This window comes from Astatotilapia calliptera, chromosome 19 (assembly GCF_964374335.1).
Source record: "Astatotilapia calliptera chromosome 19, fAstCal68.1, whole genome shotgun sequence".
In the NCBI taxonomy this organism is placed as follows: domain Eukaryota; kingdom Metazoa; phylum Chordata; class Actinopteri; order Cichliformes; family Cichlidae; genus Astatotilapia; species Astatotilapia calliptera.
Genome location: NC_137440.1, coordinates 21,642,637 through 21,714,725, shown reverse-complemented (window position 1 = coordinate 21,714,725; position 72,089 = coordinate 21,642,637). Strand labels below are relative to the sequence as shown.

Here is a 72,089-nt window from a genome sequence, read left to right as displayed (position 1 = left end):
ATGAAATTATGTTAGGTCATGGCATGCTGCTAATTGAAGTGCAAGATGCTGGAAAGATGAAAGCCATGATATATACACACATAACCATTTTTCACTGTCATCTTTCAAAGATGATTGCTACAGGTGCACAGTGACGCCAGGAAAGACACACAGCGTCAATTCCTACCTTAGTCACAAGGGGTTCTGTGTCCTCCAGGATAGATACGAAGGGGATCTCCAGGAAAGAGGAGAGAAACTCCACCTGGATCAGCTCCTCCCTGGAGCGGGGAAAGGCGAGCACGGCTGACACACCCCTGACCACCAGGTCCTGGCAGGCACTACGGGACAATGACTCAGGGTCCCCTCCCGCGGGCGATCGAGCCACCATTTCCAAGCTCAGGTTGTAGGGCAGCAGAGGAGGTGGCTGAGAGGTTGTTGTGGAGGAGTCTGCCCCTCCGCCTTGATGCCGGAGGCTGGCCAGGGCGCGGTTGAGCGCGTTTTGTATCCGTGCCGGCTGTCGGGTAGGCAAGAGCGCACCGAGACGCACGGTGTGTCCTATCCGGGCGAGAATGTGGCAAGGTTGTGGGTGAGGGAAGCAGGCGTCCGGGGAGGAAGAGACGGTTAATAAGAGAAGCAGCAGGAGCGTTCTGGCAGAGAAGGAAAGGAGATGAGTTCTCCCCGGGGCGAGGCAGTAGGTCCAGAGTCCAGAAAGAGACACCATGCTGCAGCTCCGACACACAACACTGGAGGACTGGGCTCTGCTCGGCGGGAGATGGCATAGCTCCCTCTTTCTCCCGGCTCCACCGCTTTTCTCAGACTTGATGGTTCTTTTCTTTCCCCCTTTCTTCTTTGTTGATGCGCGCTGTCGACGGTGATTTGTCGGCGTTTTGACGTTTCGACTCTCACCTCTTCAAAGTTTTTATGTCAACAGTAAAAGACGCGCTTGGTGGAGGAGAGGAGAAAAGAGCGCTCACAGCTTAGTGCGGTCGCCCCGCTTCTGTCAGTCTCTGCTGGAGGAAGGCACACCAGCTGTGAAGTGTGTGTGTGAGCGTCAATCCAAGTGTGTGTGTGTGTGTGTGTGTGTGTGTGCGCGCGAGCGCGCAGAGAGCCTGCCCGCCAATAATCTAACCTCTCACGGAGCTTGCCTCTTGTTGAATTTTAATGAAAATTCGTCGGGTAACATTTTCTTCCGCTTCTTCGGGTCCCGGGGAAAATTTGCCGTTAATGTTTTCATTCAGTTTTGAAAAAACATCGGATTTGTCTTATCTGATATATATATATATATATATATATATATATATATATATATATATATATATATATATATATATATATATATATATATATTTAAATAGAGAGAGAGAGAGAGAGAGAGAGAGAGAGAGAGAGAGAGAGAGAGAGTATTACAATAGTATTAAGCCAGCCAGACAATCAAATACAGAAATAAGTTTGCTGCTTCTAGATGACTTAGATTTGTACAGAGAGCTATTGATGGCAAAGATCTTTCGGAAATGCACAAATTCCGAGCACAAAAAGTATTAGACTGCTGTGAGTGTCATAAAGATTGATTCGAAGCAAAAAGAGGACTGAAAGTTGTTGTTTTTTTTTTCAAATTGAATCCTTTTTGAAAAGGTGGCCATTCATTTTCTGATGTAATATGCCACTTTTAAGCACCTCTGCAGGCCGGATCGCGATGTTCCTGCCAGGTTGGGCAACACAAAGCTAATAGCTCGCTGAAATCTCAATTTTCCTCCGGGATTTATACCCACTTCTTTCCTACCGTCCAAGTAGAACATTACCCGTTGTGTAACCACGTCTTTTCAGCACCACGGACAGCGCCAATGCCATAAAAGAGATCTACTGTGCATGCTAATATGGCTTCATGCAAGGGACAGTGCTCAGTACTCCTTTCATTCATTCTGCACTCACTTCTCTGTCCCCCGGATCTAATTTGCCATCGTTAGAGCGGAACATTCAGCAAATCTTTGTGTCCACCGGGTGAAATCTGGGCTGGTGGTGCTGTGGTTCTCATAGTCCCCGCACACCCTTTTTCTGATAATTCCCTGTTTGTCAAACACCAGTGATGCCTTTAATGTCCCGTCTCTGCTTTTCTTTCTTTCTCACTCTCTGTGGCTTTGGCATGGGGTGAAGTTGCAGGGCCGTTTCACTGTGAGGTCTGGCTTGAAAAGGTTTCCTTGGCGAACCTGCAGATAAAAGTATCACTGCCTCTCGCTGACTGTCTATCACTAACGCACACACACATATTCCCGGGATCAACAAGTCATTTCACAGCCTACTGGGTGACCTGATGTGATACCAGTGCGATTTACTGACAAATATGAGACAGTTGAGGAAAAGAGTGTTTCCTTACCTTTCCTCCTTCGCCTCATGCTCCACTTGCTCCAAATAGAGGAAAGATGAAAACCAACACTGTGGGCTTTGTTGTACGGCAGAAACCGGCAGCATTAAACTTGCATGACTCTTCACACACTCTCCCTCTGGTACCTGTTGAAGCTGGGCAGAGGAGAGGGAAAAACGCGTTTTTCCAAATATATTTCTGTTTGTTTACGTAGTGAAATGTGATAATGTTTGTCTGGAAACCGAGTTCATTATAATGTGGAAATCTGAGCGGACCAGGGTGTTGAAGCTGTTATGTAACCAAATGATATATTATCAATTTGAGCAAACATTTTTCTCTTTTCTTTGGTTTCATTTTACATTGTTACTTAGGGCTATTTGTAGTTATGTGCATTAGATAAAAAGAGAAAAAGAAATGTTAAAAATTATTTTATATTTTGATTATGTATGGCTTCTTGGCACTTATGAGACATATAACTGATGACATAAAACATGCACAGTAAATAATTTGGATAATTTAAAAAAAATCTTACAATCTTCTTGTTAGGCGTCACCAATCACAGTGGCTCATCATCCTTCATCGCACCCTATTGTTAGCACCCTAACCTCCACTGTCCTCTTATGTGGTCATTCTCTTTTCCTTCTGCCTGACAGCTCCATATTCAACATCCTTTGTCCATTAGATCCACTATCCCTCCCCTGCACATGTCCAAAACATCTCAGCCTTGCTTCTCTAACTTTGTGTCTTAATTGTTCAACCTGATCTGTCCTTCTAATTTTGCTCATTCTGGTCACTCCCAACAAAACAACTTAACACTTTCAACCCTGCCAGCTCTGCTTCCTGTCTTTTTATTAGAGCCACCATCTCCAAACTGTACATCACAGCAGGTCTCATCACCATCTTGTAAACCTTCCCTTTCACTCTTGCTGCTGTCCTTCCGTAACAAATCACCCCTGACACTCGTCTCCACCCACTCCTCTCTGCCTGGACTGCCTGTTGCTTTGACCCCAGGTGTGTAAATTCATCTTCCTTCACTCACACTTGATCTACTCCTTGCAACCTTACAGTTACACCTGTCTCCCTCTCATTCACTCATGTATTCTGTCTTGCTTCTACTGACATTCCTCTTGTCTTCAGTGCATACCTCCATCTCTTAAGGCTCACTGCCACCTGCTCTTTAATCTCACTATAGATCACAGTGTAGTCTGCAAACATCACAGTCTCCTCACTTACCTCATCTGTCAACCTGTCCATCACTCTTATAAGCAAGAAGGGGCTCAGAGCCGAACCCCACCTTGAACTTGTTCTGTCACTCTTACTGCACACCTCACTGCTGCCTCATGTATGTCCTGCGCTATCCTCACATACTTCTCTGCCACTCCTGACTTCCTCATGCAGTACCACAGTTCCTCTCTTGGCATCCTATCAAATGCTTTCTTCAGCTCTACAAAGACACAGTGCAACTTCTTCTGACTTTCTCAATACTTCTTCATTAACACTTTCAAAGGAAACATTGCATCTGTAGTGTTCTTTCTTGGCATGAAGCCACACTGCTGCTTGCTGAGCATCACCACTCTTTGTAACGTAGCTTCAACAACTCTTTCCCATAGATTCATGGGATGGCTCATTAACTTTATCCCTCTATAACTTTATCCCTTCATCTACTTTTTGCAATGTATTGAGTACTATGATGGCATTACAACATTATAGACAATTTAAAAGTAAGAGGGAAACATAATATGCTGGGAGAAGATTTTGCCATACCATATGTAAACGAGACCAGGGATGTTCCTAGGGTTGTTTCTCACTTTGGCTGAAACACAAAAATCATAAAATGGGTCAAAATTCAGTAAGTGCAGTTGTATACAAGTACTATGCGCCTACTACCTTGTAAACATGCACTGGGAGACATGGCTGCCTGGTAACAATAAGAAAAACTCGATTCAACTGGGAGGTAATGAAGCTAACAAAATGCAGGCTGGCTACAAGCATAAATATGTTTTATTCTCATGAGAGTTAGTAGCAAACAACAATGTCGCACACATCCTGAATTTTAAGCTCATCTTTGCAACTGGACCAAACCACAATAAGTCATATGAGGAGGATTCCCTTTTTCAAAGCTTAAAATGTATTGTTTTGCATGTATAGTTATAAAAAAAAGTTCCAGGACAGAATTTTATATTATTATCATATAGTCTTATTAATGATGCATTGAGGAGGGTTAAATTGTTATTTACCTGGAAAAAGAGGAACTGGAGTCTCTCAACTTTAAGGGAGGGGTGGTACAAATAAATGCCCTTCCTAGTTAGGCCCATCCCATAAGTGTGGTCCTCCAGTCCTCTCCTCTGCCCTGTCAGTGTTTGTTGTTGTGCTTCTGTTTCTCTCTCTCCTCCTCACTCCTCCCCCACCTGGGGGGGGTACTCTTTTTTGCAGTTTCCCACCTTTGGCAAACACACCTGGCTGCAATTTATTCACCTGCTGCTCATCATCTTCATTTGGGCTTACTGGGTGATGTTCTTCACTGGATCGTTGTACTTATCACAGTTAGTGTAGCCTCAGCTCTCTTTGTAATTCCTGAATCCCTCATCGTGCTATGCTGATTCTCTAATGTGTGTTTCCTCTCCTATGCAGACCCTCCTGGAACCCCTCCTGTTTCCTCTCAAACCCTGTCGAGCGAGCATGAGTGTGAGTGGACATCTGTGTAGAGTGAGTTTGGATGTGTGTTCCCTTCCCTGGATTCCCTGGAGCTCTCTTTCTTCCCACCCCCACCATATTTGCTGTCTACCTGTAAATAAACTCACTTAATTGCATTATTCAGAGTCCTGTGTTTGAATCCTCCCTGTTCGATCGTGACATGATGTGTCAATCAAACACCAATAAAGCTGATGTGTATTCGTTATAGTTGTTTAAAAGTAGTTTAATCTTGGATTTGTGCCAATACTGGGATGATTTGTACATGGTCATATTGTATATGTACAACATTTTTACAGCAAGACCTTAGAATTTACTTCCTTAAACAAGCTGGGCAAAATAAATTAAATACAATACACAAACCACTCTAAAAATTTATTGAAAGACTTGCTTGATCATTCAAAAAAAGACACGAGCACAAATCCGAAACATGAATAAAAATAATTAACTGTGAAATATGTTACATGAATTCTAGGTATAGAACACTCTAGAGGCTAGTAAGTGGCAACATGACAAACTAAAACACTGGGAACATGAGTGAGAAAGAGTATTTTTTCAAAATTGGCACAAGCAGAGCTGATAAACAAGGTCCCCAAAATGGATTTTTGTTTTGGGGCAAGTTGACTTATTTCCACTTGTTGCTGCCTTGCATGGATATAAACCATTGTTAAAGAATACAACAGTGATACAGTTATATTTCATCAGCACGATATGTTCCTGGGGCAAGATGTTATTTAGAGTCTCAAGTGTGATTTCAAACTCTATTTGGTGCTCAAAACACTGCACGGGGGAAAGATGAATGAGACACGTCCTCAGTGTGTCCCCAAAGGTTGTATACAGGTGTCCCACATGCACTCTTTATCTGCATTACGGTTTCCTATTAACAGTTTCTCCCTGTGGATGTATTTATTATGATTATGTACATTGTAAGGGATTAATATTGAGGATAGGATTAAGCAGGAATCAGAAACCCAATTAAGCACCCCTTCATCTTTGCTAGCGGAGCTGTGTCTCTGTTTCACAGTGTGAGATCGCTTCTCCTGTTCGCTCAACACCTACTGCCCTCTATTTGTTCTGGCCCTCCTTCTACCAAACCCTCTGTCTCTGCATTTTAAATGTGCACACATCCGCTCTTGATCCGTTTCCTTTTCGTTTATCTATCCAGCTCCACCCATTTCCTCCTGCCTTCACCTTCATCCTGGTTTTCCTCTGATCTTTTCCTCCCACTGCCTTACTCTTCCTTTCAAATTTCATGTCTCTTTGAGGTAGACAGCAAATTTGCCATTTTGCCCCCAAACATACAACCCACACTATTAAACCACATCAATGATTCATTCCCGAACCGAAACTTCAATTACACTAGTAAAAGACTGCGGGAGAACATAGTGGTTCAACTGAGGGGTGAGCCAACAACGACTGCCAATTTGAGTAAGGGTGAGTGCTCTTCTGTGAGGAGAAATGGTTTATGTCTATGCATGTGTGTGTGTCAGTGTGTCATTGTGTGGCTGTGTGCAAATGTAATCCTAAGTAATCTGGCAGTACAAACCCAGGTAGCACAGAGGGTGCTGAAATGCTAGGAAGCTGTGTGTTAGTATTCCTGGCACAGCTCTAAAGGCATTAATATCACCTTTTAGCACAATATTCACAAACAAGTAGCAAGACAGTGACACGAGAGGAGAAGAACGGTGGAGAAGAAAGAAAAGAAGAAAGAATACAACAGAAAAAATAAAGACAATCGATTGTAGCAAAGCTGGAAAGGCTGTAGGGAGTACACAAGTGTGGAGAAGTGCGAATGTTTACGTGAGATTTGGGCTTGGCATGCTTTGTGTCTTTGGAGTTGAAACAAATTAATGACATGAGTTCATTTCTCTGACTTCCTCTCACCCTCTGCTCTCTCCACTGTACAAAGACAGTGGTCTATGGAGAGAGACTTATCTAGAAGCAACAGAAGCACTCTGCATGTGTATGTACGCCCAGTGTGTGTGTCTGTGTGTGTGTGCCTCTATTTAAAAAGTGAGTGTGTCTGCGTTTGTAATCGTATATGTGTACAGTCTGGCAACATTCTGCACATGTCTGGCAAATCCACATAGTGTGTGTGTGTGGGTGTGTGCTTGCGTGTTTCGTTCTGTGAATGCGTTTTCTTGGTTTATTTTAAGTCATGAATATATATTCTGATACATTTATATGTAAACTCATTGGACACTTTATTAGGTACACCTTGCAAATGTTAGGTTGCACCACCTTTTGTTTTCAGAACTGGCTTAACTCTTTGCGGCACAGGTTCAACAGGTTGCTGGAAACATTCCTCAGAGATTTTAGTCCATATTGACATGATAGCCTCACACACAGTTGCTGCAAATTTGTCAGAGGCACATCCATGATGAGAAGCTCCCATTTCACCACATCCTAAAGGTTCTCTATTGGATTGAGATGTGCTGATTGTGGAGGGAACTCATTGTCATGTTCAAGATACCAGAGATGATCTGAACTTTGTGAGTTTTATTCTACTGGAAGCAGCCGTCAGAGGATGGAGTTTAAATGAAAATAAACTAGTACTAAGGTACCAAAAGTGTGCCATGGTAATATACCCACATCATTACACCACCACTCTGGACCATTGATACAAATCAGAATGGAGCTGTGCTTTCTTGTTATTTACACCAAATTCTGGCCTTCCTACAGTAAATGGACTGGTTTTTATATTGTGCTTTACTACTCAGCTTAAGCACTCAAATCGCTTTATAGTACAAGTCTCATTCACGAATTCACACACACGTTCAGGAATGTACTTTTTTTCTATGCCTAAGTGCTTTCTATCTAACATTGATATATTCATCAGATTCAGACTCTGATGAATGGACAGAGAAACTAGGATTCATCTTCTTCAAGGTTCGACGTGCTGGGCATTCAGAGAGGTTGTTCTGCATACCTTGGTTGTAACAAAAGGCTATTTGAGTAACTGTTGCCTCCCTATCAACTTGAAGCAGTCTGGCCATTTTTCTATGCCCTCTGGCATCAACAAGGCATTTTCACCCAGAAAACTGCCACTCACTGGATATTTTCTATCCAAATAAACACCAACAACTATAGCACATACAAAGTCACAGAAACAAAGTTTCTTCCCCATTCTGAGGAATGGTTTGAACTTCAGCAGGTTTTCTTGAGCGTGCCTGTCTGCCAAAGTGACTTGAGTTGCTCCCATGTGATTGACCGATTAGTTATTTATGTAAACAAGCAGTTGAACAGGTGTACTTAACAAAGTAGTGAGTGAATATATATGGAAAACACTAGATCTTTAAAAAGTCTAAATCTTTATCTTTAAAGCAGCTGAGATTTGCTGGTTGTTTTTTTTTTTTTTTTTCAAACATCTGGGTATTTCTGTATTGGTATGTCAGTGCTTTTGTTCACTCAGTCCACAGCTATGATTCATAATTAAACATTTCAGTATTTGTACCTAAGACCTATTTTCATTTAGCGTACATGATTTAAAATGAATTTTTATAATGCCAAATGTTTCTGATAACCTCTAGATTATAATTACTTCAGTGGGCTTTTTTAGACAAAAATGTAGAAACGGTAATGTTATGAAATACACTTACATGGAGTGTTCGCACTGCATTTGGGGCAAACAAATATTGCTTCCCTCAGGCTGAATTGTGAAAACGTTCCATGGAGATGCCTTAATTTTTTATCTAGTAACATCACTGAGACAAGACTTTATTTGTGCAACAATGTGGTTTCTGTCTAAATACCTGCAAAAACAGTGGCATTCACATCAGTGTTAACAAGGCTTTGTGATTATTGTTAATTAGCCAATACTAGCTAAAGTAAACAATGAACAAGACAATATTAGAGATCAGCATGATCAACTTTCTGTCCTTACCCAAGTCAGGATGAAGATTTCTGTTGTTGTTTCATAAGAAATCCAAACAAGGAAATGCTCTTAAGTAGTAAATTATTTCACACTAAAAAGATTTTAATGATTAAATGTGAGATTGAAGTATGCAGAAGCAGAGTTTGAAAATACTTCAATTCATGCATATTTTACAAAAGGTGTACATTTTTTATACATATGAGCTGAGAACTGAATTACACTTGTTTTTGCATCACACTAAGTTTGCATTTCCCATTGTGCCTTCTGGTCTGCTATCCCTCTGTTCTTTTCCAAAGAGAATTTTGGCTGATCAGCAAATCAGAATACATTTGTGTCCTCTAAAAGACCTTGCACCCTCAGAAACAGAACAAAAGAAAAAGAAAAGAAAACACTCACTGTAGCCTTAGCTCTGCACAGAAATTGAATTCCAAAAATAATCACTTACTCCTGCAAATATAATCTAGAATCACAGTAAAGTGATATTCCGCCACACAAATATCAATCTTATCTTAAGCCAGCCTAATAAACTGTCATCTACGCTGCCACCAGTTTTTCATAACAAATCCCTCACCAACACCACAACTCATTAGCATCTTGCCTGAGGTTTTAAAAAAAAAGGAGGAAAAAAAGGACATCTTCAGCCCTCCTGTGACAACAAATGTGGCTCAGTTTTCATGATCGAACTCACAAACACATTAAAACCCAGATCTTCAAGGTAAGAAGAATATTTATTTATTGTTGTTCATGAATTCTGAGTTTCCTCAGGATGACTAATGGCAGGATAGTAGTAGATTCAGTCAAGGACCATCTGTGGTGGAGAGCTGCACTGATTAGCCCAAATAGTCTCCCAACCTGCTGTGGGCATAAGCAGCTGCCAGAAAAACATGCACACATGTATCCCGACTCAGTGTGACAGTGTGTGTTTAAGCTTGTATGTGTGTGTCTCTAAACATGTTAACACACATCAAAATCTGAGCATCTGTGTATTCAGGAGAGAAGAGATGTGTGGGAATGTGCGTTTTTCTTATGTGAATGTATGCATAGATGTGTGTAATTAAGTGTGTGTTTGTGTTGGCATCCGCTTAATCACCTCCCTGTGAGACACCGAGGGTTTGTACAGGTGATTGAGGTGAAGTGTTAATCAGGACCTCTGGAAAAGTTTCAGTGAATATATTTGTGCAAGACAGAGGAAATATGCACTCACTGCCCAGGTGAATTATTGTTTGTGCAGCTGCATGCATGAATATAAGTGATTAATATGTGCATAATATGCTGTTTTCCACATTAAATTCTGCAAGACTGCATTTGCACGTTGGTATCCACAAACACGTTTGTTCTTTAGCCTCTGTACTGTAAATCAAACCAATCTGGTTGTGTAAAACAGTCTCCTTCTAGAGGATTAGAAAGGCCTAATTTTCCTGCACTTTTGTTTCCTCCAAGGGTCTCAATTGACATTCAGAGAGGAGGGACTCAGTTCTAATTAGGTTGGCTGACACATTCCAAGATTCAACCAATCAATGATTCGCTAATGGGCTGTCAGTCAAATGACAAAGCCTGGGACAGGTCAGGGTCGCTAGAGGAATGCCTTAATTTCTCAGCAGAATGGGACAAAATAGGCCAAATAGGAATCCGGCCAATGAGGGCAATTACAGAAAATGATGAGGTCCAATAGTAGGACATGAGGCATAATGAGCCACGGGATGGTGGAGGGAGGGCTGCTGTGAGCTTTTTAATCATTTAAACTTTCCCAAGGTAGAAGTTTGAGCTTGCCTGCAGCTCTTTTTGCTTTTATGTTCTTTGCTGGTCTTTGATTTTCACAGCACGTTCAGATTAATGTCTCCAGCACATTACAAGCTCGCTGTTATCATAAACACCAACAGAAAGATACACGTGTATCAAGTGACATCTGCAGATTTTCTGGTGTCTTTTATCTCAGTTGATGCGTAACACCTGTTGCTGATGTACATAAAAGACAAAGACGAGACAGATGCCGTTTTGTAGTAGGCCAGGACTTGAAAAAGCTTGTTTGGTTTTGTTTCATCGCTGTCACGAGGAAGAAAGAAAATGTTTGAATTGGAAAGTGGATAAAAAGGTAGAATTAGCAGAATCCAAGGATGAATGTACCATAGAAATGACTGTATAATCTTCAGAGGAAGCTGTACTGCATTTGCTCAAAAACCGAGCAAGCTGTCAAAGAAAAGACACGTTTTGTGTCATCAATAATATGACACACAGATTGTTGGGTGCAAAATGCGATCAAGACTGCTGGCATTTATTGCATTCTTTCTTGCTTTGTCACAAACTGAGTTTGATTGGCTCCTGAAAGTTCCCATGGCAAATCCGGTCTTTGACAATTGGACATGACTGCATTATGAAAACATTAGTTCAGCAGAAATGAAATGTTAATTTAATTGTGACATTACTGGAGGGAAATGTTTGACAGCTCATAAGCAAGTGTGACAATTAAACACAAATGCTGCTGAAACAATAGTTACTTTGCATATTTTATTTAAATGTTCAAAGTACATTTTGGCTGCGTGAGAACAGAAGCAGCACTAATGTGTATTTTCATATTTATATTTGATTATATGTGAAAGGGAACACGCAGAGATTTACTCACCTGAAAAGTGCCTTTTGATAATAATTTCTTTTGTTTCTTTGCTCCAGAACTTTAATCTTGTAAAATCAATTCCCTCGACTTATCTAATATGCATGGGGGAGGGGGAGGGGAGGGGGGGTAATCATAAAAGCTATAAAGTGATGGTACACAATCTATCATAGCAACAAAACACAGACATACAAAGTTAACAACTTCTAGGTGAACATAAAGGGTTCTTCACTGGACCCAGTAGACTTCATTTGCACATTAAATGCAACTATACAACACAAAATACTTTAGAGCTAATTCATTATATTACAAAATAAAGAAAATACAAAGGTGGATGCACACCATTATATACATCATGTTACAGCACACAACTGACGGAGGGAGAAGCTGAACTTAATATGCAGATGTCAGAATGAATGAAAAGCTTAGAAATGCCTCCAACACCTTCATCCTCTTACCAAAAACATTAAAAAGAAAAAAGCAGAAAAACAGGGACAGGGAAATGCTAGGCAGGAGGAGGAGAAGTGACTAGTTGCAGTGCCACTTTGCTGAAAAAAGTAATGAATTTTTATGGGAAATGTGATCTTAATTTAGAGATGCACCAACACAGACCGACCGCAGGAAAATAGAGGCTACAGCAATCCTTTCAACCATGGTTTCATTTAAGTGGGATAATTAGGCTACAGCAGGCTTTAAGAATTAATTTGACAATGATATACAACACATAACGTTTGCTAACGCGTTTCTCCAGTTCAGTTGCTTATGCGGTGTCTGTAAAACATATAGGATCTGCCCTGAAAATGCTCCAATAAATAATGTTTCGATACGTCTATCTACTTTATCACACACTGCTATTAAAAGTCTGTTTGGTCTGAAATTCCACACTTTCTGTTTCTCTCTCTTAGAAAAAAAGCTTGTGTTTCTCAAGAAGCTTAATTTCTTAATTTTCATCATTATGCTCTTCATTTCATCATCATATTGTCTTTGATCCACAATATTTGCCCATTTTCATACAGTCTTTGCAGATCCATTTAAAAGTCTCAAAGTTGCATTTTATGACTGTTTCAACTGAGATTTACTATCTCTCAGATCGAAACAAATATAGAGCCAACTGTCTTTGATCAACCTGATAAGTGAGCAAAGTGTTTGTGCGTTTTCATTTCATGCCTGAGGGGTATGTGGGTTAATTACATTTTTCGCTCATTTACAGGCTAGAAAGATTAGCTATACCTTGCAACTGTTCAATTACAATTTCCTTAACTGTGGAAAAATAAATGTTCCCACTGTTTTCTCTCTAAGACAGATATTCCCCTGGCACAGCAGTATAGATTCAGCCCATATTGAACGTTGGTGGATCGGTTTCTCCACGGCGTGACCGAAAGTGGAAAAAAAGAAAACATCAGGCTGCAGAAGATGTACATGTTGAGTTCCACAGGTTAATGTCCCTCCTGGCTACAGTGAGCTGTGATAATAGGTGAGAGCTGTGCCCATTACTCCCATTGTCATAAGGGAGGCTGTACTGTGCTGAGCTGGCAGTGCTGGGTGCAGGGGATTACATTAATATAGGCCACTATGCCTCTCCCCAAGCGTTCGCAGCACTTTGCAATGTGTAGAGTGGGTGAGAAGAGGATGAAGAGGAGGGGAGAGTGGGGAGACACAGCTCACCTCAGAGTGGGAACACAGGCCAGCTGGGTAATAATGTGAGGTCTTGTATGAGGCTAATATGAGCTAATCTGTGTCTTCTATGATCTATTTCAATCTAATCAGTCACTTTTCCATGTAGGCCATTTGTCACTGCATTAACATGGGACTTGCTAATGAAGTTGACAACAGACTGGCACAGTTCCTGGCCATAACTGGCCCAATGTAATTATAGCTTCACAGAAGCACATCCGCTCCATCCAACTACTGCTACTCGTCCTTTCGTCTTAACAGTCTGAGCTCCTTTCACCTTTATCAACACACACACACCCACACAAGTGACAACAGCCCTTAACAGTATTTATGGTATTAAATTCTTCTTTGCTGTTTAGGATATTGCTCAGGATGATCTAATTTACAATACAAGGTCAAGTAAACATCCCTTAAAATCTTTGCTGCCCTTCAGTGGAAGTGGAAGCTAGCTTTAAATAGAGCAACGACAGTATGACCACTTTATAAAGTAGATGTGGGAATGTGTTAGTTATTAGTTTTTTGTATAGGAAAGAGATATGGAAAACATCTGCTTTAATTTAGAACCATATCTCTGACTACCTGCTAAATAAAAGACCATTATTAAGTCTCATTTAAAGACAGTCTTTGCCAACTCCCAAGAAAGATATTTGGGACCTTAAGCATTGAATTTGTCACCCTTTCACAACCAGCTGCTAACATTTGGTGAGCGCCAATCATTTGGAAGCTCGCAAATGGAAATAAGTTGATCTGTTGAACCAAAACAATAAAAGTTCAGGCTGTAAAACCAAAGCAATGAACTCAAATACATTTGTATGCATTGTACATGTAATAAAATCTTTTGATACAGGTTATATTTCTATTTGTTGGCCATGATTAACAATTGTTAAAACTTCACAGCCCTTGTGAATATAAAATCTCTCCTCGGCACAGCTTTGAAAACTCATAATAGTGCTTTGGATGTGTACTGCACCAAAGCTCCAGCTGTGTTTTATTTTCAGCTTTACTGTAAGACATTCATTAGTGCTCAAGAAGCTCTGATCAGCCAATGTTGACAAGAGCAATTACATTACAATTTGACCATCAAGCATAACAACATGTCATTCATGTACTGTACACCATAAACCTGACAAAACTTGATTGCAGGGTCACTCTTTGTCTCACTTAATCACTGACTCACTCAAACACTTAATCACTCTTTTTTCTCCACTTCATTCCATTTTTTCCTCTTCTTTTGTCCTGTCTTCATTTTCATCCTCCTTCCATCTTACTTTTTCTCTCTGTTCTTCATCTCTGCCCACATTTTATAGCCTCCTATTTTTAATGTACTTTTAATTTACTGTTCTCTTTTCCTTCTTGCCTGTTTTTCCTTTATTCACTCACTCACCACCTTTTCTACATCTGTTCTTTTACCTGCAACCCTAATCCGTCCTTGTCACTTGTCACTTGTATCTGGCTTCCTTTTGTCCTGCTTGCCTCCAACACCTTTGCCAGCTCCTTACTCCTCGTATACCTCTGTGTCCTGGTCTCACTCCCTCTAATGATACACTCTTTTGCTTACTTTTCTGTTTGTTTTTTCCCTTTACTTTCATTTGCTTTTGCTGTTTCTCCCTTCCTTTCCCTTTTACTCCCCCTCTTCCCCAGTCAGCCCTTGCTATATATTTCTCAATGCCTCTCTGTGTCTCTTCTTCTTTCTACTCACTCTGAGCGATGGCTCTATTGATTCTTTCTGTGATGATATTGCCCAAGGACAACCATGGGGCAGAAAACCTTTTTAACTTACCTGAGTGTCTGTGTGTACAGTGTGTGTTTAGTATCTGTGTATGCATGTGTGTATGTGCAACCAGAGGCAAGTTTAACTTTTAGGAGTCATCACTAATCACATGTCACAAAACAGCCTCTAGCCTTCATGGGTCCACTCTGTGTGTGTTGTGCAGGTTTTAAGGCCCGCTGAGTGTCTGCAGGTATTAGTGTGTTTTCATACAGATGAAAGAAGTTGTAGAAGTGAAAAGTTTTCTCTTCTAATTTTTCAAATCTCATGTTGGGGTGTGGCCACAAATCACCAACTGGCTTCATGGCCACACATCAAAAGCTATCAGTCTGTGTTTGTGATAATTTCTCTCTACTCTCCAAACTCTTGGAAAGCCTTCCGTACTGTTGGCTTCCACAACAGGTGGATGACTGCCCTCATAGATGCAGATGCTTCTCAAGCAGCCAGATTGTGCCTGTGAGCCTCCTGCAATCAGGATAACACACGCTAAGTCACATGCAGGCATGCACACTGATACTAAGGCATGATACATATTGCAATGACAAAGCTCAAAGGAAGGACATAGAGAGGAGGACCACAGATGGCTACTTCAATGTCATCTAAATTTCCACATTTATAACATAAGTTTGGGAATATACAGTGCAAAAGTCTTGACCATCCTTCAGTTCTTTATATTTTGCTTCCAAGGAGTGTTTTTGAGCAGTAGTTCTCCTGACTTCCTGAAGGTCTCTTAAAAATTTTATTCAGACATCGGCTGGTTTTTTGTTTATTCTGTCTTTGTACCTGATCATTTTCTGATGAATGAACTTAACACTGACTTGCGAATCATTCGAGCATAAAAAAGACACCTAGACACCTATCTGCACATAACAGGCAGCTTAGTAAAGAACCACTTTTAAATAGTTTCTTTAGACACTTTGTTATTAGCAACCTGTTGTTATTTATTCTCGTGTCTTAATCTATAAAAAAAAAAATACCAAAGATAATGTAGGTTGACAGGCATAAAACAGTATTTTTGTATTTTGCCCTAAACTTGCCATATCTGGGCATCATGTACAGTGTGTCTTTAAAACATTCCGCAAACTAGACAAGTGGAGGATAAAAGAAGAAGTGGCAGGCCTAAAAATCTGTCTACAGCAGATGAACAATATCTGAAAGCCATGTCCTTAAATCTGACACAGACCTGAGAGATGCATCTGGCTCTTCTGGTGAGCCATCATCAAAGCCTCATCAGAAATGGTCTCAGTGAACGGGTGGTTGTCAAGAAGCCATTCTTAAGAAAGGGAAACAGGGAGAAAGGCTGAAGTATGTCAAATTACACAAAAACTGGACTGAATATCAGTGGCAACAGGTCTTATGGAGGGATGAATCCAGATTTAACATTTTTTGCTCAAATCGTAGGAGGTCAGAAGAGAGATACAGCAGTGAGTGTCTACAACCAGATGTAAAAGACGATGGAAGAAAATGCCCTTCAAGAAGCCCAGAGAACTATGCCTGAAGACTACTCAAAGAAATTACAACAAAGCTGAACGTTCAGGCTCTGTTGAAGAGTATGGTGATACCAAAAGTTGGCTTTTAAACTCATTAAAATTGTGGAAAATGTATTTTTGTCTTATGTACCAAATTCCCATGTATATTTATGCATGGTTCAATAAATCAGTGCACCAATTTCCCATTTTCCTAACAAAATATAAAGAAAAATAAAGAAATTGAAGATTGTTGTAGGACAACTTCCTCTTGGATAAGCAACATGTTAGGGTGTGTATACATAAGTGAAAGAAGAACTGTGGTCTAAAGCAAAGAATGCACACAAAAAAACAATCCAACAACCCAAATACGACTTTTTAAAATACTAAGCCTTACCATCACAACCATACACACGTGCAGATGATAGCATCAGATCAAGATACGAAAAGACGCCAGAGATGGAACAAACAGTAAAAAAAAGCAGTGTGCAGACTGACTTTTTTTCTCCCTTGGTGTACATTTATTTAAGTTCCCTGACATTTTGAGCTGCGCAGCAGATATTTATTCAATCCACTGAAAATGAACCTGCTGCGGTGGCTATTGTAGAAATTCCGCCTTCCGTGCAGCTATCCCGCATTAGTACTGCAGGATAGCTACAAGGAAGCAATTTGTTTTGGTTACTGTATTCCCTCTAAGTACAGCAGTGGTGCGGAAAGCATCTAAAATGTGCCTCCCACAGTTCATCTGTATTCATCCCCATGGGCTGCATTTAATTCAGTAGCATTATTTCGACGTGTAAAGTAACTATCCATAAACCTCAAAACTAATTGAAAACATTCAGTAAATATGCTGAATAAGCAAGAATAAACTCATCTCTCACCACCACTGTAAGTTAAGAACATGAAATAGGAATACGTAGCAAAATCGAATCTCTATGAAATAACTATTCACATTGCATGACTAATTGTGCATGCTCAGTACCCATATCACTTGGAAATTTGTTGTGAGAGCTTGAGAGCTTCCATTTTATTGATAAGCTTTCACAGCAAACGGATCACTTGTTGAAAAAGGGGAAATAGTTTTCTCGTTAATCCATCGGCATTAATGTTTTGACTGTAGAGTGCACCAGTGGTGTTTCAGTGGAAGTGGTAAAAATCATAGCGTTGACCACTGAGCAGTTCTGCCTCACATGGACCAAGCTTGTATCTACAGTATTGAAGAGTGCCAGGGGAGTCACATCATAATTAATTGAGTTAATTGCCTTTCAGACAGAAATTCAATCATTATTTACCAACTCCTTCAGGAGATTTGAAGCAAAAAAGTATTTTTTTTTCCCCGGAAGCCACCAATGACTCTCCCATTCACCTCTCTAGTGTTCGCTCAATAATTTCCATTGTTTGAGATTGTGGATTATTCATTCTAATATAATACGATGACCTTTTCTTTGTTCAAATCCCTTCTTTAAGTTATTTCCTACAAAAGTGCGTGAGCCGTTTGAAAGCCATGCCAGTTTTTATGCATAATACAATATGTTGCAACATAAACATTTGTTTGCATGCTGTTGCTTAAAGATAAACGTGGACGACCCAAGTTATGTTTAATTTGTAAACCCCCCCTGAGATATGGTGTACTATAATTGCTCTGAACCACGGGCGGTTTGGCTATTTTTCCAAGATAAGATAACACGGTGCAAGCTCTAATGGAATTCCCGCTGAGAGAGTGAGACAGAGTGCGAGGGGGAGAGAGAGAGAAATCGGAATATGTGTGATGAGGGGAAAACCCTTACTCTTTACCTCATTCATGCTGTGGCTGTTACTCGCCCACACACAGTGCATACGCACATTCTCGAGTATGTTCCTACGTTCATTCATGCTTCATCACAAACACATATGGCCACGCACACTACAAAGCACACGCGTATGCATGGCTGAGCACACGTATATGCACTCGTGCTGTTCTAACCCAATAACACAAAGTGAGAGCTTGCATAAATTGTTGTCAGTGGTGGCAGCTTGTCCCGTGAAGGTCAAAGAACTGTTTTTCAGTGAGCCTGCCGTTTGACAGATCCCTGCTTTCGCCATCTACATCTGTGCACAGCCCGACTCTTCCTCTTTGTCTTCCTATTCATTTATCTTCCTTCATCTTCACGTTCTTAAAAAAAATTCTCCTTCCTTCTGCTTTTCATTCATTTACCTTGTCACTTTCCTTTCATTCATTCATCCATTTTCAGTCCCAGCATTTTTCTTATTCTTCCTTCATGTTTTGGTTTCTTCAAAAAAAAACAAACCCATCCTCCTTCTTCACTCTGTCTTCTTTTTTGGTTTTCTGAACCTCACTCCTTTATAGTTTCTCTCTTTGAGCCATAACAAACTTCTGATCACCGTAGCCTCTCTCATTGCTGATAGAGTCCGTGAATGTTTCCTGGTTTTCTGTCCCTTTCCGTCACACTCTTTCTCTTTATGACCAACAGGCAGCACAACCAGGGATGTCAGGGTTTATCTCTAATGATGAAATGGAGGCCAACAAAAAACAGGTTTGAGCAGCTCAATGGCATGGGCTACATCCTATCGCTACTACTGTCTCTCTCTTTCCTCTTCCCTTTTTATATTATATCTCAGTATTTGCTACTGTCTGTATGTGTGTGATCTGAGGATGCTCTGTGTGTATGTCTATCAAACACAGAGCTAATTGAGGTCATTGGTGGTGCACATGCTGAAGCAGGGAGATGGAAAAAAAAATCCACAGCTTTGAACCTTCTCTCTGCTCAGCACCCTGCCAAAAAATCTCCCCCCCTCTCTCTGCCCCTCTCCCTCTCATCATACACTACATTATACACACTGGTTAATACACACATAAACAGAAAGGCACACATGTTTAATTTGTGACCAAACAGAAGCTTTTAATCCTCAGATTTCAGTGAGGCTGTGCATATGCGCTTACAGTGGATGTGTGCATATGTGTATATGTCTGGCTTTGTAAATGAGTACGAGGGTTTGTAAGTAACTCCTTTGAGGTATGGTTTGAAATGAAAATACGTCAGAGAAGGTCTACATCCTCTGTTAACCTCGGGGTGTTTCTGTCCTTCTGCTGATGTCAATAACCACACAGACACAGTTCCAATAAGACCTCTGCACCCGCCAGTGCAGTGGGGCAGCTGATGGTGACTGATAACTCACTGAGGTGTGGGTATAAACTGTCAGAGTTCATTTAAAGACCAGTGCTTTTATTCAACCCAAAGTGCCTTGGAAATCACCTGGGACGATTCTAAATAAGGCCCCGCGTTTAAAAACACAGACATACACCCATACACCTAGCAGGAAGACAAAGAGCACCATCTCTTTGCTACAGCTGAAGAATACACGTTTTCAATCAAATGTTAAAGCAACGAGAAACCCGGACCACACCAACACCCGTAGATGCCAGTCCCATGCCACCCCATTAAACTGTTTATCTCAAATTTACAGCTCGCCTTTCAAACATTTGGAACAAAAGGCACATCTGAAAGCAGATTATTTGAAAAAGAAACTCAAACAGGACAAATAGTATCGTCAACCTTACAAGTCTCCATCCTCCTCCTTATATTTCATTTGTTACTGATTCAGAGTTTTAAGTAAGCTGATTCTGTTTCTTTCAAAAACTCGTAATTTCTTTCTTTTCTCCATATGTCTTGATTTTTGCATGCATTTCTTTTCCCTTTAGACACTTTTTGTCGAGGGGCTAAATAATTTGAGTACAGTCAGCTTACTCAAGAAACCAGTCTGATATGGTTTGAGATCTGTGACATGACGTGCTATCCTGATGGCAGCTGTCTTTAGAAGATTTGTGCAATGTAATCATAAGGGGGTGCACCTGGTCAGAAGCAATGCTCAGGTAGGTTATGTGCTTTTAGTTCTAAGAGGCCACACTACCACCTACTATCATCTCCATCATACTGAACTGCTGATATAAAGCAGGATGCATCCATCTTGTTGTTTACACCAAATTCTGACCCTATCCAAATGTCACAGCAGAAATTGAGACTCATCAGATCAGGCAATGTTTTCACATTTTTCTGTTGTCTATTTTTGGGTTAGCCTGTGAAAACTGTACCCTCAGTTTCTCATTCTTAGTTGATAGGATTGGCACCCACAGGAGTGGCATTAACAAGGCATTTTTTACCCAGAGAGCTGCTGTTCACTGGATATTTTCCCTTTTTTCGACTATTCACTATAAACCTCAAAGATGGCAGTGCAGAAAAATCCCAGCAGATCAGGAGTTTCTGAAACACTTAGACCAGCCCACCTGGCACCAACATCCACACCATGTTCAAAACCCCTTAAATCACCCATTCTACTGTCTGTTTGAACAGGTGTACCTAACAAAGTGGCCGGTGAGTATATTTCCACTGAGAATTCCCCCCACTCCCACTGAAGCCTTTGAAGTGCTCTGAATACAGAATGTATGAATTGGAACAACCAGGGGGAAAAAAGATTAAAAAAAAAAAAAGATACCCAGGGACAAGCCTACATTACCGATTCATCACCTCCATGCACTCCTGCATTATTTCTTATGTATGAGACAATTTACCCCATCGATTAACAGTCAGTCTACAGAAGCACAAAATGTTTGGGGCACACAGGGTCACAGGGTATGAACTCACCAAGGGCTGAGAGGAGAAATGAGAGCGTAAACTGCTGTCGCCGACGGCACATGGCGCCACCCGGAACAATGATAAGCATTCATCATACAAGAGTTGCATTAATTCTAACCATTTATAATTAAGCGCTAAAATGACAAGCACTGAATAACGATCATATGTTCTACCACCTATTTATAAGTCAAGGTCAACGTTTTGAAAAGAGCAGGAAGATTGTGTTATCAGTGGCCTAATATTCCTCATATCACTATCCTCACTATGACATACTACAGTGATTATCAATAAAATCATAATCAATTTCCAGGCATCAAGCCAGCTGGAATATGTTTATAATGCATCTTTACTATCACACAGAGACAGAATGATGGCCTGCTGGGTGTTTTTGCATCACATAGCAAACAGAGCTGGTTATTGATCCACTCATGTCAACTCACTCACTCAAAAAAAAAGAAAAAAGATACAAAAGTAGCAACTAATGAGAAACGTGATTCAATCCTGGTAAATCTAATATGGGGATCCGTCTTGACAATGAAAAAAATTGTTTGTCATCTAAACAGAATTGAAAAGCATTAAGATAATTGCGCCGGGGTGTATGATATTACTGAAGAGGAGATTGTGTTGTATGAATTTATATGAATTCAGAAACGCTTTGTATTTCATTCATGCGTCTTCTTCTGTGTTGGACCCAATTCACAGCTTGACTTAAAGAGAATCAATAATCCTGAGATGGAAATTTCGACATCAAAGGAATTTCTCCAACTGTAAGAATGTAAAGCAGATAAAGTAGACGGTCTCACACTTACCAATGAAGCGATGCAATTACCTCCTGCTGTTTAGAAACTGTTGCAGACCCTTTTAGACGTAGTTTATTTACCACCGGCAAGTGTTTCTAAAATTACAGTGTTACAGACAATGATTCTTGTTGCTGCATTCACTTGCGTTGTTAATGCAACTTGTCCGGTTTTACCAGTGACAGCTTAGCTAAGCCAAGAAGGTAAGTTTGTTCAGTTCCCCTAATCCTCCGAGAATAATGTCACTTGGGTCTTAGATGAAACTGTGTAGTAAATAATTTGAAAAGAACAAGGAACACGATTTACAAGGGCATAGTAAATAACTTTTATACAGGAGCTGATTGTCCTGAAATACCATAAAAGCAAACTCATCATCTAAAATCATCTAAAAGCCATATAATGTGCTTACAGCCAATGCTGCCTCATTTCTCTGCAGTCCCTGTTCCCCATTAGATTATGAAAGATTCTCTCCTCTCCTCTCCTCTCCTCTCCTCTCCTCTCCTCTCCTCTCCTCTCCTCTCCTCTCCTCTCCTCTCCTCTCCTCTCCTCTCCTCTCCTCTCCTCTCCTCTCCTCTCCTCTCCTCTCCTCTCTTCGACTTTTCTTGATAAGATCTTTACATTTCCGGAAAGACCAGCCAGTTAGTTTATAGCTTAGCATAAAGATAAAGCAAAACAGCTTAGCTGGCCATAGTGAGTAAAAGTCACCTACCAATAACAGCAACAATTAAAGCTCATTAAGTAACAAATTATATCTCATTTGTTTGATTGATAAAACAACAAACTATAAAAATTATTTTTTTGGTTTTATGTGACAGCACACCACTGACCTCCTTAATTAAACTAGTCTTAAGGGGATACAGATCATTTACTGTCAGTAAACGTGTTAAAAAAATATCATTTAGGCGTTATTTAGCTTTATGGATATCCTTTGAACCATGTTGTTGTTTAAAATATACTTAATACATACATAATACAGTAAAACATATTAAATTTCCTTAGGGATTATTAGAGTATTCTGATTCTTAAACCAAGAAAAGTGTGATACAAAATGATGTTAAGGGGTTAGTTTTATGACATAGATCAGGTTAAAATAGATTGGAGCACATTTTAGCAGCTTACAATAAAGCAGGACAGAGTAGAGTACAGCTCTGTGTCTTCACTTCTTTAAGGAAACATTTACACTACTTAAAGCCGCATTTTGAGGTTGGTGTTGTTTCTTTACACTAATTATTGTAATAGAGGCACAAAATATATTTAAGTATCAACTCAGTCAGAAAATATATGTTACTTCTTAATGATTAAATCATTAGGTGACAAAACAAAAAGGATAATGAGACTGTAGACCCCCTGGGGCATTTGATGCACAGTAAGGTTGAACATCCTTTTCTTTTAAACCGCATGGCTGGTGCAGTTAAGATTCTTTTCACATAATTTTGCTGCTGTGGAATCAAGACAGCTAATGGTGGAACTGCCCTTTTCTAACTTTTATGCTAAACATTTTCCCCAAGTTCTCCAGACTAAACAAAATGTAATTTGGTGTCTTCATGCTCTGCATGTTTCTGCAAAGTGAGAAGAAAGAATACAACTAACAGGCAATACAATATACATAATAGAATAAATTTAAATTATGACATAATAATATACTGAGTAAGTAAAAACAGTTACGGAGCGCAGCATAAACTAGGATTATAATACAAAATGTAAAATCTGTAAACTGACACCAATTATTTGATATTTGATACCATGTTTTTTTCAGTTTACTGACAAAACATCATATTTTTTTTGCCTTTAAGGCCATATTTTAGTGCAGGTGCAGGGACAGTATAGAATGAGCCCCTGAATGTGGTCAGAAAAGTCTGATACAGCAACAGAGAGCTAAGATAAAGCAGATCCCCAGCCTTCTGAATACCTCAGCCTATCAGCACTGCTGACAAAACACATGGCGATGGCACATAATGAATATTGATGCATGTGTATGCACATTACCACACATCCACATCTTGGTATCATAAAGAAAGGCAAGGATAGGCGTGCCCATGGATGGACACATATGTACATGCGCGCACACACACACATGCACACAGGCCAACAGAGGATAAGCAGTTGATGACCCTCAGCTAGCTCTTCTTATCAGTCTAAGCTGGTCTTGGCTTAAGGATAAGCAAAAGGAAACGACTGGAAGGGACACTTTGGATAGATATAGAAATATTGTAATGCAGAATATCTGTGGCTCTAAGTGATTAACTTTGCTATTTCAATAGTGCCGTAGAGCTTCCTCCTACACACCCGGTGTTAAACATTTGTGACTTGATCCGGGGGACTGGCTGTCTGTGCATGGTGTGGCATATATAGACATGTTATATATTACACCTATAAAGCTCTGGAGAGTATTTTACTCACAATCACACTTTTTATTACAACATACTGAAAAGGAAGTAGTCAAGAGCTTTTTTGGCCCTTGAGGTTTAAATTTTTCGTTTGTGTATTAAATTTGCCAAAGACAGATCAGCCAGTGGATTGAATCAGAGGAGTAAAAACTGTCCTCGAATTTCTCAGCCACTTAAATCCCACACGAGCAGAACTCGCCAAAGCATCACACTCATTTCAGCAGCCACTAGTGAACTTGCAAATCCCCTTTCTTCTGCTTCTTGCAGCTTAGGGCTGCAGAGCAAGCCGAGTGGCGGGCAACAGCACAAGCCTTTGAGGTATTCAAACACACACATACATGACTGGAAACATGAAACAGCCTCTGTTGTAGTCCACTGACAGGTAGGGGTGTGCATTTTTAGGTGTATTTTTGTGTTAGTTCTAGAGTGTACCCATTGTATGTACTTACACTACTTACACAAACATATGCATATGCATAAGTCTGCATGTGTAAATGCATAAGAGTCTATACATTCAATGGAAAGAGCTATTGTGTGAGACTTCAGCACCATTTCCTGGTGCCTGCTCAGCGCTGATAAGGACACGATCCTCTCGAGACTTAAATGCACTGCAAATTGAAGAGACAATTAGTGCTTTGTTGTTTTACAATCAATAAAGTTGCTGCACCACAGTTAAAACAGAGAAGTCTATTGAATGAGCAAGATGATAGGTCACTTTTGTCACAGTGGCCACTTATACAAATGCCTTTATAACAGGTCTGCCAAGCCACAATTGAGCTGATTTTTAACTAAATTGTGTATTCCTCTGCCACTCAGTAATTTATGAGCTTCAAACTGGCAACGTGAGGCCTGATTTATCCCCTACTAGCTTGAATATCCAGCATTAATCTCCGGTGCTGGACAGTCTCCCAAGTCTCATTAATTGTCAGCACTTGCCACCTCTCTGCACACTTTTATAACAGTATCACCCCAGCTGCTTTCTGTTGTTCTGAGAAACAAACAGACACATTGGTCATTGTAGTTGCACTGGATCAGTGACCAATCCATCTCCTATCTCTCAAATAATTGCTCTCTCAATTTATTCAGCCAGAGTGAAGCCCCAAAGAGCGAAGGCCCGTTACTCCTGTCTACCTTTCCTCTGTTTGTCTCCTTATGATCCCCCAGGCCAAGTTCAAACTGTGAATTACTAAAGTCCTTGAGAAAGCCTGATTCAGAGAATTCAGTGTCAGCTGCACAGCCCTCCTGCGTGCCATTGTGATCCTTGGCCCGTCCATCTATTACTCCCCTTTAGACAACTCCACCTCTGCTCCCTTCCCTCCTCCTCACCAGCACTTCTGATACTAAATCACTTCCAATAGTTATCTCAGCCTGCAGGAGGCAAGGAGAAGAAAGGAGCAAAATTAATTTAAACTAAAAACAAAAACTATTATGTCAGCTGCACACAAGAGAGAGAAATGTTGATTTCAAGCATTTCATGATTAGACTTCACCTGTTCCTAAAAGAAAAACTGCTGTTTATAGGCTATAATTCAGTGAGGATTATCATCTCAACATCAGATAACTTTTCTATCGGATAATAGGTGGTTTGTTGTTGTTGACAACTGCTAATTAATGTGCTATTTTGTTAAATACAATTTAAGGAGTACTTTACCCAGGATAATAAAATTATTAGTTACAAACTTTGATGGCTTATCTAAAAATACATCCACTTTCTACATGTAATGATTTTTGATTTCTGAGTGTTTGTGATGGGCGGTCCATTTAAGAGAGAAAAACGTAAAGAACAGAGCAAAGAGGACAGTGAAGAATCAGAACCGATGCTCATTTTAAATTCTGCCTTGACCACTGGGTTTTCACTCATTCCTCCTCTCTGCAGCAGTTTGACAGACAAGCCTCTGCAATTGTATAAAGGTGTAGCGAAATGTGTCATCCGTCTTTCCTGGTGGACCAATGTCAGCCTCAGTCTCATATGAGATGCTGTTTGTGTGACAAACGGCCCTGAGGCGTGCCAGCTAGAACAGATCAGGGGCAGAGGGAGGGATGCGGGCCATTTTGATATTAGGTTGATGGAGACACTGCTCTGGTTTTCCACACGGAGGGCCCACAGCCAGATTTCTTCTTCTGAGAAATGAATTAAGCTCAATCCCCCATACACAGGAGACGGGAGGTTTACGGAACTGAACAGAATCAAAGCAAAAAATCTTGCCGGTGTTGTTTTTTTGCACAAAAATTGATTGATGAGGTGTGAGATAAAAATTTCCTTTGGCAGGTTTACTCAGGCTCATTTTAAAATTATATTATCGGAGCTCCACGCTGTATTGTGTGGTATTTGCCTTGAGTCTAGTCTATTTCACATAGGACCTGGCTGCCAACTCTGTATATATGTGTGTTTCTAATCTGTATTTATCCAAGGAGGGTTTGCTCAGCACTTAGGCTCTTTATGCAGTAACACTCTGCTTCACATTTATTTAGCCAGTTAAAAACATTCATATCTAGGCAGTTTCAAGAACACTTAGAGTTGTAACATGTCAGCTGCTTAACTGTTTCAAATAACGCAAAAAGGGAATATGCATCTGATATATGCTTCAGGACATTTTGATAGTAATTGTTAAGGGAAAAGGAGAGTGTTTATTTTCTATTTTTCGCTGCCTGGGTATCCTAGCTTGCCTTGCAATCTCAAGCGGCAACTTTTCAAATTCAAAAACATTCAAGATCTGACATTATGCAATGACTGCAGTCACTTCGGGACAGGCCCAAAGGAAGTGATTATTATTGGCTGGAACTTGGTGACAAAGCTGGTGTGATCTTAAAGCGTGTGGTGGAAAAAGTCATTAGGATTAAAAGACCCAATCAGATGCTAATCATCTGATCTTAGGGGACAAAATGGGGCCTTGTTTGTCTGCTACAGTTGAAGCCACACAAATAAGACAGGAAGGAAGAGGAAATGAGCTACACGTGCACAAACTCTATGCACACACACACCCCAACAGCATAAGAGGGCAGGTGTACTAGATGCCCTGCCATGGCTGACTGACTAGCTGACTGGCAAGGTCACACCGATTTGGGATGAGTATGCTGGGCATCACTGAACCCAGCACTGACAGGGGGAAGGCTGCACGTGCATGCTCGCAAGCACCCACACGAGCCTGTGGGGATTTCTCCGGCTCTCTATCAGACACACGCACACACACACACACGCACACACACACACGCACACACACACACACACACACACACACACACACACACAGTCACTTCTAAACACAAACAAGCAAAGACATACACACACAGAAATGCATGAGGGCAAAGAAGCCTCCATGATTAAATTGGTTTATTTAAGAGGGAGAAAGCAGGGTTGGCAGTCAGGGAGCAAAGGCAGATAGGGGGTAAATACATTTAAATGCATTTGTAGGGTTTTATGAACAGGGGGCTGGGGGGGGGGGGGGGACAAATAAATTCAAGTTTTTAAGGATTGAGGTAGGATAAAATAGGCAGAGGAACATAAGACGTGACTAATGAAATAAATACTTGCAAAATCTGCACATACAATATGCATAGGACTCATGTCCTATGTTTGTGCACGCTACAAATTAAAGCGCTACATGTACACATGTGCACACAGACATATAGGGAAATTGTTGGAGACAAGCTGGTGGTTAAGGCTGGAGCAGATCCCAACTGCCTCTTTGACAGGCAGCTAAACCGCATTAGCTGAAACAATGGAGCACTCAATCTTATCCACGTTCCCCAGAGAGTCCCAGATAGGGGTAGAGGGGTGAAAGGAAGGAGATTTAGCCGACTTTACATGGGGGGTAGAGGGTGAGGGTGCTTGGGCTTTAGCATGACCCCTTTTCCACACTCCTGTCTGTCAGCTGGTAATTGAGGAATAGCAAAGTATAGGCCGGTGCCTGAGTCAGTGGATAAGTAATGATCTTCTTGGGTCATTGACCTCCGTCCATTATAGTTAATCTTATCTGAAAAATAAATAATGAAATTCACCTATGAGGCCACACTGAAGTGGATCAGTACTCTTGACAATGCGTCAGCACTCATACTAAAAAGTGTCAATTCCTGCCTGTTTGAAGGATACCAAAAATATAAAGCAGCTGTGTGAAGGACACAGCTGCTTTATATAAAGTCTGTCTGATACTGAATTTTATGGGCAATGTCAATACCATTTTTTTTTCAGGATTGAAACATTCAGAAACTCCTAGAAATATATACCAATATAATATTCCACCGTTGTTGATGCAGATTTCCCATGAACACATTGCTTGTCTCACTGTCAGCATCTGGTTATCTTACTATAATGGACAAACTGCTTATGATTGCACAATTTCTTAACTACTCCAATGATCTTTTCCGGTATACCTTTCTGTCGCTGTGATATTTAAAATAAAGGTAGAGGTGTTAAGGTGTAGAGGTCTCCTCATGAAAACAAAGAACTTTAATTACTTATCCAAACCTCAATCTAGATTTTTTACACTATTTTTTCTTCCAATTTTGTTTTTTAATAATCATATTGCTATACTTCTAAAATGGAAAATGTGACATTAGCAGGCGTTTGGAGTTTTGTGTTTAAACCGATCGAATGAAGCTCTCCTTTTAGATTAGTTTTGGTGCCTCAAAGCACAGGAAAAAATCTTTAGCTACTAAATGGTCCATAAAGTTAAATGGTCAGTGTGCTAACTGTCATTTGGTGCAGGGCATGTAGTATATGGTGGAAAACAGCCAACTGCTGTTCTGGGAAAAGGGTTATGAGAGCAGTGAGGAAAGTAATGTTTAGGGATATAACACCAAAGAAATTAGTTAATGACACGCAAATGTTAGCCGGAATTCACTGTACGATTATTTTTGATTAATGTGTTAAAATTTTCCATTTTAGAAGATATAAATCTGGGCTTACTTGATTTGTGAATTCAGTCACCCATACATTCACTGAGCTGGTGCGTAAGCTAGCTCAACTTAAAGAATGAAAGCAGCTAGCTAGCATGGCTCTGCCTGCAGCTTCCTTTAAAGTAGGAAAATGTAAGTGCTTTAGCTCATTTAGATGATTTAAGGTTCTGGGGAAACTTACTGTATATGCTGGAACAATTTCTTAACCAGTGACAGATAGGACTTTTTATGGCACTATTCCAACAGTCTGTCATCACAATAATTTTGCCAGGAGTGTTACCATCATGCTTCTGTTTATCTGCACACAGTACAGATATATATGCCATGCTTAAAACCTGCCTGCAGTCACAAATTGTTGCTCGGACTAAGTCAGACATGTCCTGACTTCTGGACCTCATTTAACACACAGAGTCGAACTATCCCTTTAACTGGTCTAACGTAATCCTGTGGTTCACATATGGCCCAACTTCAACTCAGTCCACTACTGCAGAGCCTCTCATCAAAATGATTTACGAGTCACAACATGGCTCCTTCTCCCTATATCTCTCCATCTCCCTCTCTTTCTGTCTCACTGCCCAACACATTCCCATCTCCTATATTAGATAATGCACAGCCCACCGTGTAAAGAGCAATAGATTATTCTATTCCTGGTGACAACAGGGGAGAGGGGAGGGGAAGAGGAGGATTATAAAGAGCAGAATGATGAGGAGGCTAATTTAAGCAGTTTGAAAATGCCGGAGAGAGGAGCTGTATGAAAGGAATAGGACGAGATGGGAAAGACGGAGCTCAGGTTTAGAAACAAGTTCATGTGCCAGCTGACAGGTAGCTTCAAAATATGTTTGTATACAAGAGTTTCAGAACATGTATTTTGGAAAACACCCCTTTCTTAATCCACCCTCCTAACCCCTGGTAGCTACGTAAATCTCTTCCCAGCATTAATGAAATATTATGACAAATCCTGTGAGTGCATTTACTGTGTTGACAGAATCTGCGCTCCTCGGTCCCAGAGGGTCAGGATGAATTATATATCACCTTTGTTTCCATTTGTCTCTCCCTCCCTCTTTATCCTTGCTTGTTCTCTAGCTGTAACTTTCTTCCCTCTCTTCAGCCATATGGGGAACGACACATGTATCTCTCATCTTCTCCCAGAGAGCGACGGGGTTCTACCAGTCTGTTATGTTCTGTGTGGTATGTAGTTAGCAGAGCCAGTGGTGATGTATTGAGTGTAATGGCCAACAGCATTTGCTGAGATTAATTGATACTAATGGCTAACACAGTTAGTGGTGAGTGATGGCTGCTACACTGCAAACACATGGCCAACTCTGCTCCAACTGCAGCAACATGCTCCAACTGCTCTGCCATCTACAGTGCAGTCAAATCAAAGAGATATGTGTGTGAGACCATAAAGTAGCACTCAGCCACTTACTTCACTAGTGGTTTTACTGAAGACTTTTGTCACAGTGAGATCCACTTCCTGACAGCCAAAGGCTAACATTAACTGGTGTTCAAATAAAGTTAATTAGTGGAAACCCATTTTAATGAGAAAAATTATGAGCCACCAAAGCAATTTCACAAAAAAGACATTTAAAAAAGCACAATACCAAAGAAGTGAAGGTGTTGTGCAAACGTTCATATAAAAAAAATCAAAAAAACAAAATGGAAATATGTCAATCAAATGATCTAATAACTCAGCAACATTATTACAGGAAGTGATGTGAATGATGGACGTACACAGTGGAGGAGAATAGAAAATGTAAGGGTAATCCATCTTAATCGTGTCTGTGCAATATCCCAACAAGAGATGCATGTTCACGCCAGGCATAAATCCAGGGATGTATAACAATTTTCAAAAGTACAACTAAGCAGCAATTTAAATTTGGGAGCTCTGCACTAAAGTCTATTTGAAAGAAAGGATCTTTCCTTTTAATGTCTTATAATTGCATAAGGAAATGTCAGCAAAAGTGTGCCTATGTGCCTAAAATACATCCTTTAGTTTTACTTAACCAAACTTCACCATAATTTATGTAATTTAAACATTGCTTTGAGAAATACAGTACTGTGCAAAATTCTTGACCCAGCTCTTATTTCTGTATATCTAGCTTTCCTATCATTTTTAATTTTTAAGTGGTGTTGAGCGAAGATTTTCTTTGGTTATTGGCTACTTTTTCAGTAACTTTCAGTCCACTACATACATATATTTATATATAATATATATTTTGGATTCACGCAGGAGAGATTATATAGCTCAGCTGGCCTGGGAACGCCTTGTCGATGTTCCCCCAGAAAGGCTGGAGGAGATGGTTGGGGAGAAGGAGGTCTGGGCTGGGATTTTGTTTTTTAAGCCATTTAACAATGACCTTTGACTTATTCAAGCATAAAAAACACATAACTCAAGGGGTGTTGTGTTTACACATAAAAGACAATTTAAAAAAAGCTTTGAAATGTCCTCCCAAAAAGCCTTTTTAAAGACTGCTTATGTATATTCAAAGAAGGCTTGCCAAAGAGAGTTCAGGAGGTGTTGAAGAACAAAGGTATCCGTAACAATATTGACTTTCAAGTTCACTGGAATTGTATAAAACCCCTTTTTTAAGACTTATATGGTTTATTTTTTATGTATCTTTGCAAATGTGTAAATAAATTGCTGCCCTTGTTTCTCAACTTAATATCAAAATATAAACGTCTTTGCATAGTTCTGTCAAATGACCAAGAGATGCATAATGGAACAACAGAGACTGTCACTATGCAGAAAAACATAACTGCAGTAATTAAAATATAGTTAATAAATGACCCAACATCATAAAAAGTCAAGTTGATACTTTATGTTCTTGATAACGCTTTTGACGAGCAGATGCTTTGTGTTTAACATTTAAATGATGCATACTCGTTTTTTCCTCAACACATCAACTGTGAAGCACTTTGATTGAAATCTCATCAGTGCAAGTCACGTCACTGTTGGAATGATCGTCTTCTCCTCCGCTTCTGGCTCCTGTTAATCACAGAATGTGACTTGACATCTATTTGAAAAAGTACCCATCATTCCCTTAGGCTGGGGATGACTCATCCAATATGGCTGCCACTCCATCACAGTGGGCTGGCCTAAAACGGTAACCTTCTTCTTCCAATCACTTTATCATTGCTTCTCTTCACCTCCCCACTCATAACTCATTCTCTTCCAATGCAACTCCACCTCTGAACTGGACGACTAGTCCGGGTTTTCAGAGACAAAGAGCATGTCATTGGTCTTCATCTCTTCCAGCTGACTGACTGACAGCTCTGACAGCATGAGGGGTTAGAGAGGAGTTACTCTCTTGTGCTTCCTGTCTTCTGTGTCCACAGGCACACACACAAACATGCTGCATGCACTGCCCCCTCCCCTCTTTCTCTCCCTAGGAGGGATAGAATCCCATCATCCCTCTGTGTCAGTGTCACTGTTGCAGTCCTTAATCCATTAGCATAATATTCCCATCCCCTTGCCGCCTGACTCAACCAGTATCTTACGAACTGCTCAGGGAATCATAGTGGGATTTTCTCTTCCCATGTTCAGGACATTTCTTATTTTTTGACTCTTTTTTTCCATGTGGTTTCCCCCGTTCATGCATGGATACTCCCTCACTTTTTTCCATCTTTGATTTAGTTACTAAGAGCAATCTATCTATATCCATCCATCTTTCTATCTATGCATTCATCCATTTCTATTAGGCAGTTGAGCTGGAGAGTTGAGGGGAGAGACAGAGAGCGATATGAATGACACAGAGTAGTTAAATGGTGGGAGAGATGAAGTGTAACACTTCTTATATGGCTGACTGGCTTAAACCACTTACCCCAATGATCTATGTGTTTATCTAATGTGTTTTTATCCCACCACTTTTACACTAATGTGATGCACACAGACTGTGTCTCATAAGGTTGGAGATACTATCTGAAGATATACGTTTGTGTTTTTCCTTCTTTTCTTTCATTTCTTTCATTTACTCACCACTAAACACACTGCCTGTGCATCCATTAATACATTTTGGATATAAGATTAACCCAGTAAAAGCAAGGTAATCTACAATAAAACAAAAGCCTACAAAAAGTCAGTGGTGTCAGCTGCAGATGGTGTAATGGTAAAGACATTTTTAATAGTCTAACACCACCAAGTGCATGCAGCAAACCCCTTTGCTGTCTTGAATGGAACAAAGTATAAATATATATAAATATTGATCTGAAACAAAGTAGTCTCTTTTAAAATATAACAAAGCTACACTGAATGACTATAACTCAATAGCTCTGTTGGACCCAAGTGAAAGTCATAAATGATTATCTTCAGTGGAAGGTTTTCTCTTTGAAGCAGCTGAAAGAAATATTGAAACTGCATTAACAAGATACATTGCTATTACCCAAAAAAAGAATAATCTGATACCAACAACTTTGGCTTTTCAGCAGCTTTTTGTCCTGCTGATACATTTAAGTCTTAGTCTTTCCTTACTGTTTTTTTCCCCACAGTACCTGGTGGAGTTTTTTTTTAAAGAAGTATGCAGTCTGTGTTAAATTTTGATATGCAGGGTGAGGTAATACTATCGAGCCCACATCTCTGATGTCAAAATTTTCTCAAAGTAAAATCCATTGACCTGGAAGCTATGACAGATACATTGAAAGTAACACTGCTTTCAGGATACTTGTCGAGAAACGTTTTCTTTCAGGCTGAAAATAGCATAGGCCTACCTGATGAGAGGCCATTTCTGTTTAGATATTCTGATCATACCTGATCTGATGAGATGTGCTGAAATAAATAAAATCTGAGATTTGTGCATCTGTGGCAAAGAGCAATGGGCAAAACACGCAATAAGGATGTAGCCCAAAGATGCCATTACAGTCAGTGACCTTGGGGTATCTGAAAAGTCTCAGTCAGTTTCAGTCTTCCTCTCAGAATGATTGCTATGCTGCTGCCACGTCACTGAGTGATGTGAGTGATGGAGGACTTACTTAACTCCATCCAGCAAGGACGGGTGGAAGGAAACACCTTGTCATACAACACCTGAATGTAAACGGTGGACCAATGCTGTGCTTTATCGCCCCCTGTTGATGATTTGGATCATTAACTAGTGGCTCCAAGATTGAGGGATCTTTACCATGATGTTAGAAGTCCCAAACTGTGTCTACATGTAACAGCACAGAGTAACCAGCAGAAATCATACTGAATGTGGGTGTAGATCAAAAGTGGGCATGCATCTAAGACTCATAGGTATGAAAAAATGAAGCTAATTTCACCTGTTTGTGAACTACAGGAGGACACAGTAAATTTCTCCCAGGCTTGTAGTACACTATATGGGAGAGGTGACAGAGAGTTAAAAGCCAGGCAAAAAAAGAGAAAAGGTGCCGGCACAGAAACAAAGGAAACAAAAGAACAGAGTAAAGTGACTGGAAATACTTCCTAACACACCCTGGTACAGCAGCCAAATAAACAAATCTACTCCAATTTGCTTTAAGGAAAAGGCACTGTATATACATGTGGACAATAAATTAGAGCAGAAAATCCAGGAGAAAAATAAACAGCTATGATATTTAATCTGCGATGACTGAACAATTTTAATCTACTGAGATCATCATCATTTGTTAGGTAGAGCCCCCAATTCCTGTGGGCTATCATGTTGTATGTTGATACATAGATAGGCTCCTTCAGCTGAACACTGAGTATGTGGTTCTGATCTCCCACCCTGCGTCGTCACGTGACAAAATTAATCAGTTTACCTTACACCCCAAGACAACTAAGTCACTTTACAGGCAGAGGAAGCTGGCGTTTAGGTGGTAAACAAGACCAGCAAACATAAAATGCTCATTGTCAGCCACAGCCTGTATATGTCAAAAAAAGGAAGAAGGAGACGAGTTGCACAGAAGGTAGCTCCACATATTTGATTTGACATATTTTTAAGGTGGATTTCCTAACTGACACAGCCCCCGATGGATTTGTGTCTACTTCTAGAATCGATCCTTTGCTTGTTAGGTGAATGTGTGAACCACTGCACAACATATAAAATTATTACTGACTGTTCTTGGGTGATGCTGAACATGTAGTGCTGATAAATTGGACTGCTGTCACAGATAGACATTCAAGGTTATTTCACAGTGTTGATTGTGCTAGCGGTCTTGATCATGCCTTGTGTCTGTTTGCCCAATAAATTAAGATGCTGAGCTTGTCCTCTTTCCTTAATTAGCATCTATATAAAGAAGATTACTTGTCATGTAGGGCTTAGTTCCAGCAACGATAGAAAAAGATTTATCAAAAATGGTAAAATTTACGCCAGGAAGAGTCTTTTTTTTTTTAACCAACCCCCCCCCCCCCCCCCCCCCCAAAATAATAATAATAAATTAACATGTAATATATAGTAAATTAACCGATCTACTTTTGTTATTTTAAGGGAAATAACAGGCGGTCACAGACAGAAAATTATATACAGTAAAGATATAAAAGTACATAAAAATTGTGGATTTCAAATAACTTTATTATCCCGCAACGTATCACACAATAATAGAAGTGCGGAAAATAAACGTAGCGATATAGTGAGGAATGTGTACCTTAACTCGGGTCTTCTTTTATTCTTCTCCAACTTTTTATTGAGGGATTGTTTCGTTGGAGACGATGCACCTTTCTGCCAGTCCGTTTGAAGAGAATGCAGAATGACCAGTAGATGGCAGCAGGCCTCTTGTTAAACATTCTGTGCTTCAATCTCAGCCACCTACACAGTCTGCATCACTTGATCCGGTAAAGGGGAGTGCACATTTTGTTTTTTGGAAATAGCAAACGTGATTTTCTGATTGGCTGAAAGTTTTAGGCTAGTTTTTTTTCTTTACTGAACTTCCCCTTATAAAAGGTATCGTCATATTAAACCTTTCTTTTGAAGTACGCAACAGATCTCATTTGATGGAATTATTCAATTGGACGTGGACCGGATTATCTTGTGTGGTGGAACTGATTTAACGCTTTATCACTTACATTTCTGTTTTGTCATTTTACTCAGCTTTAGTTTTAGGGATTCTTACGGTTTCTGAACTCGGGACAAGTGGTCTTTACTCGCAGTTTTCATCATGGCAAACTCTTGTCTCCAACTGGGCGGGTTTCTCCTCAGCTTCCTCGGGTGGCTAGGTATAGTGATCGCCACATCCACCACTGACTGGGTGAATATTTGTAAATACGGTTTAAACACCTGTAAGAAGATGGATGAGCTGGAGGCCAGGGGACCATGGGCGCATTGTGTCATCTCTACAGGGCTCTACCACTGCGTCTCCCTTACACAGATCCTGGATCTGCCAGGTAGACACTGCTCCGTCTACGTTGTCTGAACAGCACAGTGTTTGTTTATACACGCTGAGTTATTCTCTTCACTTGAGCTCATGCGGTTTGTTACACCATATTTTTGACACTAATTATTTTATTTCCCGTTATCTAACTACAAGTTCTTTATAATTTCATTCTTTTTCATCTATTGATTCATGAGTTGATTGTCAAAAAAACTGCATTGTTTTTTATGCCGTGTACATTCCTCGCATAACTTTCCTTTTCTGCGTCTATAGCCTACATCCAGACTACTCGTGCCCTGATGATCACAGGTTCAATCCTCGGTTTCCCAGCAGTGGTTATGCTCCTCATGTCCATGCCCTGCATCAACCTTGGGAGTGAACCCCAGAGCTCCAAGAACAAGCGTGCCATCCTGGGAGGAGTGCTTATACTCATAGTTGGTAAGAGATTAGTTAATATACACGTCAACATCTCTTTGAACCTTCCTGATTCTGACCACTTTTATACGTGCACCAGATGCTTACAAGCTGTGGCGAGCACAGGATGTTGAATTTGACTGTTTTCCTCCCTGGGGTACACATGCACTCCTATATGTTCCTGTTCCATTGAACCCACCCCCAAGGTTCCATCACATTCCTCTCCTCCACCTACTCGTCCACACCCTGTCTTTGTCCTGAACAACATGAACTCTGTGCTTATAAATATTTCACTGGTGCTTTAGCATTTCCAGCGCCTGTGTCCCTGAAATGAAATTTCAACCCTAGTGACCAAATCATTTCATACTGCCCATTTTTCTCATGACAGATTTTCTTTCACCATGAAGCTCAGATTTAATGAAGCTAGTAAAAAGTTTTCTTTAGCTATCAGGAACATATATGGGTATGCATGTTTTTAAATACTTATTGGATAGCATAATTAAAATTCAGTGGGCATGTTGCCTTATTGTAACTATATGTTACTATATGTACTCTGTTGTCTGTAAAACTATAATCCACATTTTATCTTTATATCTGTGCTTACTTCTTTACATAAGTAGCCGTATCATTTATATATCTTTGATCGTGTTCACTTAGAATTTGTTCTTGTATGTAATGATACTGGATATAGGATGGATTTAAGTGCACTATTTAAATGTAATTTTTTACATTTAGACATTGTTTGTTTTACACAGGCTTTTTGGGATGAGTTTAAATTCAAGATTCGGTTCTCATAAAATCTAATCATATGTTTTTTTACATTAATTTCCTGTTTCTAACTGAACATTTTGTCTGTCTCTTTCTCCTCAGCAATCTGCGGTTTGGTGTCCACTATTTGGTTTCCCATTGGGGCCCATCATGAGTATGGCCTCATGTCATTTGGCTTCTCCCTCTATTCTGGGTGGGTGGGCACTATTTTCAGCCTGCTCGGTGGATCCATCGTCACCTGCTCATCCGATTCCTCCTCGTCTCGCTCCTACCAGGAGAACAACCATTTTTATTACTCCAAACAGGGAGGCAGCAACCCACCAGCTGCGCCCTCCACCAATCATGCCAAAAGCGCCCACGTCTAAGATTGGAGATTAAGCCCATGTGGATTGTTGATAGCAGTGGTTTGTACATAGAGACCTATCCACGAGTGTTAATATATCCCCGTTTATTGCAGTAATCTTTACATGTCCCAGAAGAGAAGGCAACCCATTCTCACACCCATTCATGAAATGGAAATTTCACATTTTTGAATGCGCGCATATGCATACACAAAAATCCAAACATAAAAGACTGTTTTGGTGGAGTCGTTTTCCCACCAGTGGACTGTTTTTGTGTCTTCCAGCCTCCTCATCTTGGGTGCGGTGCAAACATTCCCAAATGTTGCATAATTGTAGAATCTCTGAGCAACGGATGCTCAGTCACCTGAGGTCATAGTCAGATGAGGCCTTGTGTCACTCAGACATTGTATTCTATTCTGTATTCTATTTTTTTCCTATTGTGTACCTAAAGATGAAATCCTTTGAGTGCCTTTGTTAATGAATGTGTTTTTTAAACTGAATAATATCATGACCTATTGCTTTGATTTTTGCAGGGTATGACAGTATTGTTCTTGGAATTAAAAGCATGTTCAATGTTTATGCACATTGATTTTCTTTGACAGTGTTATACAACTCTCTAGCCTCTTGAGTGATAGACTTGATTAAAATGATGTACCACTGCTTTCTGTTCTAGTCCCCACTGAATGATGGTAGAACTATGAGGTCATAAATTTTACAGGAGAGCTTTACCAGTGTTACAGGCTTCATTAAAGTCTCACTTTTTGCACTGAAAAACCTTACTGTAGAATACAACTTTGAACTATGTCATCTGATAGCAGTATTTCTTAGTCCCTTCTTTTGCTACAGTTTAATGTTTGAATAATGACTTTCTGGCAAAATGTAACTTCAGGTGTTGTAAATTTTCCCACAAAATATCAGTTAAATTTTCTCATATATTAGCTCTTGAAAAATGTCTACAGCTAAAAGTATGTTTAACTTGTGTGTGCAAAAAATCAGCATTGTGACGATTAATTTCTCGTGAAAGAATATAACACAGATGGAGCCTGATACTTTCAAGCAACTCTGTACATAAGCAGTGTCGGCAATGACTATTTATTGTTTTTACTTATGTGTTGTTTTATTTTCAGCAATAAAGGCAAAGTAGTGAAATGAATAATGCTGGAAGGGTATTTTTTATCTTCTTTTTTTTCTATTTATGGGTGGAAAGAAACTGGAGAAAGCATGTGGTGTGGATGTGTGAGATATACTGCAATGTAACATGCTGTGTTGATTTTTGTTGCACATTAGTTACAAAGACAAACTATAATTGGCGTGTTTGTGCATGAGTCTGTATTTTTTACAAATCTGAACTGAAGACAATGAGAAAACATTACGCGCTGTGATAAAATGTGACTCAGTGACCTTGAGTTAAATCAGTAAATGAAAGCCTGTTTCAACCACACAAATAATATGCAACTAAGAAAGATAATTGTTTCCTTCGTGTGCACTTCTGTGCCCATATCGAGGTCACTTAGTCATACCACAGATATGACATGACACTTTGAAAACAAAATGTGCTATCTCTTTGTCCTGAGCTTTTCTCCTACCACACACGCAACCATCTATAGTGTGCGTACAGATTTCCACTGTGTTACTGTATTTCTGCATATCATTGTCGCTCTGCATGTGAATTTCCTGGCACGCCTGTGAGTGCAGGTGTGTGATCATGTCGGTGTGTGTATTCCCTGAAATGTGATGCTGTTCTAGGCATAAAGCCATCCAGTCAACAGGAGGCCAGTGGGAGGATAGCAAGCATACAAGCTGTCCTGTATTGCTGAAAAAGACTTGTAGTGTTATGATATCCTATACATAAATATTGCTGCTGTCCATCAGGGACAGAACTGACTAAGAAGTTTGAAGGTAATATGGCTCCCATTTACCATGTTGTATCATTTTCAGTAGCTAAAAGTACTTACCAGTTCCTAATGATGCTTACAATGTAGGTACATCATGGGAGTCACAGTTGGCAGTTTATAGCAAAGAATAAACTAATTGTGGGATTTTTTTAATCTCTCCTGGGACATTCTCATACACCAATCTTTATTTTCTGACTAAGTATTTAATTTTCTCTTCTTGTGTTTGCGCCATCATTCAACCTAGCTTTTCTATTTCCATTTCAGTCCCGAATCCAGTTCAAATCCACTATGTAAACATCCATTAATTTTTCTTCAGCTGTGAAGAAAATCATAGTAATGTTTGATTTCCCTTGACCACAACGCAGTGGTCTACACTGCTGATGTGGGTGTTTCATTGTTATTTCTGCCTGTTATGTAATGGATTTCTCACAGTTTCTTCATCACTGATGCAGAATGTCCCTCACTGTATTTTCATACTGTAAAAGACTATAAATAATACCAGATTTTAAGTACATTTAATCCTTATATGCTGTTCAAGTACCAGATTTCAACTTTTAGGTTAAAATGTCATTCTTTTAACCTAAAAGTTGAAATTATGTTTTATTGGACAATGGTGATAAAGTTTAAGGGGAACCTTGACATTGTCATGACGACTGTCTGTGTTTGCCCAGGTTCCTGCAGAGACAGGTACATGGTTTTTGAGGGTTCATGGGAGAATCTCAAAACAGTGAAATAGTAAAATAGCACAGGAGTGACCTGGATATAAGGAACAGATGTTATACAGGGGTCAGAGGCTGTTTTGACACAGACATGAAAGCTGTGCCTGCAGGTGCAAGTGCCTACAATTTATTCTGAGATGTATTCTATGATAACTGAGACGCTGGTGGATCACTGACTTCCTGACGGACAGGAAGCAGCATGTGAGGCTGGGAAAGAATGTCTCGGACTCCCGGACCATCAGCACCGGCTCCCCTCAGGGCTGTGTTCTTTCTCCTCTGCTCTTCTCCCTGTACACCAACTGCTGCACCTCCACCCACCAGTCTGTCAAGCTAATCAAGTTTGCAGATGTCACCACCGTTATTGGACTCATCTCGGACGGGGATGAGTCTGCCTACAGGAGGGAGGTTGAACGTCTGGCGTCCTGGTGCAGCCACAACAACCTGGTGCTGAATGCCCAGAAGACAGTAGAGATTATTGTGGACTTCAGGAAGCACACAGCCCCACTCCCCCCCCATCATCCTGACTGACACCCCCATCACCTCTGTGGACTCATTCCGCTTCCTGGGTACCACCATCACCCAGGACCTGAAGTGGGAGCCCACCATCACCTCCGTCATCAAGAAAGCCCAGCAGAGGATGTACTTCCTGAGGCAGCTGAAGAAATTCAACCTGCCAACACGGACGATGATGCAATTCTACACTGCAATCATCGAGTCCATCCTCACCTCCTCCATCACCGTGTGGTACGCTGGAGCCACTATCAGGGACAAACAGAGACTGCAGCGTGTTGTGCGCTCTGCTGAGAAGGTGATTGGCTGCAGACTCCCATCTCTGCAGGACCTGTACACCTCCAGGACACTGGGGCGTGCAGCTCGGATCTCAGCTGACCCTTCTCACCCTGGACACAGTCTGTTAGACCTGCTCCCCTCAGGCAGGAGGCTCCGGTCCATTTGCACCAGAACCTCTCGCCATAAGAACAGTTTCTTCCCCTCTGCTGTCGGACACATGAACAATAACCGTATGACTGTTCCCACCACTAACACATGACCCTACACTGTGTTCACTGCATCATTCCATGTTTGGCACTGATCACCACCTGCACTCATGTATATATCTATCTACTTAGCACTTTTAATTCTTATTCTTATTTTTATTTTCATGTCTATTTTAGCGTAATTTATGACAGTATGTTTGCACTGAAGCACCGCAGCAATTTCCTAATGTGGTAAACCTGCTCAACATTTGGCAATAAAACCCTTTCTGATTCTGATTCTGATTTTGAGAGCTAACTAAAATTAAAACAGATCAAAAGAGGAGTTCAAGGGGGTCATAAATGTATAAATGCACCTGAGCTGCCATTTCAGTCAGTGCAGGAAACACATGTGCAAGGGTTTCCTTCCAGTGCTTTGAATACACAGACTAGTGTGCAATTAGCATGTTTTATGTTTTCTGTTCTGCTAATTATGAGAATTTTTTTTATCATATAGCTGTGAGGGCACTAAAAAAACAGGACAAGTCTATTTTTACATACCAAATACTAGTATTTCAAAACAAATAAAGTCGATCATACTGTGGAAACATGAAATATACACAGTATTGTCTGGGTCCCCCATTGTAGGGGTCCAGCTGTCCTCCTCTGTAGACATGGCAACAGTGAGACATCTTATACTGATGACAAAATGCTAAAACAACAGTTTTATATTTTGAGAAATCAATCCGTATGCCTTTTTAAAATGGTCAATAGAAGTAAATTTGTATCTCATTTCGGTTAAAAATAGAATATAACATAAAATAGCTTGCTTTCTGCATTGCAGCCAAAAACTTTAACTGCATACTTTTGCACAGACATAAGAATTTGTATGTAATAAAAAATAAAAATATATCTATTTTAAATTTTTAGTTTTAGAGGGAAAAGACACGGAAAACATCTGTGTATGCATGTGCATTCACCTAATGTGTGAATAAATGTGCGAATAAACGAGCAAGCCACTGTTTTGTAATTGCAATAACTAACTTTCATTGTTGCATGGAAGCAATATCAACAACTCAGCAAAAACAGTGCACCCAGGAGCAAATTAACCACACATATGGAAGAAACCTTTAAAAAACAAAAATTAAAAACAATTACATTATACAGCTTTGTGCCAAAATATACAGAAGTGAAAAGGAATAAAATCTGCTGTTGCAAGAGAAGCCAATCTCAACAAGTCCAACACACACTGACTGGACGCTTGGCCACAGTGAACACAGAGCACAGGAAGAACATGGCACACCTTCTCCAAGACTAAATAAACAAACAGTAACTGACTTTAAAAGCAACAGAGGCAATCTTTGATTTTGTGTGTAGTTTACCATTTATAGAATCGTATTAAAATAGTTTCTGCGTGTTTTCTCTTATTAGTTATTAGTATTCTTACTCCTAAACCACCTATAGTCGTATTGACGTCTTGAACAACCATTTGAAAAACCTTCAAAGGAAAATATTAACGTTTATAAATGAGCCTTTTCATTCTAGAGAGACTATGGCTGTTAAAAATATATTTTAGCAGTTTCTCCCAGGCCTCCTTGTGATTAAACAAAACCACAGACAGTGAAGACTGATAACTCCACCCAACTCTGCTGTGTACACCTTCCCGAGGAGGATCCGTGAATGGGAAACAGCTGTAGAAAAATACCTTTCTTTTAGTTCACTCCTCCTATAGTGTTGTACTTTTCACCGCATCGTGTCGTTGCAGAACAGATGCATCGGATTCTACACTAATACTTTAAATATTAACGAAATACTAGCAAAAATTCAGAAATTATCCTTTATACCAATGACCAAAGTCACTTTAATAAAAGAAAAATCTGTCTGCTTGTGATAAAGTAGCTTATTAGAAGAGAAGAAAAAAATTTAGCTCTGTTTTTTTCTCAGGTCTTCACTCTGAAGAAACTACAGCCTTCTGTACGTGAAAAGTAAACAAACATTGTGGACTTTGGCTTGCAGAGGTTGTGGTTGAGAAGATGGACAAAGAGGAAGTAGGCATATTGTAAGTGCTTGAGGAAGGATGTGAGAAGAGCAACCCACATCAGTGTGTTTGCTACATGTACTCCTTCTTTTTCAAATGGAGTCCTGGTTCTCATACCTGGGCAAGGAGATATCGTATATAATATTCCTTTAGCTCTTTCATTTAACATAGTATTGAGTTATAAAGTAAAATTCTGGGTTCCCATCAGAATAGAAAATGCAGCAAAGTGCAACAAATGCACAAAATCATCCTGTAGGATAGTGGTTTTATTTAACCTATTAAATTGTTAAACATTAGTCCTTCCAGAGCAGAGAGGCCAACGTTCCCAGGTATAAGAATTAAGCCTGCATTTGGTTTGGTTTAGTGTTCCATTACAGGTCATTGCGATCAGTCACCGCATGCAAGTACAACATGTATAGTCTGGGCCTCGTGCATGACAGCATGCTACACATTCACCAGACGATCACACTGAGGCGCAGGCGTAGACCACAAACACACATCGCACACACATACAGCACATGCATTCGCACAGTTTTTATACACACACGCAGATCAGATAATATAGAAAGTCGGCTGTACAGTCCAGTGTGAGAGGAATGGCATCGCCTGAATTTACTTTTTTGTTTTGGCTGAGCTATGAATGCAAAGCTGTTGGATTCTTTTGGCTGAGTTAGGAAGTGATCTGAGTGGGTATTTTGGCTCAAAAGTACAAAATGAAAATATGTTTAGATGTGTGCGAGACTTAATGTGCAAATGCTTTTCCAACTGTATCACCTAGAATAATGTTTATATTGGACAATTCTGCAAAACTTTCTATTATTTTTTCCTGTGCCAACCGTAAAAAAACTGCTATAAAATATCAGTTGTTCTAACATCCATGGCTGGAACTTACAGTGTGGTTTAATGTAATATTGTGGTCGTAAAATATGATTCCCCCCCCTCAAGTCAATAACCCAGTCACATTTCCATAAAAGATACTAAAGTCATGACCTTGGCAGACTACATAGGCTTCACACTCAACCGCAACTAAATTCCAACTCCCTAAACTTCCACTTGCCTGCACAGCATACTGCTCCGTGCGCTGGCTACCCGCAGAATCATTCAATATGAACATAAATCCCTGTGTATATGGAGTTGGTATAATCTCTTCAATGGACATCACCAAAGGGCCTGTTGATATAATAATTATTTTAATTTATTTTTTCATTTTTGGTTTGTTTTATTTTTGTTTTCTTGTTTTTTGGAATGTGTATGGTTGTGAGGGGGGCAGAGGTGGGGTGGGGGTATAGCGTGGCATCCTTAGATTTAGTGCATTAGACAAATAAGGCTTCCCTGGAAGGGACTGATGCAGCAACAGGGGCAAAAGGTACAAGTAGGACAATCAGGGCAGACAGCAGCAGCAGCTATATAGAAGAAGCACCCCCCACCTATAAGGGTGGGGGGTGCTTTGGTTGAAGCCAAAATCAGTTATAGTGCCATGAATGGATACATTGCACAATCCCTTCAATGTAAAGCACTTTGTATTCTCTTGTTTAAAAGTGTTTTACTCTTAAACATGCTTTGCAGTACATACTAATTATGAAATCCAACCCCTAACCTTGGCTGTAGCTTACTTGTCCTACATGTTAAACCACACTGGCTCATTATCTGATCCAGCTGATTTTCACAAGCTCTTCAGAGTGCACCAGCAATGTAGGTACAATGTGAAGAGTGGGACTTCAGCACAAGCTACATGCTTTAAAAACAAAGTAGGGCCAAATAGTGAGGTTCACTCATACCAGCTTGAGCCTAAGTGGGAGCAGGACCACAGGGAGTGTAGTAAACGCTCCAGTGACAAATCAGAAAAGCGATAGCGGACACCCTTAAGCGAAACAGGAGCTAATAGATCGACAGGCCATGAACAGATTGCTGTTACAAATCCTGACTGAAAACCAATCCTGGCTCTATCACTTGTGGCTTAGAGTGGATGACATGGCCCGATGGATATCAAGCCGAGGGTGAGGTGGCAGCGAGAGGAAGGTAGAGTTGGTTTGGAAGAAGAAAGGAATTGTGGAACCTTATAAAATGCAAAGAAGAAGAAGAAGAAGAAGGAGGAATTGAAGAAAGAAAAGGAAAGGAGGAAGAGGAAAGATTAGATTTCATTTCATTTGGTAAAAAAGAAAGCAAAAAGAACAGATGATCATAAGTCAAAAAACATTCTGAATGAATTTTAAATAAAATCGTAAACTTATCATGCAAAAAAAATCAGGAGAAAACATGACTTTCTTCAGAGTAACCATAGTGGTTACCAGTTAGTATTCAGCTCATTCTCTTTTGCTATCGACTACTCTCTCCTATTTTCCAATATACTGATGAGTTGATTTGTTGCAAGTGAATTCACGCTGAGCTTCATGCTGGGGAAGAGTGGGAAAATATATCTATACATACAGAGTAAAACAATCTGAAGAACACACTTTATACGAACACAAATATAATAACCCATGTAAAGGTGGATTTTGAGTGTACATGCAGTACACCCTCAAATACACACGCAGGCAAAATTAAAGTAGAAAACCGACATAATCAGAAACTCACGTACACATACAGTAGATGAAGGCACTATTGCAAGCAAAGTCCAAGTAATATTTGTGACAGAAAACATCAACACCCTTTCCCACATTCAACTCAGAATCACTTGGGCTAGATGTTTGGGGTCAGGGAAACATTTAAAGCATGAAATAACACTGAGGGTTAACGGTTTTTTATTATTATTTTGAGGGTATGCACAGCACTTTTGCTTTCTGTTGAAAATTCCGAATGAACGGAGAAAACCAGAGCTGTCCACAGGAAGTCATTTGGGCTTGCCGTGCTGTCATCTAACCTTCCTGCCTGTCTGTTAAAACAGGATGGGACATGCTGATTCATCTGCCCCATCTCGTTGCCTTCTCCTCTATTGTATCTCGTAATTCCGAGAAATAAACAGTTAAAAAAATTGCTTAACAGACACTCTCATTTGGTTCAGAGTTCAAAGAGCCACATTGTATTTTATCTCTTGCTACATCTGCACTTTTTCTGTCTGGCCTTTCTTTGTGTGGCATGTGGATTCCAGTAAGTAATAACAAGAAAATGAGTCAAGACACTCACGACCTTGACATCTAAATTTCTGTGGAAGCGGGGGAGCCAGGCACGGTGGAATAAAGTGATAGAAAAGCAGTTCCACTGCCAACAAACAATCTAGCCCAAGAGTTGGACACACAAAAAAACACACATGCTGGCATGAACACGCACACACACACACACACACACACACACACACACACACACACACACACACACACACAGAGTCATTCGTGCACTCACATATTCTTCCCCACCCATCCCCCAGGCAGCAGACAAGGCAGTACATTCAGGGTAACGCAGAGTCAGTCCCTTAGAAATCCATTGGATCCTCCTCCGCGAGGCCATGATTGGCAATGGTTCTGCCTCCACTTTTCGATGGCATCCCATCATTTTCAGGTTTTGCCACAGGGGGCGAGGTTAGCCCTGATGCCCCGTCTGGCGCACCCCAGGCGTCAGTGGTAGGTGGGTAGAAATCATCTTCGAAGCCGCAGAAGCCTTCGTCAACACCTTGATCGTAGCGCTGGTAGGTGGAAGCATGCACCTCATTCTCTCTGGCTGTGATTTCCAGAGTACTATTCCACATGCCATAGCCAAAGTATATGAGCACACCTACAAGAACAGAACATGTTAATATTTTTCACACATACATAATCCAGTGGATCATATTTATTAGACCTTGGGGCATGATTTTAGTTGCTTAAATAAAAATACAGAAAAAAAGGAAAATCTCCATCAACCTAAAAGCTCTGTTGGACTCTCCTTTTCCTTTCAGCCGTATCCTTTTGGGGGTTGCCACAGCAGATCATTTGCCTCCATCTCACCTTGTCCCTAGAATCATTTTCTGTAACAACAAGCATGTCCTCCTTCACTACATCCATGAATCTTGTCTTTGGTCTTTCTCCTTTCCTCTTGCCTGGTAGCTTCATCTTCAAAATCCTTTGTCCAGTATACCCACCATGTACTGTGTACATGCCCAAGCTATTTCAGCCTTGCTATTGCGACATGAGCTGTCCCTCTGATGTCCTCATTGTTAATCTTGTCCATCCTGGTCACTCCCAAAGAAAATCTTAGCATCTTCATCCCTGTCACTTTATCTTAGGCTCCTGAAGTTTTGTCAGTGCCACTGTTTACAAACCACATATCAAAGCAGGTCTCACTACCTTCTTGTAAACCTTCCCTTTCACTCTTGCAGCTATAAAGGCAAGTTAAAAATAGGTGCTCAGATAGATACAACTGAGGCAGGAAGGAAAAGGAAAGTTAGATGCCCCAGGTCTTCCACAATAAAACAAACAAGAAGTCACACACAGTCTGTTCTTATTGGTCACAAAATTTTAATTAAAAAATAGTTATTTTTAATTACTCAGTCGTTACACTAAGTATCAACTGTCATGAGTCATTGCTTACAGTGCAATATTTTGGTTGGCTTTTTGTTTCACTGCTATATTGAGATGGAAGCAGCCAGTTTTCATATAAACCATTGCCAAACATATATACATTACATTCTATAATTATATTGAATTATTTTCATGCATACAACATGGAAATAATTTAGCAACCAACCTGCATAGTGATTAAACACGACAAAATTAAAACAAAAGTCTCATTAAGTTCCTGCTTGTCCTTCTACATGACTGACAGGTGTGGAACTGACTAAATAAAAGCATTATCTTTTCTCTTTCCGAATGTTTTAAAGTTAATTTAAAAGCAAACAAATAAAACATCATTTACTTACCCACGAGGCACCAGATTGAAAATCGTATCCAGGTGATTGCAGACAGTTTGAGCATGAGGTAGATATTAACCAGCATGGCTGAAGCAGGTACGAAGGGCACACAGGGTGCCATGTAGGGAAGTCGCTTAGGATTCTCTGGTTGTTGCAGGATGATGATGACTAGTAGGGCAATGATAATGATGAAGACGATCAATAGCAGCAAGGCCCACCAACGACCCTCCCCAATAGTGCTAGCTCCTGAAAGGAAGAAATAATTCATTCAATTCAGTTCAACGCTTTTATTATTTGTTGACCAATCTGTGCCTGAATCATACAAATGTGAGTGTGAGTTTGTTAACTTGTTCTCACCAAAAATTATGAAGGAGCAGAAAGCAAAAATGAAGATGAAGAGCAGCAGAACACACACAGTGACAGTTTTCCCCGTTGCTGGAGTCGGTCTATCCATTTTTCCCGGTAGGCCCAGTCGGATCCTCAAGGTGTAGTAGCGTGGTCCAATCAGCTTCTTTAACCGCCGGGACAGGCCACCTTCTGATTCTTCTGCTTCAATACCAGTAGTCATATCCACTGTACCATAGTTAGGGTGATTGGCCGTGTATGCATTTTTATCTGGTTTGCCAATCAGCATCTCATTGTCACCCAGTGAAGGCAGGTTTTTGGCTCCGCAGGTGTTAGTGGGCGGACCGCCATACTCATCGGCCTCGCTGGTTGGTGAGCAGGCGTCTTTCTCACACTCAGCCAGAACGCCTTCCTTCCTCTTTTTATTCTGCTCCTCAGAGAGAAAGTTCACGAAACCATGGATGTCTCCCTCAGGTTGGTAGCGTAAGAGAAGCACACAGAGACTCACCTGCAAAACACATGTCATTTATAAACAGGAGCTCCATCACAAAACCATTTTTAGTAGTGACATTCCCATTCCACAGGAATTGTGTGGATGTTTTATTTCAAAACAAACAGCTCAATAATTAGTTTTTACAAAAACTGACTGGTTCATAAATCAGTGACTCATTATTATCTTAGTTAACTGCTTACCATCTAACTAGTGTTGTGCAGCCATGGGTAGAAGGTAATCTTTAGAGCCTGATAAACACATGCCCACATGTCTTGTACATACTGGTGACTCTGTTAAGATTTGTTGTCTATGAACACATACAGCTATCCTGTTATCATAGGAAATCATGCACTAGAGAGATTATTTTTCCTAGCAAGGTATCTGTTATTGTGTGCAGTATTTCATAGCTCCTTTAAAGAGCAGTGCTTTTTTGTCAAATCTGAATGTATAGCTACTTAGGAGAAGAAACACCAATCTTTCTGTTTTCAGGCTATAAATTTCTTAGAGTTGAGATGAAAGCTGAGCAACGCATCTTCACTTAGTTCTTATAAAACAATTGTTGCTGGATTATGGATGCCCCCTGGTTACAAAATACTGTGAATTGATCTCTGTAAGGCAGTGTAATACAGTGAGATTGTGGCTTTGTATTGTTCTGCTTAGCAGTTGTTGCTAGTATGTTTGTTTAGACATCCTTAAATACATCTCAAGGGCTTTATCCAGATATATTAAATGCATTCAGTTCAATTCAGTTCAATTCAATTTTATTTATATAGCACCAAATAGCAACAGTTGCCTCAAGGCACTTTATATTGTAAGGTAAAGACAATCAGATGCCCCTCAATGTGGAAGGAAAAACTTCTTTAAAGAAAATTGATCTAAATAATATTGAGAGTAAGCTTCATGATGTACATGTTTCCATTATTATTATCCAACACTCACCAGGGTATAGGCCAAAAGCGTTCCTATGGACATCATCTCTATGAGGTCTCTAAGGCTGACCAGGAGGGACAGCAAGGAAGCCAGAAAGCCTGAAACCACACAGGCTACAACAGGGGTCTCTGTGTAGGAAGACACATGGGCCAGGAACCTATAAAAAAGAGATGAGATGAGACTCATATGCAAACATCATTAAGAATGACATATAAATAAAAATGCAAGTACAGTGTGAACTAACTTAAAGAGCAGGCCATCTCCTGCCATGGCATAGATGACCCTGGGCATGGGGAACAGCGAACCCAAGAGGGATACAGTCAGTCCAGCTATAGAGCCTACCGCCACTATGTACTTTGCGAACATACAACCATGCATGGCAAACATCTCCATCAGTGGTGCATCCTCATCAATTTCATTGTATGGTACCATCAGTGTCAGAATCACAGAAACCTGGAATAAAAAAAACAAACAAAGTGTTGATTATTACTAAGAAATCTTTACTGCAGTTCTCACCATAAAATCAAAATCTCATCATGAATCTATTAAAGTACAGAGAAACTTTAATACCAGTGTTAACAAGCAGAAATATTAGATTTTTGCTGCCAGAATTATAGTGTATTAATGCTGCGGGATGATGCTGCAGAAAAGAGACTAATTCGACTTCTTGTGGAGGCTCTTCTCAGAGTAACTCTGTAGAGCCTATAGTCACATCAACATTTAGACCCTAGATACTAAAAAGAGTTGAGCTACATCCTTAGAGCTTAGTTTTGCTTAGCTAATATGCTCAGCACAGAGCATGCTCCATCACATGCAAAGTGGTCATTACTCGTGCCTCACTCAATATGTGTGTCCCTGTGTCTGATGTGTGATATCATGCAGAGCCATCTGTCACAAATGCTGTGCTGCTAATCAGATAGATTTGCATCAATGGATTACAGAAGGGGAGTAATAATAATAAAAAGCACTAACCCCTTACAGAATGAAAAGACTGGCTAACACTGTGTGTGAACCAGTCATAAGGGGGTAAAGTAATCTAAAACAAATCTACAACAACATATTTGCTTAGAGCACAAATCCGATCCCAAAATGTATTTTTCGGTGTCCCCTTCAGCTCACAGTCGGCTAAGTTTAGTTGGCAAATTCATATTACCCATCTCCAGAGCAAAGGACTTCCCAGAAAAAATAATCAGCACAATTCTCTCCCCTGCTGCTCATTGCCCCAACCTAAACTGAAGACCACAGTATTGCAAGGCCGTACAAGGATAGATATGTCATCATTAACAGTGAATGAAAAGCTCAGAAACTGACAAACAAGCATAAGTTTGCCTTGCAAACTCTTTGATTTAAATGTACTGCAAAAATCAATGTCACACACACACACACACACACACACACACACACACACACAAAAAGATGTGACAGGTAATGTGTTTAAGCTGATTTCTGAAGATTGAACAGCAGCAACCACGGGATCCTCACAGCAGCAGAAAAGTTATTCCAAGCAGCCTACAGTGAGTGAGATCAAAGAAAGGTGGAGATTAGAGAGAGGCTGGTGCATAGGAGAGCGATGATGTGGAGGAATAGATGTGACTGTGAAAGAGAGAGACAAGGATTTCAAAAAGAAGCACTCGAGTTTTTGAAGTTGATACAATCTTTGCCACACAAAATGCTGAAAAACGTCTTATATCTGATAGGCTGCTGTTCCACAGCACCCATAGCAACAACCATCCAGCACACATTATGTAATCAGGAAAGCTGTACGGGCTGTAAAGGTGGAGATCATAGATTAGATATACACCCACAAATTTGAAATACAGCATCTTCATATTTATTCATTCCGTGTATTGGAAACTTGTCAACATTTGGGGGAGAGCAGGCAGCTGAAGCTAAAGCTGAATTTCAGCACATGATAAGTGATCAATATTCTTTAGGTTTATAATTAAATTAAGTCATTTTACAAAATATATCAACGGAAACCACCATAACATGAATGACGCTCTACTTTGTTATACACAAAACTATTAGTGTGAATAACAATAGATTTGTCGATTACTTAACAATAGATATATAAAGAATAGAGTGGTCATGTTTGTTTATGCAATATGTTATAAAGCTAACTCACAGAGACATAGGCAGTGAGGCAGGTGATGAGTGAGGCGGTGATAGCATAGGGGATGGAGGTGTTGGGACTCTTGGCCTCTTCTCCTGTTGTAGCAATGATGTCAAATCCAATAAAGGCATAGAAGCAGGTGGCTGCACCCTGCATCACCTGCAACACAGAGGAAACAGAGCTGATGGATGTCCTAAAGAAAACAACCAAACAGCACAGATACCCTGCTGATGGTAGGGGGGTTTCTGTTTGTTTGTTTGTTATTTATTGTGTGTGTTTATATATACATTCGGATGCATACCCCTGACCAGCCGAAAGGCAGAAATCTCCCCTCGTCCCAGTTCTCCCCATTTACAAAGAACAGGCCAGCGATCATCATGAACACCCACACTATAAGGTTGATGACGTTCAATGCGTTGTTGAAACCAACAGAGTTCTTCACTCCCAAAGCCACTATCACTGTCACCAGCAGTGCTATCAGCAGTGCCAGTAGGTCTGGGTAGGACTGTTCTCCTTTACCTGGAGAGGAAACACGCATGCTTGAATACACAGAAAGACATAAAAGTGCTGTCACCCTGTGGTGCTGAAGATGAATATATCCATTTTCCTGTGTGTTTGGCGTAAAACTGTTTGAGTAAGTGCTTTGTTATTTTTTCAAGAAAATACTAAATTGTCAGAACAAGAACAAGTCCTCTCACAGTTAAGCAGGTTTCTCAGAGAAATGTTTTTCGTTTTCTTATTTTGTCTGATTAACGCCAAATTAAAAAGAAAAGTAGAAAATCCTCACATTATTGGTGCTAGTTCCAAAGCGCTGTCAAATCAGTTTAACTAAATATAGTTTTTTTATCAGAAGTACACATAAAGTACAATCATTAATGGGATAAATGTCAATGCAAATTTGGTCTTTTAATAATTTCTCTGAATTTTTCTTTTTCCAGGGTCGAATAATTGTACAACATACATCTAAAATCAAGAACCGGGTTCAACATTTTGAATTCATTTTGGATTTTCTGTAATCCACACAGGGTCAAACATACAACTTCAAATGTACCACTCTTCACCTCAACCCGACACTTTTAGTATCAATCGACAAGCCTCTGGCATAATTCTGGCTGGATATTTAACTACTCTTCTTGGCAGAATTGGTTTCCTGGCACCGGCCCGGCTTTTAAGCATAGCACACACATTTTCAGAAGGGCTGAGAGTGGGGCTTTGGGAAGGTCATTCCAGAAGCTTAACATTAGCCTGCTTTATCCATTCCAAAACCAGTTTTGATCTATCTGTTGGAACACCCATTTGTGTCATCTAGCTATTGATCTGAGGTGAAGTTGATGGATTTTGAGGAGAAGCATAAAGAAGCTTCTTCCTTCTGTATCATTCCATCCATTTAGTGCATTGTACCAATACAATAGTGGCAGAGATGCAGAGCATGTTCATAGGTTTGAAAGCCTCATCTTTACTCCTCCAAACATAACTCTTGTCATTGTGGCCAAATAGTTCAATCTTTGTCTCGCCTGACCATCAAACCTTTCTCTATAAGAAATTTAGCTTATCCATGTGGGCAGCTGAAAATTTAAGTTGAGCCTAAAGGTGTCAACTTTGGAAAAGGGTCTTTTCAAGGTCATCACCATTTCAGTCCATGGCGATGTAACTGTTACCCTGGTATTCCAGCAGTTTCCAGTTCATGGCAGGCTTAAGTGGTTAAGGCCTCAGTGGTTCCTGGCTTGCTCCACATGTCTTAACCAATTTTCTCTCATCTGAGGGTGACAGTTTGGACCTTTTTTTCAGACTTTGACAAAGTGGTGGCCCATCTGAATAACTTTACTTATGTACAATTATTTGAAGTGATGATCATGGAATCTGTCACGAAAGATGTTTGACGTACAATTATTCTTACCAAGAGAAAGAACAGTTCAAAGTCTAAAGAGCTAAAAGGAAGGTGACTTGCATTTGTTTTTGTTTTTTAAATGATGTTTCACCTCTCATCTAAGAGATTACTGAGAACCCACATAGACAGAAACTGTTCAAAGTAATCATTAAATGCTCAAACTTTCCACGATATGAAATCATGTCCATGATCACTCTATGTAAACATTTGACCACAACTATTAATCAGAATAAATAATCCCAGACTAATTTGTTGTTTCCAAGAGTTTCAGCCGCTCTCATAGAGTATGTTGGAGTATGTGTAGATAATTATCCAAGGGTATTCCAGTGAATTCATGTGTAATTCACAGGACATTCCCCAATGGTCCAATAAAACACCCAAAGCCATGGTTTAATAAAAAATTGAACTTTCCAACTCTGTTTAATTTCTTGGCAACAGAAAGTTGGAAACACCTTTAGATTTGGCACATCAACTGAACTATTTTTGTAAGATAAGTCGTCATAGTGAAGTACTGCATTCCTAAATTAGATACACCCCACCCAGTTGACCATTACGGCAACAAATCTTTAGATGCACATGTTCCACAAGAACTCAGCCTGTGTGTATTTGGAAATGAATGAGATATATTTTAGTTAGATTTCACATTTTTTCCCCTTGGGTGTGGAGAAACAATCATTTCTCTCCAACAGGAAAAGGAAACATCAGCTTTCCGTGATCATTTGGAACGGCTGGCCGTGACACTTGTCATGTGATCACTACCATCACTTTTTCAAAGGCTAACAGGAAGCAACTGATGAGGCAGTGTCAGCCAGATAGAAACATAGCTGGCACACACATCAGCTGGAGCATTGCACAAGATAAGCAGGCATCCTCCTCATGGTAAGATTATGGAAAACTGTGTTATATAGAATTCAAGTTGATGTGCCTGCTTTTACTTTCCGTGACAGTATGACTTCCAAGATAAGCTGCATAATATTCTTTGGATGTTCCTGGGAAAAATAAATTGGTATGGTTTGAATGGTTTCTGAGATAATGTAAGCATTTTTATCTCGGTGTTTTTATTAAAATTTGAAAGATGTGTTGTGATTATCAAGGCAATGGGAGATCCTTTGTATGATAGAAATGGCGCTGCGCTTCTATTCCACACTGATAAAGTAAATCATGACTCTTAGGAGCAAGTCGTGTTAGTGTGCAAATACGGAAGCAGAGCAAAGGCTGGATTTATTAAATGTACTTCTCAAAGTCTAAATGTCAAAGTCTGTTCAAGACCTCAAAGAGGAAGTATTTGTCTTAACTACAACTACAGCAAAAGGAACAGAGCTCTGTCTGACCTTCTGAGGAGAGTGGGGAGGGAGAAAAAAGATAACATCTCTCCAAAAGTCACTTGGGTCAATGCATGTTTTTACCATTAAAGCAAACATGTTTGACAGCTGAACCAAAACAACTAACTGTAGCTGATTGCTGATAAGATGTCGATTCTAAATGAATTACCCTGCTTCTTAATGCCTTTAAAAATGTGCCTTCAAGAAAATTATCTCACAGGTGATTTCTAAGAAGCACTTTGGCTTCAGTTCCCTGAAATATTGTAAATATAACACTGAATAAAGCATTCACAGTAAACCTGCAGTACTTTACACAATACTTGAATGAATTTCAATCCTGAGAAAATTAGAACCAGAGAGAAAATGTATCAAAGCTGTCATAGCACTGCATCTTTGTGTTACTTACCTAAGCCGTTGAGTGTTCCAATGTGTGAAATCATAAAGTTACTGATGGTGTGATTGGCCAGTGAGTCCGCCATGCTGCTGAGAGCTGACGCCCCCGCTGCTGTGCCAATCAGATATTCCAGAATTAAGTTCCAACCGATGAAAAAAGCCACACACTCCCCCACTGTCACATAGCTGTATGTGTAGGCTGAACCTGTGGTCTTAGGCACACGGACACCAAACTCTGCGTAGCATACTCCTGTGGGGGAGACAGGAAGAGGAGTACAATATAGACACACATAAATTCAGACACATATCAGTGATTTGACTGCATTATCACTAGAGTGAAAGGCTGAATTGAAACTATTGATATGAGCATTAAAGTATATTTTACTATCTCTTGAACCTATTATAGCTGTGCCCCTGTAATGTCATTGCCCTTGTAATAATTACATAGGTATTAAAAGGCTTTTCAAATATATCTTACCAGTTTAATGGTAATAAGAAGGACAGCAACCTTTATGTTGCGGCTATTGTCCCCTTGGTATTTATGTGATTAGAGAAGCCTTGCATAAATGAGCGTGCATAGCTCTAGTCTCACCTGACAGAATGGAGGCAACAGCAGCAATAATAAAGGACACAATGACCCCAGGGCCAGCCATCTCCTTGGCGACCAGTCCAGAGACCACATACATCCCCGTCCCGACGCAGCTGCCCACACCCAGCGACACTAGGTCGACCGTAGACAAAACCCGGGCCAGTCTGGTTCCATGTGAGCTTGTACCCGATATGGCTGAATCTAACATGGACTCCACAGGCTTGGTCCTGAGGACACGGGATGCAAAGGTGTTCCATGTCGACCCCCACTGTATCCTGCGAGGATCCAGCTTCCCTACCAGACCACTCATATTGAAAGCCAATGGGGAGTAGCGGAAGATACTGTTTGACCAGTGTTTTTCCTTAAGTTCGGTGAATGAGTTCTTCAAGAAGATGTGCAGATGTGAGGAATTATTCCTAATCCAAATAAATGAAGAAAATCTGATTTTGTCTTGCAGTCCACGCCTCTGTTTTCAGGCTCAGTAGAATGCCACGTCAGTTTTTCCCCACATAGTGAGAGAGAAAGTAATCTGAAAGACACAAGAGGGATAATTTATTTTTACAGCATTTCACAGCCCATTGCCTACTATTATTCATCTGACACAATGCTTATTTTGGAGTATGCATGCCAAGACATATTAGTTCAAAAGGGGAAATGTATTACAAGTTTGTCCACAAATGAGGTGTACCTGAATGAGGAAACAGCTAATTAGAAATCCTCTCCCCAAAGCCATGTCGCTATAGTAGCAAAGCTCATTAGTGACAGCCCTAATGACATTTTATTTTGTTTGTAAGGGGGAGAGATAGCAATATTAAACCTTGGCAAAACCTCTTCTGTTGTGTTTGCTGATAAATAACTGTAGAATCAGAGGCAATGTACTTCAACTACAACATCTTCGCCATACTTAACGATCACTCCATTAAAATTCAGAATGAAATCTTTAACACGTTTATTTACATTTTACTCTCATGTGAAAATAATACTGGGGTCTTTTTACATAATTATTTTTAATTTATTAGCCTGTGTTTTCACATAAATAAATGCCATATTATATAATGCATTACTTCAAAACAAGCTAAAAAATATTACATGCAAAGCCATGGCAATCATAGGGGCTGAATGTTTTTTTTTCCTTTCAGTATAAGTAGAATTTATCGGAATAATTCAAATGCAACTATGTAAATTCCTAGTGCTGCTGTAATGCAGGTTTTCCTGCCACGTTTAAACAAAGCATTAGCTGAGTCGAGTGAGTAACAGATTAGAGATGCTGTTGAAAAGAGAGCTATTAAAGCCATCAATTGTAGCCGAGTCCACCTCTGTCTCTCTTAACAGCAATGAACTAACACTCACCATTCATCTACTTTAAACAACAAATTCAAGTTACTGAACAAACACACTTACATTCAGCAGACCCACACTGCGCGCCCTCAACTATAACATAAGCCACTCAAATGATGACTGCAATTACTCAGCTGTTTAACCAGATAGAGTGGGGCTGCTATTGTCACTGCACTTAGTGGGTGTATTACATGTGCAGCAGTATAGAAAGCTTAAAAGGTGATTCACTTTGAGCATGGTGGTTAGCTCTGGGTGGGGCGGTACCTCTTAAATTCTGACAAAAGGGATTTTCCTTAATGGAGCTGGTATGAAGCCCTGTAGTTATAAATGACGTGCAGAACCCTTCTGAAATTAAAATTCAGAAATTTCCAGTCATAACCATATATAATAATTTACGTTTAAGAGCATCTGATCAGTAGAGTTCTTACTCCTGGGCATGTAGATGAAATTCTGCTTCTATTCTGTATTTGCACACACATTCTAACAAAAGTTTTTATTGCTCTTCAGACATAAAATGATGACATCTTATTCAATTATCGTAGATTACTGCAATAAAAACTCATTTATTCTAGTGCCATTTATGTTTTATATGAAAATGTACTTAAATGAATGACGCAGTCACAAAATGTGACGCACAAGTGAGCTATGTGTTACAATCACTGGACAAACAACCTGATATTTGTGGAAACAAGATTTTATTTCCGTCATCTCATAGAAGCAATCAATAAGAAATAAGAAAATTTAAATTGAGCGTAATACTGCTCAATACTTGTGCGTGTGTGTGTGCGTGTGTGTGCGTGTGTGTGTGTGTGTGTGTGTGTGTGTGTGTGTGTGTGTGTGTGTGTGTGTGTGTGTGTGTGTACAGAAGACAGAAGAAGATGAACACATTAGGAGAAAAGAATGAGGATGATGAGCAGACTGAAAAACAGCAAATCTGGTTTCGTTAGTGCACTAAGCTTTGATCACCTGGCTCTGCTTTGTCAATCAATGTGTGTGTATGTGCGGGTTCATGAGTGTGTGTGCGCGCGTGTATGGAACATGAGTGTCCAGACAAGCCAGCCAGACCTTAATACCTTAAATTTGAAACAATGATACCTATACATGAATTCAATCACATTCAGCCAGTTTCAAAAATGTCATAAAAGTGGCAGATTAGGAAGACATACGCTCCATTTTGTGTGTACTAGAGTAAGTGCCACACATAAACATACAACCTTTCATCAGTCTATATCTTTAATCAGATCATACAAGTGCTCTGCTTTTCAGAACATCTGCTCACTTAAATATTCTAGGCCAGTTTTCATTGATGATGACCACCACCTGTCCTGCATTGAGTGCGAGCTATTTGAACAGTCGTACTCTAGATCAACAAAACAGAGCCGCACAAAGCCCCGTGGCAGCAGGTGTTCCATCTGCTCTGGAAAAATGACTTCATCTTGCTAATAGTTGTTCCTGGGTTAAAGGTTTATGTGATAAAGTGTCCTGTTGATGTTCTCTGTGTGACCTTTTTATGGTAAAGAAATACACTTTGCTTTCTAGCAGGTGGCATGATGAATGGATCAATGAGAGTCTGTAACCAGGAGGCAAATTTCTGGATCACCCTATATAATGAAAACCAAAACCTCCCTCATTAGTAATGAGTGCATCATCACAGCATCCAAAAGAAAATCTGAGCACCTCTAACAGAGACAGACACTGCTGTTCTTCGGAGTACAGTGCAGAAGCTAAAATGCCAGTGGTGACACTGGCTACTAAATTATTTAATAGAGTGTGGTTGCAGGCAATACATTTTAGATTTTTGCCTATTATTTAAATATCTTTTCATCAGTTGATCTAATTATTTCTGTCACTGAACTGCAGGGGAAGAAATCTTGGAAATTAACACGTACGTATCAAGAAATGTGTAATGTGCACAACACAAAGAGCTAAAAGCATCACTTTCGTCTCCCAGCATGGGAGGAACTGTTTCACACTCTAATGGATTTTTGAACTAGACACTTCTTTGTTCTTCTTCCATAATTTTACACGCTTAAACAAACACCCATTTGCGCAGATGTATAAAGATCAATAGTTAAATCCCTGTCATCATAATCACCACAGCCACCTCTAGCATCTTAACATTAGTGTGTTTCCTCTCCAGATAAGAGAGCTGTCAAAACATCTATACTTGTGTCTAATCAGCCATGACTAAGCTTGTTTCTGTGTCCGCCCCTGCCTGTGTCTGAATTAACTGGATGAATAACCTGATTGAGCTCTCATTGCCTTTACAGTAAGAGCTGCTGTGGTTTAATAAAGTTGAGAGCACTTCTAATTCACTCAACACTGACGTGGAAACCAGTCTGCAATGCATGGCCCTGGCCTCCACAAAAATTAGACCTGGCATGCTGCCCTGGCCCCATTCTCACATCCTGCAGACAGAACAGGAAGCAGTTCTTGGTAGAGCACCTGAGTCAGGGAAATTACAATTTTTGTGTGAGTTTGTTTTCCGTTTTATCACACACTCGATGTCAGTGTCACTGATGATTTGGATGTTTTTTTGAAAGAGAAATTAATGTAAAATACAAGTGAGCAAGTCTGTCACTTTGCAATTGCTTTTGTTTTAGCACAATTAGCAAATAGCAGTATATAAAAATGCTAAATTATATTTCATTTTAGCTTAACAAACGGACACACAAACAACTTATGTAAAAGAGAAAATATTATTATGCATAATTCATGTGTGTATGTGCATATCTCCATATTAGTGCCTCTCAGTATTAAGAGTTATGAGGCTAGCCTCTGTGGAGTGTTACACATCAGTGCTTAGAACCCCATCGAGTCTTGAACACAATAATGTATTACTATCAATCACTATGACTAATAGCAAATACCCTCTTATTTAATCACAGCTAATTCCATTTAGTCATACATTATTATTAAATATATTCTGGTCTATATAAACCAGCTCTATTTTTCATGAGTTCCTATAGGTCTCGTACCTGGGAGCAAAGCTATTGTGCTAAAAGCACAATGACCCAGTCAGCAGATCAATAAATATCAGCAGTAACTGAAGGTTTTAACGTGGAAGTGGAAGTCCTAAATTCATTTTCCTCTGCATGGCTGATCTTGGTGGCAGTGTGGCTGATTTAGTGTCTTGGCTCCCCGGCCACAGTGTCCCTGTCTGACAAGCCCAATGAATCTGACATAAAAGAGAAATTGCCACCTGCCAGGTTGATTATGTTGTCTGGCTCATCAGTCACACTGTACCTATCCCTGTACGACCAAAGGCTGTTTTTTACTGTATACATGAACTTTGATTTTCTGGAGTTTCATCGAGCAGGAATATGCTAATATCATACATCATTTGTTTTATTTAATGTCAAACAAAACTAAATGACCACCAGTGCAATAGACACAGCATATCAATATGGTCAGTTCATGAGCAAAGACAAAGAAAACTGCACATGCGTTAAAATAACTAGGTAACACTCAATTCATGCTCCTCTGGTTTATATTGTAAAATAAACTGACTAAAGGTTTAAGAAGAGCAGATAAATATGGTTAATTTAAAGAGATTTAAACTTGGTGGTTCAATGTCCAGCAATGTTGCATCACAGAGAGAAGGTCCTGTGTGTGAATCCATCGGTCAACTGGTTGAAATTATATGGTTTTGGGGCCCGGTAGAGATCATGATCCAACGATGTTTGTTGGATTGATATCTACTAATTAAATTTTCAGTTCATAATAACACAATTGCCGACCCACTGTTTATTTCAGGCAGATGAAGACACATGAAAAATGTTTCTTTGCTTAAACACAGGATGAGACTACCTGGGGAAAAGGCGTCATCATTCATCAAGGGGTAAATAACATATTGTAAAGTAATGGTGCACACACAGTGCACAAGAGCCACTTAAGTACATATCTTTATTTGTTCATGATGTTATGATATGTTTTATAAGCTATTTCATATGTAGAAGCACATATAAAATGTATATAGCTCTAAATGTAGAGCTATATACATTCTGATCGCCTATATTTGAAGTGTAGACAACAGGACTATCCTAAGACTATCTATATTTTTGCTGTCTTGTTTACTTGGAAAAAACCACAGTAAACATTTAGCTTGACTTTATGGTAATAACTGATAAACTACATTTAGATCAAAACAATTTTTTTGGTGTTTGTTTTTTAGCATGTTGTATTATGTGTTAATATAAGTACGACTCACGCATCAAGATCTGGTTTAAGATCACTAAGAAAAGAGCCACCTACCATGCTTTTCTCATCTGTTACTACAGAAAAACTCTTATTCACGATTTTCTTATCTTTTGATTCTAATCTTGTGATTTTTAATATGTTAATTCATTCATAAAAATGTTATGATTATGGAGCACAAGACAGAATTAAGACAGACCGTGTGGCCTTGGAACTTGAAATGAGCTCGGCTCACAGTGTAAATAAACAGCATGCTCGTAGAAGATGCTGCTGAACCTTAATTAAGATTCAGGAAAACACAAGAAATCTGTGTCCAAGTGTAGATTGGGCAAAGATTTTCTTAAACAAGCCAAAAAAAAAAAAACCACAACTAATGTACTGTATAAACCAATGAGTGGTTAAATGTCTCGAGGTTTCCAGGTTATGTATATAGTATCCACGTTACTGGAATTTCTATTCCTTTAGAGTACTGGAATCAATTTTTTGGCTGTCTCACAGGATTACTCTTTTAATGACTACCTGGACTATAATCGCTGCAAATTTTAACCATTAACCTTAAACCTGTTGAGGCATATTCTAGATTTCTAAGAAACCAGTAAACACAGGGAGGAAATGTTCCATTTCTCAGTCAACTTAAGACATATAATGCCTATCTATCAAAAGTTTACAGTGTGGAATCTCCTGGCACTAGTCCAAAAAGGTACAGACCAATTGCTCTGCATGACTGACCTGTCAGCTGGTCTGCTCCACTCACAGTTTGCAATGCTACATCCTCATCTATCTTCCCCTAATGTAGCACAGTCGGGGCCTGGAGCCTAAAGCAAAATGGATCTGCTTCTACACTGCAAGATAAACAAAAACAGTGCTGTCATTCCCTCTGGCTCTGTGCTTAACCAGCCATATCAATGACATCTCTGTCAATGTGGCCTAAAGCCCTAAAGAAACAACAAGGCCATCTGACACACTCAGGGACTTACCCCAGTTGTGACTCCCTTAATGTTAAAACTTCAACTGAAGACCTGGCCCTAAAACTGGCTTGTTGATTCCGTGGCAGACTTTAGGCGTGCCCTGCTGAGTAATTCTTTGACAAATAACTCCAAAACCATGAAACGCTGGTAACACTCTGAACCAATGGGAAAGGAAATATTGCCTGTGGCAGCCAAATGATGCTTTTTCCTCACAGTATTGTCACTATATGTCCAATTTGCTAATCCCTCTCAAATCAAATCAAATCAAATCAAATCACTTTTATTGTCACATCACATGTGCAGGTACATTGGTACAGTACATGTGAGTGAAATTCTTGTGTGCGAGCTTCACAAGCAACAGAGTTGTGCAAAATATAATAATGTAAACAAGCAAAATACAAGAATGGCTACATCTGAAACTAATAAATATATGTACAATATATAATAGTATATGCATTTCTGGATGTGTATACTAAATATTTTTCTACGTGTGTGTGTGTGTGTGTGTGTGTGTGTGTGTGTGTGTATACACATATTTTACAAATTAAATAGAGTGAACAATAAATAAAATATACAAAAATATACAAATATACTCCCAACTGTGTCCAGGATTGTCACTCTGTAGTTCCTCAGTCAGAATTCTATATCACTGACAATACATCTATCATAAACCATGCCTTTAACACAACCCTCTCTAATCTCCACATTTCCTTTCTGATATATTCCCGTTTCAGCTCCGACAGTGCAGAGAATTGTTTGTCATCTCATACCGCTCAGCACTAAATGAATGCAGCGCCTGTTGTGTGCACTGCTCACCATGTCGAAACAGTCCTCTGCCAGTTGACAGTCTTTTATATTTCGATTCCACTTTCACCCGTTCGACCACTCCACACTCCCAGGTGTATTTCATCCCCTTCTCTCTCTGGCAGTGTTTCTCTGACTTCTTTCAAAGGAAAGCCTTGGGGTACTTTCCCAAAGAAAGCAAATGGATAAATTGAATTGACCGAATTAGTGGAAAACAACCTTGCATTTTAAAGTTAACACACGAATAAATGCCAGATTCAAAGTTAAACAAGACTGAATGATGTTCTGTGGTTTGTTTTCTTTGACCTTTCTTAATGGTCAGTGGTGACAGTTTTGAACAGACCAATGCAATTTTTGAGGAGTGACTGACTTGATATTGTAAAAAAGCGAGACAAACTGAGTCAAATTAATACATTTATAAGCATTTAACTAATGATCTTTCATTTGTTTTTGGGGTGAACATTTATTTATGAAATACATCATATTAAGGAATACGTTTCTGACAGCATTGTATTAATATCGTTTTATAATATGGAGCTATTTTCAGAGATCTTTTTTACATTCCTGTATTGCGCTACTATTGTCTCTTTGATGTAAAGATGCAAATATTAGGTTAGTTAACTGTTTCTTGTTGCTGTTTTCCAATATACCCTGGGCAACACTGAAATGAAGGGAAAATGAGGGGAAATAGGACTGTTCGGGGTAGAAATAGGACAGAGCCCCAGAGGCATCCAATCATTCCTACACAACCAATTCCACAGATTGAAGCTACTTTGTAAAGTTCCAAAATCATTGACTGCATTTGTCAGTGGAACAGAATGCCTTGGTTCACTATTTTATTGATTTTTTAAATAATGGGAGCCAATTGTTTTTTGAAAGGCAAACCTTGAGTGGAAGAAATGGGTGCTGTGTCTGAAAGTGGCAAATACATCAGTGTGTGAAGACTTTTTTATACAGATTACAAAACTGCATGATCCAGCCATTTATATTCATCAGCTACCTTTTAGCAAAGTGTTTTTCTCCAGCTTAGAAACATATGCTTAAGTGGCAGCTTTTAGCTTTAGTGTGATTCCGTACACCCATTTTTTAGGAACGATCTCAAAATTGCAAGTGAAGCCTGTGAAAAGAAAAGTAGAAAAAGCCTATTTTTATGCAAATCTGCTCCTAAATAAGCAGTCACTTTCTCAAATCAGAGATCAGATAACATACTGGCCTTCAAGTCTTTTTTCTGTGTGTGTGTGTGTGTGTGTGTGTGTGTGTGTGTGTGTGTGTGTGTGTGTGTGTGTGTGTGTGTGTGTGTGTGTGTGTGTGTGTGTGTGTTCTGATTATATTAGCCTTTATGCGCAAGCAGACTCACTGACGTCAATGCTGAGCAGCATCTCATAGAGGAAGGGTGATGGAGGCCATAAAATTAAGAGCTGATGTTTACGTGTCTGATTTTCTCTTGGTTAGTCACAGCTATATTTTACAGTATAGAAATTAGTACATCACCTATTCTAAAGAATCAATCTCAATAAATCAATTAACCTCCAATTCAGGTGTACCTGTACCTGTCATCTGTCTACTGCTGCAAAGAGAGAAAGACACTCACAGCTGCACCTACAGTCAGTTAAGAATTGACTGACCAACTGACTGTGAGTCATAGTACCTGGATACTCAGGCTAGCAAAGTGAGAGCACAGGGACTCCACATAGGCCGCAGCTAGCTCCTGGATTCAAATCCAGAACTCTATTGTTGTGTGCTTAACAGTGCATCACTGTGCTGCTCATATTCTATTCTAAAGTAGTTATTTGCAATATACCAGAAATATTTTGTGTTGAAGGCAAATAAAGATTTTAAAAATAAATATCAATTCCCTTTTTCGTATGTGTCTTGTATCTATCACACGCACACACACACTCACAACTCTTCTGTCAGCGCCTATTATTGCTAATAAAAATGAATGAGAGGCCAGTAGCATTTCATAACCTCTGCAGTAACATAGTTCCTGCCTGCATCTAAAGCCTTGAATAGGAGCAAGACAGTGTGGTTTTGAAATTGAAAATAAAACATATATTATTTATGTGAATGCAATATTTAGATTCAGGGGTTTCATTGCTGAAGCCTTACTACATCTGACACGACCAGCTAGTCTCTAGTTGCTCACTGGGGCAAGAGTCCGAAAGCTTTCGATTAATATTGCTGCCAAGCTGATATTACTAAGTCTGTTCGTTTATTTTGTTATCCCTTTTTTACTTGCACTTCCACACGTTTCAGCATTTGCTAGTTTTATTTAATCGATACTGAAAAAATGACAATTTGTTAGCCTTTGTCGATGCAGGACAAGAATCTTGGGAGAGAGCAGTGGGGAGACATGCAATAAATAGCCTCGGCGCACATATGAACCCACAAGCCTCTGAAGTGGCCTTAAGACATATGTGTCGCCTGCTCAACCCAGCTACAGCACCCGAAAATGGCAGATGAATCAAATATTGCATCGTCTAGGTTAAGAGCGCATTGTTAGTTTATGTATGCTGTTTAAAATTGTTTTAAAGTTGTTTAAAATTTGTAACACGGAGAAATCGTAACACATGAAAAAACCCATATGAGTTTATGAATGGTACCCTAAAGATGTGGCATCAAAAAAGTGTTTTCATTAGATTAGCATTATTACAAGCAGATACATTAAAGGCTGACAAAATAAATAGATAAGTAAACAATAATATACAAAATATTTTAAACACTTATTAAACGTACTACTTTACTGCATTGAAGGAACCATTTTTCTACCCCTTCTTTGCCACATCTCCAATATTGTTATCTAATAAAAGCTATTATCACATGAGCACTGTAGATATCGACTTCTCTAAACATTATCCAACGTATGCATGAGAATGCACATGTACAGAGCAGTCGTATTAGTAATCAAGCAGTCTTTGACATGTCAGCTCGCTAGTACAAATCTGTTTCAAGTTTATTGTGCCAATATGAGATCGATGAAGACAATAGTCCAGTGAAATCAGAGCCAAGTAATAGCCATCTTATATCCTTCTTCCTGCAAGTGCATCCCAACCCTAAACATTTTATTTCCAGTAGTGAGAACACATCTGAAGCAGACAGCCTCCTGCTGTGTCCTGTGATTCTTCTAACACTGTCTGGAGTTAAATTGTGAAGACAGCTAAAGACAGAAATGCTCAATAAACGTCACCAACAAATGAGTTGTGCCTTATCCTCTTCATTCAGCTGCAATTTCAATACATCTCTTCAACATGATAATATTCAGCCAGTGCAAAAGAAATATAAAAGGAGGGGGGTGCAGATGCCCCACTCTTGACCTTTGTTACTGCTAAAGTGCCCTTAAGCAAGGAACGACTGCCCCTCAAGCTTATGGTGTGTCTCTACATGTGACTTCATCCTCCAATGTGAGACCTGGATATCCTGGAGGCTGTTTGACAGAGTGTGTGAGGGATATGCAGACAGACATAGTGCAGTTGCTAAATTGGTCTGTTATATAATATTCTGCTTCTACTTCTTATTGTTGTTTTCACCAACTCAATCATCAGCAGCACCATGGTTTTCATTTTCCTATCGGATGTCCATTCAATGGTTTGGATGGACTGCTTTTGACTTAAATGCTAGGAGCTTCTGAACGTTTACTGCCTGTCCAGCATAGATTTTTCTGTTTGAAATAATAAAGTATTAATTATTATTAATACTTTATTATTAAGCATTAATATTGATCAGATATTAATATTTATACATTTTTACTGCTTGATTCTATGGTAATCATCCCAAGATTTTTTGCTTATTGATACATCCTGAAATTCAGAGCAGTATCACAAACCCAAAAATCTGTAAAATAATGTGTGTTAAAAAGCAGTAATTTTGCAATGCCCACTGCCCTTTGAATTGCATAATTCCATGTTGGCAAATTAATTGCTTCTGTGTCAGGAGCATGCCATTTCAGAGAAAAACTCAGAGTGCATGCAATCACAACACCCGTTTTAAATGACAGAGTTACAACTGAAATCAACTTCTCTTATTTCTGTGTAGCTGTAGCAGTAAAAGGCACCTGTTGAGCGATGACAGGGCCATCAAGCTTCAGCGTATTAGCAAGCCATCTGCAGGCGACTGCTTTCAGCACCATGGACAGCACGACACCACAAGTGTGTTTTTTAAAGAATTAAGAGCAGAAAAATGAGACAAGGCCTTATGGCAAATGAGAGAGAAAGAATGAGAAAGAGAGAGAGAGAGAGAGAGAGAGAGAGAGAGAGAGAGAGAGAGAGAGAGAGAGAGAGAGAGAGAGAGAGAGAGAGAGAGATCTGGCCATGTCATTAGGGATTAGCCTAGTTGAACTGGTTGAAGCTTTAGTCCTCTTGTCCTCACAGACACACACATGAATCAAGTAACATAGTAGTTTGCTTTACTGGACAGACAGACAGACAGACAGATAGACAGATAGATAGATAGATAGATAGATAGATAGATAGATAGATAGATAGATAGATAGATAGATAGATAGATAGATAGATAGATAGATAGATAGATAGATAGATAGATAGATAGATAGATAGATAGATAGATAGAATGTCCACATGTCCAGCTTTATTTTTCCTACCCTGCCCTGATCATAAAGATCAAGTCTAACTCTAATTATGTAATCTTTTCTTTCTCCGACACACCCACTGAGCCAACAGTCTAGGTAATAACCGCATACATACTAAAAACTGCAAATGTTCTCAATTAAAGAACCCACCCTCTTTCATTTGGGTCCAAGTCGCCACTTTGTCTTGCCCTGTCCTCCTCTCGACCCTCCAAGCATAGCCTCCTGCAGCTCTAGTCCGCTGGGAGAAGCGATACCCGCCCTAAACTCTGCCTCCCCCCTTGTTTCTAACGCTCACCGTTAAGGTGACAGGACGGGACCATTGACCGACCATTCCGTCCACTCCGCGAAATCATAAACACACTCCCTATAGGAAAGACGCACGGTTTCCGCCACGTTATAATGCGCCATCACTCGTGAAAAAACTGCACAAAGGAAGACAACAAAAAAGGGTGGGTGAAGAGGAGGGGTGGATAGGTGATAAACGAAGGAGGAGGGTGGAAGGTGATCAAGTTTAAGATAACACGATGGCAAGGAGAACAAAGGGGAGAAAAGCGAAGGAAAAACACTCACTGTGGCACGGCCGGATTAGAGGATACCCATGTCGGATGCTGCAGTCGGTCACCAGCATCAGCAGCAGCATCTCCGGGCTGCGCGGTGCATCAGCGGCAGACAGAGCGGGAGGGAGGGTGAGGCTGATGATGTAAAAAGCTTTAAATCATTCAGGAGCCCGCTGCACGACATGTGACCGTCGACACTGTGTATTATTCATCCGGTTTATTTCCTGACCGGCCAAGACACCAAGCTGACCGGACATCACCGTTGCAGTCCACTACCCCCCCTCCCCGTGACTTAAACTGATCCAGCCATGACACAAGGATTATCACTACAGTACGCCCACAATATGCCTCAAATTAATATTCGTATCTTATTCAAAATGAAATAGAGAAGATTCGTTATTACTGATCATTTATGGTGAACATATGTGCTCAAAGAGTAAAAAAGTTTTGTCAAGGCCAGTAACACAAAACAAGGGTATAAAAGGAGCATCCCAGATTAACAACTGAAGAATAGTTTAGGTATAACATTTTTTTAAGTAAATCGCAAAGGATATAGGGTTTTAATCTACTACAGTACATGATATTAAAACTCTTAGTATGAAAGAAAAAACTTCAACTCACTAAGAAAATATTTGCTTTTAAGACTACAGGAATTACCCTTTTTTAGTTCCAAAATTAGTACAGAGAGCTTAAATAGGTTTAATATTTTCATGCCGGTTTTAGTACTTTATAATTTCATTGAGCGGATTATCAGTATATCATGAAACTACCAAACACATCTGCAGCAATAAATCATCTTCCATAATGTAAAGCAGGTGGTATTCAGGCATGCCTGTAAAATATAATGATATCAGATTTAGACAGCTGTTGAATAGTTTCTAGTCAAGTGGCAGAATTGATTCCTAGTGTGCCAAGTGGACCCAACATTCACTAGCAGTGAGAGTCATGCAAAGGCCTGTTGCTAAATTATTAAGGCTGCGCTGGTCTCTGATCAAATATTCAACAGATGGCTATGTTGTTTGCCATAGATAGCCTGTTTATGTCATTGTGTGTATTTGAGTATGTTGAGGAGAAAGAGAGACAAAGGCTGTGTATTTGACTTCCTATGCAACATCAACATTGCCAGTGAATAACCTGTTCTCCAACTCACCAATTTCAGCAGCCATTAACCCGACACAGACCTTAACACTTGTTTATCAGCAATATTTCTTTACAGATATGCCAACATATATGTTTTTAGAAAAAACTAACAAACAAAGCTCTCTGTTGCTGCCAGGACATTAAGTAAGGTGGGCAATACTGAGTGGGAAGCAGGTCTTATTAATCTTTACGTTGTATGGATACAACATATACATGTTCAAGACTATTCAAGGCTTGAAAAAAAAACATGATTTTAAGAAATATTTTAGTCTGGAGATTGTTCTCAGCTGAAAAAACTGCTCTTAAAAGAATAACAAGGAAAAATAAATAAATAAAATAAACATATTTTCATAAAATGTATCTTGTAACATCTCGCAACAGTAAAGAATACTTGCAAATATTCCTGGATCCAGATCCAGATAACTTGTAATTTTTTAGCAATTTTGCAAACAGATAGATGTGGTGGTGTAAAGTGGTGTTCGCACCAAACGTCGTAGAGACAAGAGTAAAACAAACTGCAAAACATTACTGTAATTTATTTTTCATTAGTTATTTGCACTGTTGTATTAAAAATGCCTTGTTTAGATTTCAGACAGTAGGTCAGTTTCCTTATTTCAGTTTAGTTTTTGATTTTTAATCATTTTTTTGTTTTTGTATAGCTTATTAGTTTCTATCATAACATGGACGTGAACAGGATCCAATGAAAAGAGTCTTTATTGTGGTTGATTTGGGGGAGTTCAAAATCCCCCAAAAAGAACATCGCCATGAGCCAGGCAAAACAGAAGGGTAGATAACAGACCCTTTGACAAAGGAAGAGTCCGAGCTGATTAGGCTAAGATGTAAAATAATACTCAAACATAAACTAAAACACCCAAAACATAAATTTAAAGTAAAATTGGGTGACTCAATAAAAGGACAAGGATCCAAAACTGAAAAAGAAAAAAAATATCCTTAAAGATTTGATCTGTTTAGAGAACAGCTATTAAAATAGAAAAATATTATGTGCTGGCAATTAACTCACACTCATGTCAACAACCCCATCTCAAAGAATTATACGCACCAGTGCCCCCTGTTGTTTGTGATGTCGATTCATTTGACCTACTTGACTACAAGATTACAGCTGAAGACATTTCCTGTATAATTTTAGCTTCTGCGCGGTCAAGTCTAATCTAGCCATTCATCAATCTTTTTAGTTTCTAAGTGAAAGTAAGTGTTTTCTCACGTTTAGGTTTTAGTTGAAAATATCTAATGTTATTCCTATTTCATTTCAAGATAAAAATGCAGCTATATAGCAAGAGACGTGCCACCTAACCTCTAGGCCAAGGGTGGGCAACTCCAGGCCCCGAGGGCCGGTGTCCTGCAGGTTTTAGATCTCACCCTGGGTCAGCACACCTGAATCAAATGATTAGTTCATTACCAGGCCTCTGGAGAACTTCAAGACATGTTGAGGAGGTCATTTAGCCATTTGAATCAGCCGTGTTGGATCAAGGACACATCTAAAACCTGCAGGACAGCTGCACTCGAGGCCTGGAGTTGCCCACCCCTGCTCTAGGCTAAGAGACTGTGTGTAAATCATATCCACCTCAACCTAAAATCTTGTTTTTGAGTGTTTGAATTGATTGAATATGGCTTATCTGTTAGACCTATTGCGTTTTTATCACTTGCTTAGGTCAGTGGAGAAGCAGCTCTTAGTAGGTCTTCAATCCAAACTGGCTTTCAAACTTTCTCTAAAGGCCATCTCAGACATTTCAGCTTCACTACTGATTTTCATATCTCAGGTGAAATCATATTTATTCCCACAGGCATTTCCAGACTGCACTAAAATTCAAGAGTATCTGCAAATAATGGAATGTTGTTTTAATACACCTTAAATGTCGTTTTAAAGTGTAATTGTTTAATTTGCTTTCATTTAGTGTGATGTTTTAATCTCTAAAGCAGATTGAATGACTAAAATTCTTGTAAATGTTTTGAAAATTCACATAAAAAAAACATGCTGTAGCAAAGAGAATAAGTACAGGCCAAAAAGCACACACTCGCTTTAAACACAAGTAG

The 72,089-nt window shown here is 39.7% G+C and overlaps 3 protein-coding genes across 4 annotated transcripts in view; 1 reads left to right on the top strand and 2 right to left on the bottom strand.

Moving 5' to 3' along the window:
- LOC145422466 (glutamate receptor ionotropic, NMDA 3A-like) overlaps window positions 1-988 on the bottom strand; it is a 15,214-nt gene extending 14,226 nt beyond the window's left edge. Inside the window, exon 1 of the mRNA XM_080293897.1 lies at window positions 167-988. Coding sequence (XP_080150023.1) covers window positions 167-700 — 534 coding nt within the window. The 5' untranslated portion in view covers window positions 701-988. The remainder of the gene's footprint in view (window positions 1-166) is intronic.
- A 34,963-nt stretch (window positions 989-35,951) lies between these two features.
- Window positions 35,952-39,083, top strand: cldn11a (claudin 11a). Its single transcript, XM_026152956.2, has 3 exons — window positions 35,952-36,420; window positions 36,681-36,845; window positions 37,692-39,083. The coding sequence occupies exons 1-3, from the start codon at window positions 36,195-36,197 to the stop codon at window positions 37,952-37,954; spliced, it is 654 nt and encodes a 217-aa protein (XP_026008741.2). The 5' UTR covers window positions 35,952-36,194; the 3' UTR covers window positions 37,955-39,083.
- A 3,454-nt stretch (window positions 39,084-42,537) lies between these two features.
- On the bottom strand, window positions 42,538-69,038 carry slc7a14a (solute carrier family 7 member 14a). Of its 2 annotated transcripts, XR_003270680.2 has the most exons (11): window positions 68,911-69,038; window positions 56,452-56,977; window positions 55,873-56,109; window positions 52,558-52,775; window positions 52,269-52,415; window positions 50,388-50,596; window positions 50,153-50,300; window positions 48,733-49,228; window positions 48,385-48,621; window positions 46,893-47,261; window positions 42,538-45,609 (listed from the first exon to the last, which is right to left on the bottom strand). XR_003270680.2 is itself a non-coding variant. In XM_026152421.2 (10 exons), exons 2-10 carry the CDS (start codon window positions 56,756-56,758, stop codon window positions 46,963-46,965), a joined length of 2,298 nt encoding a protein of 765 aa, XP_026008206.2. In that variant the 5' UTR covers window positions 56,759-56,977; window positions 68,911-69,038; the 3' UTR covers window positions 42,538-46,962. The 2 variants fall into 2 exon arrangements, 1 of the variants encoding a protein (XP_026008206.2); XM_026152421.2 differs by having other exon boundaries at window positions 42,538-47,261.
- Between the last annotated feature and the right edge of the window lie 3,051 nt (window positions 69,039-72,089).

Excerpts from the sequence above, each read along its gene's own strand:
- cldn11a (XM_026152956.2), top strand. The coding sequence starts at position 36,195 with ATGGCAAACTCTTGTCTCCAACTGGGCGGGTTTCTCCTCAGCTTCCTC. Across the intron at positions 36,421-36,680 it reads ACAGATCCTGGATCTGCCAG|CCTACATCCAGACTACTCGT; the intron begins GTAGACACTGCT and ends CTGCGTCTATAG. Across the intron at positions 36,846-37,691 it reads AGTGCTTATACTCATAGTTG|CAATCTGCGGTTTGGTGTCC; the intron begins GTAAGAGATTAG and ends CTTTCTCCTCAG.
- slc7a14a (XM_026152421.2), bottom strand. The coding sequence starts at position 56,758 with ATGAGTGGTCTGGTAGGGAAGCTGGATCCTCGCAGGATACAGTGGGGG. Across the intron at positions 52,416-52,557 it reads TGCCTTTCGGCTGGTCAGGG|GTGATGCAGGGTGCAGCCAC; the intron begins GTATGCATCCGA and ends TCTGTGTTGCAG. Across the intron at positions 50,597-52,268 it reads GCCTCACTGCCTATGTCTCT|GTTTCTGTGATTCTGACACT; the intron begins GTGAGTTAGCTT and ends TTTTTATTCCAG.